The 72,089-nt window shown below is 40.3% G+C and overlaps 2 protein-coding genes and 1 pseudogene across 2 annotated transcripts; all 3 read right to left on the bottom strand.

Moving 5' to 3' along the window:
* Positions 1-14,251: 14,251 nt before the first annotated feature.
* SDR16C5 (short chain dehydrogenase/reductase family 16C member 5) lies at positions 14,252-31,499 on the bottom strand. Its single transcript, XM_040972703.1, has 7 exons — positions 31,438-31,499; positions 26,741-27,084; positions 23,792-23,923; positions 21,107-21,206; positions 18,595-18,739; positions 17,403-17,528; positions 14,252-14,533 (listed from the first exon to the last, which is right to left on the bottom strand). Exons 2-7 carry the CDS (start codon positions 27,068-27,070, stop codon positions 14,440-14,442), a joined length of 927 nt encoding a protein of 308 aa, XP_040828637.1. The 5' UTR covers positions 27,071-27,084; positions 31,438-31,499; the 3' UTR covers positions 14,252-14,439.
* Positions 31,500-39,460: 7,961 nt separating this feature from the next.
* On the bottom strand, positions 39,461-53,634 carry LOC121151359 (short-chain dehydrogenase/reductase family 16C member 6-like). The gene is made up of 6 exons (XM_040972702.1): positions 53,314-53,634; positions 50,856-50,987; positions 47,484-47,583; positions 46,572-46,716; positions 42,383-42,508; positions 39,461-39,587 (listed from the first exon to the last, which is right to left on the bottom strand). Exons 1-6 carry the CDS (start codon positions 53,632-53,634, stop codon positions 39,461-39,463), a joined length of 951 nt encoding a protein of 316 aa, XP_040828636.1.
* A 5,933-nt stretch (positions 53,635-59,567) lies between these two features.
* On the bottom strand, positions 59,568-60,959 carry LOC121151338 (annotated as a pseudogene).
* Positions 60,960-72,089: the final 11,130 nt, after the last annotated feature.

The raw sequence follows: 72,089 nt of genomic DNA, 5'->3' as shown, positions 1-72,089 counted from the left end.
TTGGCAGAAACAAAATAAGTGAAAAGAATGAGCAATGATCCTCCCTTTGTAAAACCTTTAAGTCAGTGCAGCTTTATAAGTAAAATTCATGAATTTTTCAAGGAAGAATTAATTCAATTTTACATAAGTTGTATCAAAATATGGAAAAAGTGGGGCAGGCATTGTACAGCAGATTAAGCTGCCACTTCTGTCACCAGCATGCCACGTCAGGATGCCAGTTTGAATCTGCTCTGCTTCTGATTCAGCTTTCTAGCGATGTGCCTGGGAAAAGAGTGGCTTGTAGCTGGCTCAGTTGCTTAGGACCTGATATCCATGTGGGAGACTTGCATGGAGCTTGTGAACTCTGGGTTCAGCCTGGCCTGGACCTGGCCTTTTGTGAACATTCGGATAGTGATGCAGCAGATGAGAGATTTAGCTCTCTCTATTTCGGTGTCACTCTGCCTTTCAAATAAATAAAATAAATACAAATCTTTTAAAAAGTTTACTTACTACTTATTCTTAATAAGTGTAATTACTAATTAAGTAATTATGAATTAACTCTTAATTCTTACTACTTACTCTTAATTAGTGTTCATATCTTAAACAATTCCCCTCAAAAGTCATTATTCAGGGTCAGAGAGGAACTTCTTAAACTGTGAGGAGCCATGCAGTTGGGTCGGATGGCATGGGTATGTGATGAGCACTGATCCTCATCAGGGTTATGAGGAGTTTCCGGCTGCAAGGCAGGGCCCGACAGAATGTCTCTGGTCACCTCATTGCTGCCTCACCCTATTGTATGGACACTCAATCACCTCTCTGATGTTTCATAGAATTCTCCTGAGGGTGTTGTTGTTTTTCTGCTAATGTGAAGTGATTCCTGTAATGGGTATGACACCTCAAATTGATTAATCATGTTATCATCTTTAACGACGTAAGAGACAAGCTAAAAGTATATAATAATACAATTGAGCCCACAGTGTCTCCAAGCATCCTGTTATGTGCCTCCTTTTGTCCTGAAGTTTGCCCTAGTATAAGTAATGTCTTCCTTAAGAAATGGCTTGATAATATCTTGGAACAGATGGCAATCGTGGAGGTACAAAGAGTTTGTTTACCATGCACCTTGAACTGTTACAACACATGATATAACACATTTTAGTGTCTCACCACAGAAAGCAAAACTATATGGGACATATTCTAAAGGGAAACAAATGTGAACCCCCTCAAAGTGGCTTAAAATCTCAATCTTATACTGGCACTTACATTTAGGGAAAGAAAACGGTTTATAAAAACCTCTATCTTATATTGGCACTTATATTTAGGGAAAGAAAACAGTTTATAAAGATAAAAGAAAGTTTCTTGTACAGGCCCTCTGTTTGTAGATTGGCTGAGTTACCTTGATCCCTTTCACTGCCCTTTAACAAAAGAACAAAAAGACAATTGAATCAGCACTAGGTGAAAGTGACGGTAATTAAGGCATGATTTGATTATAAGATTTAGCAAAGAATCTATGTTATGTGCTTTTATAAAATTCTTTCATTTATGATCTTTTAATTCTGTACTCTTAATATTTTAAGCAATACTAGTTTGTGTTAAGTAAAAATTGATTTTGAGTATAAGTAAACTACTTGTCACTAAGTAACCGCATAAGCTGCCAACCACGGAGTTCCTGGCCTCAGTCAGGTGACTGCAGGTTTCAATAAGTAATGGTTTGTTGAAACTGTTTTCTTTGAAGTAAAATAATACATTTTAGGATTGTTTTTTGTATTCTCTTAACCATGAAGTAAAAATGAAACAATTGGATATTGTGCAAAAGCTTGTGATGATTTGTGTATAAATAAAGAAGGCAACTTTTCTGAGTTGTCCATTATAAGCATTATGCCATAGTGGTCCACCTTTTATCTCTTCTTCCTATCGTCACGCTGATCCATGCATCCTTTGCAAGCTCTTGAGTCAGCTGGAGCTGGTCTCCGGCATTAAACAAAACTTTTTTTAGAAAAAAATTTTCATCAAGCTAACAGAATTTATATGATGCTAGGATGGGAGAAGGCAGTTGCTATTCTTATCTAATCTAATAAATAATTAGCATTTAGCATAGACAAGGAACTACCATAGAACAGTCACAGCAGAGAAAGATCCAATGGATATGAAATGACAAATTACAGAAGAGGAATAGCCAAAGGCTACTAAGAATGATAATTCAAAAGTTTGTAGAAAATTGTGATAAATATACATTTAGTTTTCTGCAGAAAAAATTCGAAATCAGTGCATATGGGAAGACTTCAAAGAGTTCATGGAAACAAAAAAAGTTATCCTTTAATTTTGTTTTCCATAGTTTTTTGAGTACTTTTGTATGCAGCAATGACCAAAAATCAGGGTATTTCTAACTTATTTAAAAAATGGTATAACTAATGATTAAGTATTATTGCAGGATAACACCAAATGTGGGATTCAGGCCTCCTCCCATGTGCCAGAGCCAGCCTCAAAGAGAATCAGAACCCTGAAAAATTGAACCGTAGCATTCATGCAGTCCGAATTCACCTACCTGAAGTACCGTAACTGCAACCTGAAAATGACCTTTGTAGCATTTCGGCAGTCACGGTGGGCGGGCATGCTGAGAGCAATGAGAGCTTTGAGTCACTTACCAAGTACTTTCCCAGCTGTGGCTGAACAAGGGGACTCTGTTTCTGGTTTGAGCTTTCATATCTTAAACAAGTGGTTTTTTCATAGTCTGCTTAGTTTTTTTTTTTTTTTTTAATTAAAAGGTGCTTATTGTTGGAGAATTTAGGATAGTGCTGAAGTGCTGTCTATTTTTTCCTACATGCAAGAACACTGTGATGTGTCTTATGGAGAAGATGGGTGTGTTGGATAAACTTGCTCCAGGCATGAGTTTAGTACTGTTGGTGGTAAGTTCAACACTGATGGCTCAAGAATGTACAGGTGTTTTGAACAGAAACACGTGTAACCCAAAGTGTGTTTTGATGGCTTGGAGGAAATGTGATCAGAGCCTCACAGGAGCATAATTCTCTATTTCTCCTGGGAGTGAGGATTCAGTACTTGCTAACGCAATGTTGCAATGTTCACACAGGTTTATGGGACATAGCTGCTGTGAGTTGGACATGTATTTACTATTTTTTAGGTAATAGATGGTGACCTGTTAACTCAGTGGGCCAGGACAGTGAACAGCTACCTTTTATCTCACTCTTGCATTTCTTCAGGGCTCTCTACTCCCCTTTTGATGACATAGTAAGAACAGGTCCCATGTTTTGCAATACTTTTTGTTTTTGTCCTTGGCTATTTCAAAATCTAGTTTACATCAAACTTCAATATTTTCTTTGACAGTCATCTTTGCCTCCTTCTAGTTCAGGCCTTAAGATCCTTCTGGGAATAGTGGGAATACTTGATATATATATATATATCAAGTATATATATATATACTCTTTTTCACATTTTACTCTGTTAATTCTTTTTGTGAAGACTGAGTTCATGGTGGCAGTCTGCTGGCAGTACAGAGGAGGAAATGGAGAGGAAATTGTGAAGTCTGAATGGCAGAATAATGTGGTTCAGTGCATATGATGACAGATGACCAGCTGCTTCCTTTCTATTATGGTGTTTATTGTGGTAGTTTGGGAAACCTTGCCCCTTTACTCTCCACTCTTTAGCAAGGCAACTGAATTCTTTACTGAGCTGCTGAACTGCACATTCATCCCCATTCTGGTATACTGGCCCTGGAGGTCTGTAAACTCCTTCTATTGTGGTCCTCTTTCCATGACAGAGGACCCAGTTTCTTTCAAGGAGTCTATTACGTTCATATGGGTTTCTTGTCACACAAAGTAAGATTTCTGCTTGGCCAACTGTTGAAGCTTTCCTCTAGATATTCCCACACTGGGCTACTCCAGTTAGCCCTGTGAATCAGAATTCTTCAGGCAAGAGACAAGGACTAGCTTCATGTATGTCCCAAACTCCTGTGCACATTGGCCAAGTTTGCCAGTGTAAATCCTACCACCCTGACTGCTGCTAGACTGAGGTTATGACTCCTTGAGTTTAGCAAGCCTTGGCTGGACTGCAAAACACTGATTCCCTCACTTTCGTGGACATCTCCTGGCTCTATTAGAGATTTCTTTGGACCCTAGGCCATTAGACAGGGAGGGAAGGAGAACACTGTGGATGGTGATGGGTAGGTGGCAGAATGGCAAAGTCTCTGTGCCCATGAATTCACTTCAGAGCAGCTCTTCACTCAAGCTCCTTTCAGAACTCTAGCCATCTATTATGGTTAATTAAGGATGGTAGTTGCTAAACTGGTTTAACTGCCTTTTATTGTCCTTTGGTTCAGTATTAATGATCTCTTTTTTTTTAAATTTTATTAATTGTATTGCATTATGTGACACAGTGTTATGGGCACTGGGATTCCCCCCACCCCTCCCTGAACCCCCTCCCCATGGTGGATTTCTCCACCTTGTTGCATTACCACAGTTCAAATTCAGTTGTGGTTCTTTCATTGGAAATTACTAAGCATAAAGTCCAGTGTCTTATTATCCTAGTGGGTTCAACGATTTCTTGGTGAGACCATCTCTAGTCTGAATGTAAATCCAGCTAAGCATCATCCCAAACAATTAAAGGCCCCGACATGAACTCAACAGCCATTTACAACCTCATGGCATCAATTGACATGACATTGAATAATAGTATGTTGATAGGAAGATGTGGTTTCTTAACTACATCCTGTGACTTCTTCATAGACATTTCAATTTTGGTTTGTATTCAACCTGATTCCATACAGTTATCAGTTTAGGTACAATACATTTTTTTTTTTTTTAATTTAGGATGGGTGTGCAGAGAAATCCCCAATACCCCAGTGAGGCGTTACTAATCTTTGTGTCCCACCTAGTGAGGCCTGTTTGGGTCTACACTGGGCGTTTCCTGTCTGATTCTAAGCTTTCCATGTTGTTGTCTGTCCATTCTAGATTTTTTGTTTGTATGTATATTTGTTTGTTTTGAGGGGTTACTGGAGCGATCCTAATGATTACAGTGAGGGAGGGTGGGGACCCAGAGCCAGAGCCAGGCTAGGACCAGAGAGAGCTGGCCTCCTTATTCCCAGAGGGAGTTTATTATTCTGTTTCTGCAGATCGTTCAGGGCTCCTGGCCATCGTTCCGATGGCGCTGGTTTCTGTACTGCAGAGTTTGGACTTCTTCCATCCCCTGTGGAGGCTCCAGATGGGGGTGGGTGACCTCAGAGTTCTCGGCCTCCGAAGGCACTCCTATTCCCCATGGTCTCCTTAGCGGTATTGTCCTTATTGGTCCTTAGTGGTCTCCTTAGCGGTTATTGTCTTTTGGTTCAGTAGTAATGATCTCTTTTACATTTTCATGTCTCCCTTTTTTTGTTCTTTTTCACTAGAAGTTAGTGCATTTTATGCTTCTCCCCTCCCCCCCCCCACGTATTTGTTGGTTTTAATTCAGTATTTAAATGACTCTATTTAATTTTCTCCCTTAGCATTTCATTGATTTTCTTATTCTTATCCTATTTTCAGTTCTACTGGTTTCCATTTAATTTTCCTTACTTTTTCCTTGTTTTTAAAGATTTATTATTTTTATTTGAAAGGCAGATTTACAGAGAGTAGGAGAGAGAAAAATCTTCCATTCATGAGTTCACTCCCCAAATGGCCCTAAGAGCTGCAGCTGGGCCAGACCTGAGCCAAAGCCAGGAGCCAGGACCCTCTTTCAGACCTACCACATGGGTGCAGGGGCCTAATGAGAGCCAATCTCTGCTGCTTTCCCATAAGCAGGGATATGGATCAGAAGTGGGGCAGCTGAGACAAGAACCGAACTGGTGCCCAAATGAGATGCCAGTGCTAGCAGACGGAGGAATAGCCTATTGAGCCACCATGCTGGCCCTTCTTGCGTAGGACCTTTTTTGCTCTTTTTAATTAATTATTAAGAATTTTCACTTTTTCTCTCCTTTTTTCTTTTTGTTTCCTAAGATGAAAATTTACGTTTAGGGCTTGCAAGCTGTATCTTTCTTCCAACTCATGCATTTAATGTCACCAATTTATTGCTAAGCACTGTTTTTGTTATATCTCATATATTTTGGTAAGCTGTATTTTCAGTTTAATTTGATTCAAATAGTTTCACTTGAGAGCTCTTTGATCCGTGAGTACTGTTAAAGTATGTTTTTTAACTTCCAAGCATTTGGGATGTGCCTAGCTGCCTTTTTGTTAATAATCTCTAGTTCAAGTCTGTTGAGGTTAGAATAAAAGATTTCCATTCTTTTCAATTTATTGTGGTGTTTTTTTTATGGCCCACTATCTGATATGGCTTGTAAATATTTCAGATAAGCTTGGGAAAAAAGTGTTGTTTAGAAGTGTTATAAGGCTCAATTGATAGTGCTATTCAGATAATCGGAGCCTTCACTGGTTATATGTCTTTCCATGCATCTCTCTGAGTATGCTGAAACCTCTGCCTTTAATGATAGATTTGGCTACTTTTCAAAGTTACTGGTTTTCACGTTAGGTTTTTTGATACTTTCTTATTAGACATATATGTGTTTAAGGTTGCTATGTCTTCAAAAAGAATTTATTATGTACCAATAAGTAATGTCCCCCTGTAGACCTGCAGATCTTCCTATTCAGTGTCCTAATTTACTCTCATTTATCTTTTTCTTGTTTTCCTCTTTTCTCTATGAAGTTACAAATTTCTTTATGCTGAAAACCTTCCTTTGGCAGTTCTTTGAGTGAGTTTAGTTAGAATGAACTCATTCAGTTTTTAACTGAGTTTGTGTTTCTCTTATACTTTTGAGGATGATTTTATGTGGAGTTCGAGGTTGATAGCTTTGTTTCTCATATTACAAATATTTCACTTTTACTCTGTCAGTTCTAACATGGTTTCTGATGAGAAACACCGTGAAACTCCTTATACTTCTTAAAATTGTTTATTCAAAAGTCAAGAGTTACAGAGAAACAGAAAGGAATGAAGGGAAGGATAGTGGAAAGGAAGGAGTTTGTTCATCCACTGATTTACTCCCATAGAAGTCACAGTAGTCAGATCTGCCAGAGAACTGATTCAGAATTATATCAAAGTACATGGCCTACACAGAGCATATCACACTAGCATAAGTGGAAATTTAAGATAGTATCTCTTAAAAATTATATAAAATGGAACTAGGAAACACTTAAATTATAAAGATCTAAAAATATTCCTTTAAAAAAATCTATAATTTGAGGTAATTCCCCTCCTTGCAGTGAAATGTCAAAACATAATAATTTCCATCTAACAGTATTTGAAGAAAACACTGAATGGAAACATCTAGAATAGTCTTGAAAGGTAAATTGGTGCTTTTGTCTCCATTGTTTTCTCCTTTATTTATTATTTATTTGAAAGTTAGACTTATGGAGAGAGTGGGACACACACACACACACACACACACACACACACACACACACCACACACGTTCTCCATGCACTGGTTCACTCTCCAGATGGTTACAGCTACTGGAATTGGACCAGGCTGAAGCCAGAGCTTCTTCCAGATCTCCCATGTAGATAGTAGGGGCCCACAAGCAAGCAGTGTGGCCATCCTCTGCTCATTTTGCATGGCATATAGGGAGCTAAATGGGAACTTGAGCAGCTTGGACTCTAAATTATGTTCATATGGGAAGCAGGCTCTGCAACCAGCAGCTCTAAAGATTTAGTTATTTTTATTTTAAAGGCGGATTTGCATAGAGAGAAACAGAGAGAAAGAGAAAAAGAAAGAGAAAGAGAATGGGAAAGAGAAAGAGAAAGAGAGTAATCTTCCATCCACTGGTTCATTTCTGAAATGACTGCAGTAGTTGACCTGATCTGAAGCTAGGAGCCAGGAGTCGCTTGTGGATTTCCTACATGGACACAGGGTCCAAAAGCCTAGAATCATCCTCTGTTGCTTTTCCAGGTAGTAAACATGGAGCTGCATTGGAAGTGGAGCAGTTGGGATAGGAACCGTGCCCACAGGGGATACAGGTGCTTGCAGGTGGAGAATTAGCCTGTTGAGCCATGGTGCTGGTCCCTTGCAGTTGGCACCTGCTAACAAAAAAGTGGGTTTGATAGTGGGGTCAGTTGGACTGACCTAGGCCTCAATATTCATTGAGGTGTATGAGAACTGAATGGGATGTGGGACAGACTGGACTAGTTTGCAGCACATACTGGCATGCACAGAAACAAGGACTGGGGCAGGCTTGGTGAGGTTTACTGGGGCTTGCTCTGACTAGACTGTGGCTCCTGCTGGCATATGTGAGAGCTGAGCATGTGGTGTGTAGGGCCAGGTTGGGCTGCAGCATCCATTGGTTTGAGTAAGAAATGGGGCTGGAGACAGAACTGACTCAGCAATTGCCACTACCAGTGTGTGTATGTATGTAGGCTGATGTGGGTGATGGACAAAGCCATGCCCTGTACTGGCAAGCATACACAGAGAGGATTCTTTAGGGTTTCCACCAACTGAACTGCTGGACTCAGAACTCTAACCATGAGGAGAATCTTAGGATCTGTGCTCTGACAGTGGTGTGCATGTGTCAGAGCTGTTCCTCCTCAGTGGCTTAGATGGAGCAGTGGATGGCATACACAGATAAACATGTAGGATATGGCAGTCCATTGGAGCCAGCAGAGAACATTTGGCACCATAACAGAGAAAGGAGTGTAGAAAAAAATTGATCAGCTACTCCAGCCAAGTGGTGGCAACGAATATCTGGGTGAATGGAGACTCTTCAGGTGGACTACAGCAGCCAATGGGCCTTAGATGGATTTCCTCATCTTTGAATCAATGAGATGGACAGCATTTCAGAAGTATCGAAAGCACTTGAGCAGAACCCTGGGAGCATGCCCCACACTGGGGTCCCTGGGATGGTGTCAGGTGGTGGTTCCCCATGCCCAGATAATGAGGTTGTTGGGAAGCTAGATGTGCCTTTTCCTCTTCTTTCCCCGCTTCCTCTAGATATAGGAAGAAGAAAAAAAGAAAATATAGAAACAATGGCTTCACTCACTTTGTCTTAACCCTTGATGCTTCCCACCCTAATCAACAATGTAAACATCACCAAAAATAAAATAAAATTTCTGACTTGGGAAACTTGAACGAGCCCTGGGCATGATTAAAAGTCTGATGGGAGTCTACAAAGTGAGAAATTCAAGCGTGGAAAGTTCAAGTGTATGAACAATTTCTGTACCAGGACCAAGGACTGGGGGATTAGTAGCTTCAGTCATGAGAAGAAAAGCCTGAGGAATGAAATGCCTGGGGTTTTCATATAAATCAATATATCATGAAGGACATGGAAGACAAAAAGCTTTGTAGCTGCTGTGAAGGAGGAGATGGAGGAAAGTCGCATTTTTGCACCATGGGTGGAGGTTTTGTAAGGTCTATTTATGTTTACTTATAGCTATCTCATCTTTAGTATATTAATAAGATTCAAAGAAAGATTCTACTAAGTGCTATTTATTTGAGAAAGCAGAATTGTAATGTGAATATGCATGTCATAGGGTACATTTGGAGAGACTGAGGTATGAAAGGTTTTCAACATTTTAAATTTTAGTTGTTTTTTCTTATATGAGAGGCAGAGACACAGAGAGTAAGAGAGACTGAAAGTCAGATAACAAGAAATCTCCCACCCTCCAGACTGCTTCTCAAATGCCCACAACGACTAGGGTTGGGATAGACCAAAATTAAGAGCAGGAAACTCAATACAGGTCTTCCATGTGGGTGGCAGAAACGCAATTACTTGAGCCATCACTGTCAGCTCCCCGGGGCTACATTAACAAGAACCTGGAGTCAGCAGCTAGAACAACATGTCAAACTGAAGCGCTCTATCAGGGGGTATGAGTGTTTTAATAGATTTTCTAACCTCTAGGTCAAATGCTTCCCACTAAGGGAATGTTTTTATAGGCATAGATGAGGAGGAGCCTTCATCAGGTATTTTGAAAAAATAACTTGTTAGGATCAATGCAAGCAATTCTACCTTTATTCTTGCAACTTTCACTTTCCTTTTATAAGAGGTTGATCTATGAGAGTGGGACTCCCTGAAGAAGCACTAAAGGGTACTGAGTGGGAAGGGCATCATCCCCAGGTCCAGTCTTGAGCAGGTTCACTGTCTTCTTTGAGGCCTAAAAGAAGAGGAAGATGATGGAAGACAATCTTGCCTTGGGTTGAAGAGAGTGATGCCCTTGAGCAAGTATGGGTGACGGTACTGTGGTGTCACCACACAAAAGTAGTGGCAGGCCAGTCACTGCTGCTTCATATGAAGGGCCAGTGAAATATCAATCATCCTTTGTGTGGTCCAATGATAAACATGGGTAAGAGGCCCAACCATGGAATCCTAAGTGCTGACAAGGATGTTGAAGAGAGCCACCTTACGCCACTACAGCCCTCCTCTGCTTTGGTTCACGATGAGCCACAGTAAGGACGTTCATGTATATACTTTATGGAACTGAGTGAGAGACATTCCCTGTGGCTGGTATTATGGTACAGTGAATTTAACTGCCTCTTGTGAAATCACATATGAGCTTTGATTTGAATCCTACTTACTCCACTTTTTTTTTAAAAAAAGATTTACTTATTCTTATTGGAAAGACAGATTTTACAAAGAGAAGGAAAGGCAGAAAGATCTTTCATCCACTGGTTCACTCCCCAAGGGGCTGTAGTAGCTGGAACTGAGCAGATCTGAAACCAGGAACCAGGAGCCTCTTCCCATATAGTCTCCCATACAGGTGCAGGGTCCCAAGGCTTTGGGCCATTCTCTACTGTTTTCCCAGGCCACAAGCAGTGAGCTGGATGGGAAGTGGAGCAGCTTGGATACAAACTAGCACCTATATGAGATCCCAGTGGAAGCAAGGGCAGGACTTTAGCTATTAGGCTACTGTGCCAGGCTCTTGTTCCATTTCTGATTGATTACCAACTAATGCAAATGGAAAAAACAGCAGAAAAAGGCCCAACTGCTTGGGCCTCCTGCCACCCACATGGGAGACCCAGATGGAGGTTTGGAGTCCTGGATTCACTCTGGTCCATCCCTGGTTGAGCAGTCATTTGGAGAAATGAAGCAGTAGATGGAAGATCTTTCTGTCTCTTCCTCCCTGTGTAACTTTTTAAAATAAAATACGTAAATCTCTTTTTATTATTCTTATTTTTTTTAATTGGAAAGACAGATATACAAAGAGAAGGAGATACAGAGAGAAAGATCTTCCATCTGCTGGCTCACTCCACATGTGGTCACAGTAGTTGGAGATGAGCCAATCTGAACCCAGGAGCCAGGAGATTCTTCCAGGTCTGCCACACGAGTGCAGGATACTAAGGCTTTGGGCCATCCTCCACTGCCTTCTCAGGCCACAAGCAAGAAACTGAATGGGAAGTGGAGCAGTCAGGAAATAAATCGGCACCCATGTGGGATCCTGGTGGATGTAAGGTGAGGATTTAGCCATTAGGCTACTGCATCAGACCCTAAAACATACAAATCTTAAAAAAAGGATATAGCCTCTTACTTTTCCACTTCTACCATCTCCACAAACCAGTTGGAACTCTTATCATTGATTGTCTTCCAATATGGTAGCAAGGTTGAGGGGGTGGGTAGGATTTAACCTGAGGTCCCCACACAGACCCAGTTGTGGCTTATTTACTAAGAACAAAGGGAAATCCTTCAGCCATCCTTAGCGAAAGTGGGATGATATTGCTGGAGCTCAGGCCAGGTCCCTAGTCTGCAATACAAAGGGTGTCAACCCTGCATTCTCTTTTTAGAGTGCCATGTTCCAACACAGGTTGTGTTTAGCAGTCAAATTATCCATCACATTTTACTGACTCTCAGAGCCTGGAATCAGGCTTTTTTCCTCTTTCATCTCTAATTTACTTTGCCTCTACATTTCTAAATGATTTCATTAGTGTTAGGGAGTATCCTGGGTTTTCTTTTCTCATTTGATGCCTGTTATGGACAAAACATCTGTGTGCCCTTCAAATTCCTGGGCTGAAACCATAGTCCCTAGTGTGCTGGTTTTGGAGCGGTGGGCTTTGCTAGGTGATCTACGTAAGATGAGAGCTTGACAATGGGCCTTCAGAGTGGGATTGGTGTCCCTATGAGAAGACGAAGACACAGCTCTCTCTGTCTCTAGGAACCCCAAGGAAGTGTCATTTGAGGACATGGTAAAAACCAGCTAATAATAAGAAAGAAGTTCTTTCTAGAAAAGTGAATCAGCTGGCACCTTGACTGTGGGCCTCCATTTTCCAGAACTTTCACATATAACTGTTTCCTGCTTAAGCCACCCAACCTGTTATTTTGTTATGGGAGCCCAAGCTAAGAGAGTATAACAATGTAAAACCAGATTTTAAAGCAAGCAAGCAAACAAAAAGATCATAGGCCAAGATTTTTACCCGGTTGAACTGTTTGCAAATGGCAAGGATTCTGCACAGATTCTGAGCAGCACAGAGAGAACTGTAGCTTGGATATCTAGTCCTGGTCACAGCCCTGATTTGGCAGTTTCCCCGCCCCCACTCAGTCCTATCCAATTGGGCTTGCTTAGGTGCTTACTCTTGATCATGGCTTCATTAGGATTAAATTTCAGATGGAAATGGGTCTGAAACACATGTTGAGTGTACTTGCTCCCAAGGGCCATTAAATCACCTTGTTATTTATTGCCCTCTAGAATCCTCTAATTTAAATGTGGTCTCTTCTCAGAGGAGAGCCCCAAGTAAATGTGAATGTGTTTAGACAATGTTATGGGTTTTGTAAACCCACAATTGAATTTCAGGCCTTTGTAGCAGTCCAGCCGAGATGCACTCCAATTAGAAATAATTGCTGTTAATGCTGTTATGATGTGTCAGATGCCCACTCTGCCCCTCAGACCTTTGTTCTCTCAAATCCTTTAAGAGCCTCTTTATTCTTCAACTAAATAGACAAGCCCCAAGAATATACGCTGTTGGAATTGTAATATAAGAGCAATATTGTGCTTCACTCTTAATTAACCTTGTTAACCAAGGATTTGGCACAGCACTTGGTGTGTATAAGCAGCACTTTGATCTTCTCTGAGCACATCCACAGTTCAATAGGATGTCACTCTGAAACAAGATGCCTTTTGTACCTTGGCATATACCAAATTCCCTGAGCATGCTTTGAGTAATGACGTGTTATTCCTGTGAATGAAATAATGTTTGTTAAGTATTAAGCTTAGGGGCCAGGCACAACAGATATTTATTATTATTGCTGTTATCATAAAATGAATTTCTTCTTTTGTTCAAGGATGAAGTAGTTTTGGGATTTTACAGGCTGTTGAAGATGGGACAGTCCACAATACATTCCAACTGCAGACTTGTTCGCTTTCTGCCCTTCAAATAGCATTCTACCTGTCAGAGACTCTGAATTCTTGCAGTTCTTATGGGATTTTTCAAGGTACCTCTTATCCCTTCCTGCTCCCTACAAGAATGCTGCTGGTTCTCTGACTGGACAGGTGCTGTCACCAATCAGGGAAGTGGACCCTTGGATATGATAATTAACACATGTTTCTTAGTCTTGCTTTTATAGTTCATCTCCAAAGCATAAAAGACGTTTGCCAGTTGATTAAACTGTACGAACACAATAGATCTGAGGCAAAAGCACCCTCGATGAATAAGCTTGCATCAAACCGCCCACTTTGTGGAAAAGTGCCTTGCCACAAATCCCCACTTGAAATACCAAGTTAAACACTTCAAACGAACCATCAGGACATGCTTTGTGTATCAACAAAGCAGTAGATCTAACTCAGCAGAATTTCATTTTTAGAGGAAGAAGCAACCACTCTTTGATCAATTCTAGGGAAAAAACAGGAACCTATTTGAGAATTTGGTTTAGGATCACCACTGAGGAGGGGTGTTCAGGAAGGCCCAGTAAGGCTTCCTGACGCAGTGGTGCTTGATGGACTTTCAGCCAGACTGCCATTTGGTTTGAGACTCTAGGGAATTGAGAAGGAAGTGTTTGTGTAGCAGTTTGGCAAGTAAAAGGCTGGAAGTGATCCTTTTGTACAATTTGTGATTCATGTTTGAAAAGGTCAATTCTGAGAATGAGGTGATAGGATATACATAGTTCTGTGTCCACTGAGAGAAGGCATTCATCTTAGCCCCACTCTTCCCTGTCTACACCCCCTTTGTGCAAGTTCAACCACAGCCACCTGCTCCATGGAAGTCATCGTTCCAATACCCAAAGCTCAAGGTAGCTCATGCAAGCAGCCCGTCTGACATATCAGTTGCAAATGGAAACCACAAAAATGACTGTCTCTGGTTTTGGAAGTAAACAAACCAAAGCCACAACTCAACAGAACAGGAGAGTGCAATCTTATTTTTAAAGACAGTGATTGAAAATTCTGGTCCAGATAGCACAATACAAATGGTACTTATAGTCTCTACATATATTCTATTGCCATCAAAAGTACTTTTCTTCTTTGATATAAGCCATAAGTAGTGTTGGGTATCAGATGACATCAACCATGGAGTTGGTCTTTAGACTTTCTTCTTTGGGCCAGTGAAGCCATCCATTACATTGAAGATGCCCAGATAGTCTCCTATGAGCATTCCTGTTTTGATGGGCAAAAAACTAAAAAGAACACAAGAGAAGAACTTTTCTTGGTTATCATTCACAACAGAATCTTTAGCAAGTTAGCCTCATGAAGACTTGTCTGCTAAACATGACTTGTACTCAGAGTCTCTAGAGTCCTCCTGGCTTTGTTGAAATCACCCAGTTCGCTTCTCAGTGCAGCTTCCGAAGTATCACGACATTTAGTTAAGACTGAAGAGGAGCAAGAAAATCTTGCGTAGTAGGGATAGGCTTTGGGGTAGCTGACCTGACCGGAATCTAAGGCATCATTTGCAGTGCTGGCTTAGGTAACTTATAAGGGTACTTTAAGCATTTTATAGAAAAATGGAATTATAAGGGCCCAGGGTGATGGTTCAGTGGCTAAATCCTTGCCTTGCAAGTTCCTGGACACATGAGGCACTGATTCATGTTCTGGCTGTTCTAACTTCCCATCCAGCTTCTTGCTTGTGGCCTGGGAAAACAGTGGAGGATGGCCCAACGACTTGGCATCTTGGCACCATGTGGGAGACCTGGAAGAAGCTTCTGACTCCTGGCTTCAGATTGGCTCATCTCTGGCTATTGCGGTCACTTGGGGGAATGAACCAGTGGATGGAAAATCTTTATCTCTGTGTCTCCTTCTCTATAAATCCATGTTTCCAATAAAAATAAAAACTTTAAAAGAAATGGAATTCTAAGATAAGTTTCTTTTGAGAAAAGAGTTTTGAAATCCATGCAGTTTTTTATCATATGCATTTTCATGAATTTTAAAAACAGACATTCTATTGATTTGATCTCCAATTTTTAGTTTTTCTTTCTCTCTTTCCACTCTGCCTCCCCTGGCAAAGAGAAATAAAGAGAGAAAGAGTGTGTGAGAGAGGCCAAGAGCCAAGAACTCAATCAAGGTCTCCCTATGGTGGGCAGGAATCCAAGAGTTTCTCCTCTCACTGCTCCTTCCCAGGGTTTGTATCTCAAGAGGGAAACTGTAGTTACATGATGCAGCTGGGTTTTTAACCCAGGCACTCCAAGAAGAGATGAGTGTCTTAATCATAAGGCTAAACACTTTCTCTATGAACTTTCTGAAGATCCCTGTACTTAGCTGTAGCCCTTAGTTTCCTTAAGTTTACAACACACTCTATTATCTCTGGGAGTCACCACTATGAGAAGATGCAATAGACAGTCATACTTTTGGCAAGACAAAGACTGTGTCTCCTCCCTCCTCACTTGCTCATCTAAAGTCACCATTCCATGTGGAATACTATCAGTCCATTGATCTTGACTTTAAAGGTAACTGCAGAGCATGGAAAGGTACAAGGCAGGCAGAACAAACCCAAGACTCGCTACAATGTAAGATAAAGAGAAGGACCCTGTACTTGTTCATTGTCCTTCTCTGTGTGTACCCTAAGATCTCCAGGTGATTCACGAATCTCCCACCCCATCTTATAACTTAAGGTATGATCAAGTGTCACTTCCTGGATGATACTATACTAAATCTTAAATCCCAACTTATATTCTTTCCCTTTCCCTTGCCCTTTCTGTTTGAGAGTCTCTTTCCTTGCTTTTATTTCTTTGCACTGCTATGACAACTAGGATTCCTTATTTTTTGCTTGTTTCTTTCTTGCTTCCCACTCCCTAAGAAAACAACTCCAAAGGCAACTATCTTATTTTGATTATTATTATAATAGTAGATTATAGGACAGGGACTGCACTTCTATTAAGTGCTTGCTGAATGAAGGTTTGATGGAGTGTTTACTTCATCCGTCTCAGGAACTATCTACTCTCTCAAGATGTGGCCCCAAGCTAGTATGTCATAAAAATAAATATATAACCTCCACAATTCAGCATGGAAAAATTCTGTGCTGTGTTGTTAAATTCAGCATTAATCTGATGTGGTAACATGTTATTGGGCAAGAAGTGCCCACTCTACTATAAATGTATCTGCTGCTGCAGAAACAAGACATCACACTCATTTACATGATGGGACACATTTTGTCTCTGACATAATGAAGAAAGTGAGGCCTGGAGAATATGGGAAGTATTCAGAGTCACAGACTTAACAGAAGGACCATAATCTCGAACTTTACATTGCTTGTCAAAGACTCTTGCTCTGAGTCTCATAGCTCAGAGCAAAACTAGAACCATCAGGAGAAAGTTTATAGACAGGTTTCAACTCAAAACAGCAGAGCAATGTGCTTCTTTTGTAAAGTAGAAACCTCTATGAAAGGAAGGACAACCAGATGGTGTGGTACAGTCTACAAAATGGACGGAGAGAATAGGAAGCAGCATCCTTTTTAGCAGTTTGGCAAAAATGTCACAAAGTACAGTTGATGATGTCCACAATGTAAACCTCAGGAATAGCAGAGAAAGATGAGCAAAAAGAACTTTCTTTCTTGTGTTTTTAAAAGTGATTTTCCTTTCAATTGTCTGGTCAATTTCTTTATATTAGTGTTCAACTATATTACCTATTAACATTTTTACCCAATCAACTTTTTCTGAAGCACTTGGCTTGACTTTGGGTGCTGTACTTGAAGAAGTACCTGTTTCAACAGAATTATTTCTTAATGGTTACACAAAAACACATCACTCCTTTACAAAACTCATCTCACTATGTCCAAAGGTCATTCAGGAAATCTATTTTTTATGAGACAAATGCAATCCTAAAGATGGCAGCCAGGGTCTGACTCATGTTTTTGACTTATAGAGGGGAGTACTACCATGCACTGTTGGTACTGCATCACCAAATTGTCACAGTGATTGGCTCACTGACCTAGGAGATTTTCTTTCTTAAAATTCATTCATGTGAGAGGCATTTTAAAGATAGCTTGTCCTGGGGGATTTGGAATGAACTGTTGACTGACACACTAGCAAAATGACAAAAAGCAGAGGTGGTTACCTTTTTAAAAACATGATGAAGTACAAAAACTTTGGCATATACAAGTACACTCTTTCTTGCAGAATAGCATCTATGATTTTCCTGACTGCATATTCTGGCTCCAGAATCGGCAACAGAGAAGGACACCTCGGGTATGAAAAGACAAAACACAAATTAACAAATTAGTAAAACAAACTCTTTTATGTTAGGGAATAAAAAGATACCAAGGTAATATCTACTTGTTTCTTTTCATTCCAGGTTCCATCTGTTTCTATATTTACTCTCTCATTACCAGTGTGGTATCAATGTGGTAGGACCACTAAAAGTCATGGGAAATGATGATTCCAAGAAAAACAACTATTGTTTAATGAAATCATATTAAACAGATGGCATAAATGTGATAAAGCTGGATGTTGCAAAACCCCCTGCTGTCTCCTTCATATGCAGATGTGCTTGCAATGGGCTGAACAGGTCCCTGTACACCTGCAACTGGAAACTCAATCTCCAGGATAATAATAGCCTCTGCAGGTAGAGTCTTTGGGAGGTAACATGGGACTGAGGGTGGAGCTCTCAGGAGTGGGATCAGGGCCCTTACGAAATGAGTCATAAGAGATTTCTCTCTGTTTTTCTGTCCTCACCTTCATTTTGCCAAAAAGCACATAATGTGACCACCTGCAAACTGCCCTTCCTGAACACTAGAGCTGTTATTACTTTGGGTTTGGACTTCTGCATCCAGAACTTTGAGAAAAAAATTCTGTTATTTGAGGCAAATAATGTTTGATATTGTTAAAGCACCCCACTCTTATAGAAACAGATCCCTTTCAAAGATTTCTAGACCTTCTAGAATCAAAGGAGGGTCACAGAATATGATTGGATAGCAGGAATGATGGCTGTCTGAACAGACTGGGATATGAACAGATTGAGAAGAACAGACTGAGAAGTTTTTACTTGCTCAATCATTTCCATTCCCCATTTTCTCAGTGAGAAGGAATTGTGAAACATGGTTTCAGACACAGCAGTGACAGGCAGAGCTGGGATTTCAGTCCTCCCAGGAGGGTTCCAGGACCCACCATCAGAATCAAGAAGGCTAAGACAAACATAATAACTCCGAAACTATTTAAATCAGAATGATTTCCAGAAAAATATTTACACAACTTGTAAAGCATATAAAATAAAATCAAATTGATAACCATAAAGCAAAAGGTAGACTTACCTACTAGTACAACCTTCAAACATCCCAGTTTTTATAAAAAATGGGCACACAATTGTGGTTTTGATCCCTTTTTGGTTTTGGGCATAATGCTCCATATATACAGATTCTGCAAAGCCAAAGGCTGCAAATTTACTTGCACAATAATCTGGAAAAGATAAACAATGCTAATGTACAATGATGCTTCAAAAGTTCATGGGAAAATCAGGGTAAAAACTAAGTTTATTTTGGTACCAAAAAGTTTGAAATCCATGTGCAGTTTTTTCATAATAAGTATTTCCCATGAACTTTGTGAAGACTTTTAATTTGACCTAAGGTTTTTGCTTTAGAGATTCATTTATTTTTATTGTAAAGGTAGATTTACAGAGAAAAAGATACAGAGATAAAGATCTTTTGTCCCCAGTTCACTCCCTAATTGCCTGAAATGGTCGAAGCTGAGAGCATTTGAAGCCAGAAGCCAGGAGTTTCTTCCAGGTCTTCTATGTGGGCGCTGTGTCCCAAGGTTGTTCTGAGACACACTGAGCTGATCTTAATTTTGTGGCTCTTAAATTGTGCCATTTAGATTAAGGCACAAGATGTACATCCATTTTCCACCTCAAAGAACTTCAATTCCACTGGGGCAGAATGTCATATAAGAGATAAAACAGCAGGTTACTTAGGAAACTAGGTTACAGAGGTCAGCATGCATCATGAGACTCAGATAAGGTTGTTTCCAATGGCAGCTCTTTTTTTCAACTTCAGAAGAGCAAAGCAACTGGTGACTTCAGCTTCCACCTCTGAAAGACCTTGAAAAGGCAGGGTAGTGGAAAGTACCCTTTTATATCTACTTTAAACTCTCTGTCCTTAATCACACTTGTTTTAAGAAAACATCTGAATACTTAATATACAGAGCAAAAAAGACTTGGAGGAGAAATAGGGTTTAGGTGGATTAATAATTCCCTTTGCCTCAGTCATTCAAGACATATTCATCTGCTGCATTGTGACACAGATATTGCAACTGGCAAACTCCATGTAACAAGTGCCAGGTGTGGGGTGGTCGGGACCAATACTGCCAAAGCTGGTAAAAGGCTGAAGAGACACTAGGGTAAAGGTCAAGTGCAGAATACTTTTCTGGATCATCTGACTCAGAAGGTATATATGCAACTCACTGAGCCCCAACTCAGGATCTGCGTTCTCAGTTAGTGACCACTGGTGGTTCTGAAGCAGAGTAGCCAATACCCATACTGGGGGAAATTATGATGGACTTAGTGGTTTGTCAGGTGAATTGTGGGTAGTCTCATATAAGAAGATAGGAATGCTGTGTTAGAAAAGGGATCAGTGAGAGTTGTAAATACGCTGATATGATTGCAAGGCAAATGGTTCATCAGACATCTAAGACAAAGTAAAGAATGACTCCTGAAGAATTCCAAGAAGGACAGAGGAAGGGCAGCCTAGGATTCAGAGAGTATAGGTTGATAATACCTTGGATGACTGGTTGTTCTAACTGAGATACACTGAGCTGATGTTAATTTTATGGCTCTTAAATTGTGCCATTTAGTTCAAGGCATCAGGGAGTGCCCAATGGCAAGCTATGCCAAACTACTTCAGCAATCTGTACAATCCAGGAGGCAGGGCAATTGCTCTGCATATCATCCTGGGGGGAAAGGACAAGGATTCTCTTCCTCTTTTGCTCCATGCTATTGCCAAGCAGATGACCATCACAGGAAAGTAAAATTGACTATTATTTACTGAGAGATCATAAACCAGAGAAAAAGTGAAGAGGCTAATTTTAGGTTTCCTGGGTTGAAGAAACTTTCTCCAACTCCCAGCATATGAAACTCCCTGACGGGAAACTTCAGGAGAAGGCTGAGTGATCATCTTTATCACCTAAATAATAGTGCTAGGGGAATTTTAGGGTTGCTTTACTGTTTAATTATTTGTTCAAAAAGCATTTTCAGTAAAGTGTCTCTTTCCTTCATTTATTTTTTTTTTTCAAAAATCTTTTAAGAGGCAAAGAGAGAGGGAGGGTGAGTGAGGGAGAGAAAGAATGAGAGGGAGAGAGAAAGAAGGAGAGTGCTTCCATCTGCTAGCTCGCTCAAATACCTGCCACACTTGAGCTCGGGGACAGGAACTTAACTCAGGTCTCCCACAAGCTTAGCAGGAGACCAGTGACTTGCGCCATCACACCGCAGGGCTTACATGAGTGAGAAGCTGGAAACCAAGGCATTGAGATATGGGACATAAATGTATTCAACTATGAGGCCAAATGTCCACTCCTTTTCTCTTCTTTAAACCCAGCAATTGCATAAAATCTAGTGATTCTTAAGGAAATACTTCAATTTCATGTAGCTAAATGTGTTTACATGAATTATGTTGCTCAATAAAGTTCTCAACCATTTATTATATAAGCCATATCTCTTCATTTATCATTTTTCATTCTAAGTGCATCAAATCACTGGTGGTTATTTAAGCCTATGGTGTAAATTAAAGTTGTAACGAATTTTGCAACCACATAATAATACTGTATTTCTCTTACCTGCTAGCGCATTAACTCCAACTAATCCAGCAGAGCTTGAAATGCAAACCAAATGTCCATGATTATTAGCAATCATAGCAGGTAGGAAGGCTTTGTATGTCTAAGATCAAGGGAAAAATTTTTAGCATTTAATATCACATTGTAGATTTTTCATATGTTTCTGTATTATTGCTGTGATAATTTTTTTCAACTTACAAAAATATTTGATACTTCAAACCTTAATATAGAAACTTAAACATCTTGAAAGTAACATGTCAACCTGTTACATCAACATTGTTTTATGTCAATAACATTATGAAAAATAACTTTTCAGACTGATATCTTTGCTCCTCTGATTCTTTTTAGCGACACAACATTAGAACAATAATGAAAGTAAAATAAGAAAATAGGAGTTGTGGTAGTCACTGCAAATTTGTTAATGAGTACTGAAGAATGGAATTGTTCAGATTTATACTTCCTTTCTTCCCTTGACTTAATTTTGAATTTCAGATTTCCCTTGAAAATTGTTCACAGGATATGCTGCTGTTGGCTTCCATTTAAAAAGAATTTTTTGTTTTAAATTCACCTCTATCTCTCTGAATAATGTTTTTATTTTTTCCCATCATCACGAAATAGATAATTTGTTAGAAAGAAGGGCAGTGTGCTGGCTTTTCATACTATCGAATGTCATATTTTGGGACTGGAAAAGGCAGGTGCAGAACTACCATTCTGTCTGATGGTAGTTCATCATACCCTGGACGCAGGGTGAAGTTTCATGCCAGATGACAGAACAATGCACAATTAAAAAGAAGATACAAAGCATAGAAAGGAACTTTTGGAAAAGATGTCTTCTGCAATAAGCAAGGAATTCTTCACCTTCAATGACCACATGGAAGTAAGGAGAAGCTAACATGTGGAAATGGGTAGAAAACAAAACAAAACAGTACCACAGGATAAAAAAAAAAAAACCCTCACGTCTTTGTAATCTTCCAAGAGCCACTACACTTCCTGGTGCCCCATTGTCCCACAATCCAAAGAACGTCTGTGAACTTATCCAAGAAGCACAGAGAGCCCAGAAGAGGGTGGAAGAGGCCAGGGAAACACTTGCATGTCGAGAAGAACTAGAAGAGGAAGAAGAGACCATGAAGCAGACAGGGAGTAAAACAGGGAGAAAGAAGACACAGAAATCCCAGGAATGGAGGTTTTTAAGGGGTTTTCACTCTCCATCCTTACTCGAACTGCCTGTGCATCGTTATATATTTCCATAATGTCATATGCACATCAGCTTCAAAAAGTTCATGAAAGGTGCACTTAAAGTTCGTTTTGGCACAAAGATTTTTCAAATTTTCAAATAGCTTCTCATAATAGGCATTTTCAAACAGAATATATTCTATATTAATTATATATTGTTAGAATAAAGATAGGCTATGTAACATTTATGTCTTTCATGTATATGTACCTATATATGTATGTATACAAAAAACAAAGTAGAAGCAAGAGAAATCATTTGCAGTATTTCTATAGTAACTTGCCGGCCATTAAGTTCTGACTCTTTGTTTTCTCCTTGGAAACCATACTATCGTAGTTGGGGTGAGAGCAGGAGACAGGCGATCAATAAGCACCAAATCACATGGAAGGCTACTACAGGAAAGCAGGGTGAGAAAGGCTGGAGGAAAGTGGAGGGCTCACAACTGCCAGCAAACACTCCTAGAAAGAGACTGCCTTCCTCGCCTGGGGACTGATCAGCTGTGAGCATGTCTAGAACCAAAGGTGAAAATCAGTGAGAGGCAGCATCAGGGCACACGCATGGCATGAGAAGGTCTGAGATAGCTAGTCTGAACAAAGGACAGGGAAGCAAGCCTCTGGCAGTGGGCACATCACTTTAAGAGTCTCATGTTCTACTGACTGAGCTAGCTTGGCCACAGGGCATCACTTGAGAAAGGGCTCTCTGTGCCCCTGGTGCTGGCAGCACATTGTGATGAGGGTATCTGGAGGAAACACAGTTAGTATTAGTGCTTGCTTTCACAATATCACTAAAAAAGTAATTTGCTTTTATCGTTAAAGGAGAGTGGGAATGGATTGAGAGAGAGAGAGAGAGAGAGAGGAAGAGAGAGAGTCTTTCATCTGTAGATTGTCTTCCCAAATGCCTCCAACAATCCGAGCAGAGCTGGCTGAGGCCAGAAGCCTGGAACTCATACAAGTCTCCAATACAGGTGACAGGGACTCAAGTAGTTGTATCATTATCTGTTGCCTCTCAGGATGCATAATACTTGCTTGATATTAATGATCTCTTTCATAACCGAAACACATCAACTGAGGCACATGACAACGCTACCTTTGTCCTGTCTAAAGCACATTCCCTTATTATATAGCCTTGATTGAGCAGTTCTTCAGTCCTGTAATCCCTGGTCTCATCGAGCTGTTAAGAGGACACGTGAGCCACGTGCAATCCCTAACCCTTGTAGGCAATCAGTGCATCACTGTCAGGTCAACAGGATAACTCGATTCTTTAAAATTACTGGGCAGAAGTTCTAGGAGATGTAGCTTTTGTGTGGTTAAGAGAGGAGAACCTAAAGACCAGAAGAAGTCCAAAACTGAGATATCTGGGCTTTACTGAGAGATACTTACAAAGTAAAAGAGCAAGTGGGAAGTACTTCTAACTGTCAGAGCAGCTTAAAATTTATTTTGGGAAGAAAAGGTAATTACCCACAAATGTGCTTTGAAGTTCACATCAAATGACTTTTCCATATGCTCATCTGGGCATTCAAGGAAGCTTTTGCCTGTTACGATTCCGGCATTGTTGATTAGGATGGAAACATCGCCAACCTCTTTTTTAACCTGAGTGGAATAATAAGAGCAGTATTACCAATGCAGCAATTCCTTATATGGTCTAGATTTTGTTTTCCTGTAGTTATAAGCATATGAAACCTTAGCTCAGACTAAGTTTCTAAACTCTAAAGCAAAACCTCTTTTATTTCCTGCAGTATCCACAATGCATTACAGAGCCAATTCTTTCTTTTTTTTTTTTTTTAAGATTCATTTATTTTTATTGCAAAGTCAGATATACAGAGTAGAGGAGAGACAGAGAGGAAGATCTGTCCGATGATTCACTCCCCAAGTGACTGCAATGGCCTGTAATCCAAAGCCAGGAGCCAGGAGCCAGGAACTTCTTCCAGGTCTCCCATGTGGGTGCAGGGTCCCAAAGCTTTGGGCCATCCTCCACTGCTTTCCCAAGTCACAAGTAGGGATCTGGATGGGAAGTGGGGCTGCCGGGATTATACCTGGTGCCCATATGGGATTTCGGCACTTTCAAGGTGAGGACTTTAGCCACTAGGCCACTGCGCTGGGCCCCCAGAGCTAATTCTAATGTCTTTCTTATTGTTTCCTCCCTGATAAGATGATTCTAATGTTAAAATGTTAGTTCCTTTTGCAGTGAGAACTATTCTTATGCCCAGTTATTCATAATTTGGCTCTGCACTCTGTATATATGGCATTTAAAAAAGATTTTTACTTATTTCTATTATTTTTTGCTAGGCACAGATGATCTTTCATCCACTGTCTTATTTGTGACTCAAATGCTCACAATAGCTAGACTTGGACTGAAGCTGAAACCAGTATTTGGAAACTCAATCCAGATCTCCCACACGAGTGTCAGGAATTCCTTGAGCCATCACTGCGGTTCCCAGGATCTGCATTGGCAGGATGCTGCAGTCAGGAATTTGAACTGGGAACCAAACCCATGTACTCAGATGTGGGACCTGAGCATCTTAATTGGCAAGCGAAATGCCCGCTAAATGTGATGTATCATTTTATTCAATGTAAAGGGAAGTAAACATAGCCCCATTATGACTAGATATCATATAGAAAAGGATCTAGCACACAGAGAAATGACAGTTGATGTAGGGCATGAATGGAAAAAGAAGATTAACCGGTATTGTAAATCCACACAGTGCAGATTAGAATCTGCCTGCCTATCTTGCTTGCATCAATTGGCTGTTCTCTCCACCTCCCACTTCTAGGCATAAGAACTGGGAGGGACAAATAAAAGAAAATCTTGTTTGTTGCTGGGATACTGGCCAGAGTAGACATTCAGTCCTTTTTATTTAGGAAGTAAAACTTATTTGTGTAACGTTGGCACCTTTCCCTTCTCATAAACCTCTAGCCTGCAACCTTGGTTCCTGCATGAGACATTGATGACATGAGGTGGGACTGTCCCAGCACTTTGCTATGGATTCTGCATTTGACAGCTGAGTCTGGCTGCAACTAAGTAGGACAGTCCCAAAACAAATGGGGTGGGCTTGTCAAATTTAGTTCTGTAAGATGTACTGGGCATCCTGTGATTGGAGATGATAGGAAAGGAGGTGTAATACAGAAAGACCAATTTGAAAGTAAAAAACTCGCCTTCCAATAATGGGCAAACCTTTCGCTAGCAAGCGAGCAATGCACTGACCCCCGGATCTCACTTGACCTCAGAAACTATGGAAGAATTTTAGGACACATGTGGGCAGCTCATGGTAGGTTCACTCAATTTCCATTCTCCCAAACCAGGCAGTTCTGGAAGACACAAAGTGACCAAGCAGACTGATGTTGATGTATGCAGGCCATATGAGGGCACAGAAGTCTCTAGGGGGGCAAGGAATATGCTTCTGTGAACCAAAAACATCCTTCCTATCAAAACATTGGTACTTTGAGCCCCTAAAGAGCTTTCTTTACATGTGCCTTGGTACAATCACCAAACAAGTTGATGTGATCTTGAGGGTAAATAACATACCACGGTTTTCTTATGATTCTTTAAAAGAAACATGCATTCAATGAAAGCCGTGAGTCCCAGTGCAATTCTCAATGGCTACGTCCTCACCTTGTAAGAGCCAGAATACCATGTGAGCACCAGTCCATGGTGCTGCTCCACTTTCTACTCAACTCCCTGCTTTTGGCCTGGGAAAGCAGTAGAGGAAGACTCAATGTCTTGGGACCCTGAACCCATGTGAGAGGCCAGGAAGAAGCTCCTGGTTCCTATCTTTGGATCAATTCAGCTCTGGCTATTGTGGCCATTTGGGTAGTGAACCAGCAGAGAGAAGATCTTTCTTTCTTTCCTTATCTCCATAAATCTGATCTGCCTTTCAAAATAAATAAATCTTTAACAAATGAAAGCCATTAAGGTAGAATGAATATAGACTGGTTTTAAAATCAGACTAAATTTGAGTGCAAATCCTGGCCTGGTCATGTAGTAGTTCTGTGGCCTGGAAAAGGCTATTTAGTATCTTTCTGCCTTGGTTTCTTCATGCATACTTTTAACCTCATGGGAGTCAATACAGGCAGTAGATTGTGATGGATAAGAATCAACCAGCTCAAGTCGCAGTTGCAGTTCAGCTTCTTATTAGTTGTGAGCCACTTACTGACCTGCCAGAACTCTCAGTTTCCTTCATTTGTGGGAGGTGGATAAGACTGAATTTTATAAGGATGTGCTCTAATAATCACAGTACCTTGCATATGCTAGCAAGTATAAAATCTCCATTGCCACTCTCCATACAATATTTTGAAAATGAGATATTAAAGACAGATACATAGGAATTGAGAAAGGCAAAAGAGAACAATGCCAATGTACTTCCAGGTATTAGGGTTTTTTACAACCCACAGAAAGTGTTCTTGATTTACCTGATCGGCCACTTTGTATACTTCTTCCCTCCGGCTGCAGTCACAGGTGTAGGCATGTACTTTCATGGCTCCAGCATTCAGAGCCAACTGGCACGTCTCCTCATTGCCTTCTTTATTGATATCCCAGAGAATGAGCACAGAGCCCAGGCGGGCAAACTGCAAGGCCAGGAGCCTTCCCAGTCCACTGCCTGCACCTGTTATGAGGACTATCTCACCAGCGACGTTCTTCCGCGGCTTTGAGATTATGGCGAAAACTATACCTTCCAGAAAACTGAACAGAGACTTTCCTAAGAAGACAAGAAAGTTTGCTGCTTTCAGGTGGGAAGACATGTTCTAGAAGACACCTAGAAAGAAAGATGGAAAGTTTGTTTCTTATGTACAGCTCCTAGTTTCTACAAAAAGGGAAGTAACTGAGAAACATGATTGAAACAACTGTCCTAGTAGCCCAGTCTGACTCCAGAAAGGGGCAGGAACCCAATGGGTCAATATCTGGTTCACCTTTTCTGTGTGGTCTCCAAGCTCAGCAACTGCCCTTAGACTTTCTGTGTGCCATACATGCAGAAATGTGGGTTAGCCAGAAACTGTAAGAACCATACCCAACCTTAACCCAGCAGTAAGTCACTGTATCTTCCTAATAAGTGGTTCTCCACAATAACCACAAATCCTGTTGATTGATTTTATGTCCAAAGACTTGACCACATCACAGCATTTATGACTTATCTGCTACATTTCTGCTTTTATTCCTGCTTCCTTTTAGATTTGTCTGTTCTTATTTTGTCCTATTGTCCTTTAACTTTGTGTCATTGCTCCAAATCTGAGATTCCAAGGGAAAATGTAAATTTCTATTTGTATAGACTATTTGAAGAAGTCTTCTGAAACTTCTCCAATGGATTTTTTGGCAGTGTCACAATAGTAGGGGACTCAAAGTGGTTCATTGTAAAATTGGAATGAAGAGATGTTTATCTTAAAAAAATCTTGAAATACATTTCATAATACACATTTCTTTCCCAAAACATTGGTTTACATTTAATGAATCTTTCTACTTGTGGCTTCTAGCCACTTGGATCCAATGCTCACCCCCACTCCTCGCCACTCCTAGCTCTTACTCTCTCATCTCCCACCCTTATCTCTCAACTCTCTGTTGAAGAATTTGACCTTCAAAATGACCAGATATCTTGAACTTTTTCTTCCTTACTACAATGTAGGAGCCCAAGAAGAACAGAGAAAAGCGTTCACAGTACTACACAGTAGGCCCCAACTCCTCTGAGTATGAGGAAGGATACCTTTGAGTCCACCCCTTCTAAGACCAGGCAGAACATGTTTCTGACCTGGACATTGACATGGGTACTGAATGCCTGTGTTAGTGAATCAAGACTGGCAAATTTTCTCTGAGGACATTAGCGTGCCAGAAATAATATGTATATATCCCCTAGGAATGTTGTAAGTATCCTCAGATAAACCATTCCCCAAGCACTCAAGATCCCTCGTCACCAAATCCACATTACTTAAGGGACCTTGGTGAGATAGATCTGCACTCCTGGCTTGCTCTGCCCAGCACTGAAACCTAGGGCAGGCTACTTAAACACCTCTGGGACTGGTTTCACATTTCCCAGTTCTGTGACATAGGGTGCTATTATGTATGCAATGAGAATGTTCTGTACTTGACTGCCATGCTTGGCTTGCACTGAGCACTTTACACGGTTATTGCATTTTTCAGAGTCAGAGCAGATGCCCAAGGTGAAATTTAGGTCTACTGGATAAATTAAAGGCCTTCCTTTGACTGGTAGCTCCTGCTGTCAGTTACAAATGCTTTGATAAAAATGAGTTTATAAAATAAAATGCTTTACCAATCATTAGCTGAGGGAGGAGGGTGGGTCTCATTTCCTCCTGAATGAGAAAACATATTTTGTCAGGGGCATATAGCTCTGGGGGGTGGAAGGTTCCCCAAACAGGTGTTCAATTAAGAGATTCAGACAAGGGCACAGGTATGAGGGGGAGAGTGACAAAAGGACAGTAGGTCTTCACTTTCAGATTTGGCTGAGGACAGTCTAGTTGCTAGTATTAATGGTTATTGGGGGTAGGGGACAGACTTACCTAGAGAAGGGCTTGCTATTGGGCCTTTAGAAAATGCCAGAGTCAAGTGCCATAAATTATTGCTCCTATTTTTTTTTTTTGTACAGATAAGATCAGAGAGAATACAAGATAAAAGATGTTTGCTTGGCTTATTTATTGAACACTGACGGGTTCAATTCTAGGCATTGGGGCTGAAGAGCTAGGCAGCTGCCCACAGTTGCTGGCTGCTGAAATAATAGTCTAGTTAAAGAGAATAGACTGAGATGACATTAAGAGGCTCATTATGAACTGTTGTGTTGTAAAGGAAAGAACAGGTGCTACAGAGAAGATGTCAGGAGAGCTGGTCTGGAGTAGGGTCTGGGGAAGAAATGTGAAGGTGTGTGGGAAGGGCCACTTGAGATGTTCAAATGAAGATACGGGCAAAGTGGAGAGAGAGTGGACAATAGTTTACTCGACAGAGGGACAGAATAGTCTGAATGTTAAGGTGGACCTGACCTGCACATCTAGCACTGTCCAGAGGAGGAGGAATGCTTGCTGCAAGAGGCAAGTGCACCCTGGTCGTATAATGAATGCTTCCTGTTGTGGCACATTGGGCTTCCCCTGCTTTGGTAGAGACAGTCCCAAACCCCCTGCCTCCTTTGATCACATTGGTTTTCCAAGAGTAACTTTGGAATGATTGACGGTGTCTCCTAGACACTGCAGACCCTAGAAGGAAAGTGCCCTGAAGGAAGACTCTCATTTTAAATACACAGTCAATGAGCACGTGCCTGTAGACTTGGAAGCGTGAGAGTCAGACTTGGGATAGTATTGGGACACCATGGGCACCCTCATCCTAGGCATACCACGGCAATTCAGGCCAAGTCACTTTGCCCCCTTTCAGACCAGCTATTGTGCAAATCCATCCCAGATGGATAGAGGTCTCCTTTTCTCCTCCAGTACTTCACGTGGCCAGAAGCCTCACCATGAGCCTGGGTGTCCCCAGTATTCACCTCTTTCAATGTTGGCCTGGTGTAAGACCTAGGCTAGATCAAGATCATGACTAATTCTTGTTTGGCAGATGTTTCCCAGGCTCTTAAAAGCTCAGTGGCTTGAGGTTGCTCCTAGCTGGATAAACTTAATGTGCCTGTGCAGGCAGTGAGTTCATGAGATTAAAGTTTGGGTTGCAGTTTTACATCTGTCATTGTTTCCCCTTCAAACTTGCTAAAAAATTATTTTACCTCTTGTGTTTCAGTTTCTTTCTTTGGAAAAAGGATTTTCTAAATCAATGTATTTGCACAGGAAGCTGTATAAATTAAATGGGTTTATACAGGTAAAGTATTCAGGAGCAATTTAGGGTCCGTTTTAGTCCATACAAACTTCTGTTCAAATTAGGGGGAAATGTATGTGTTTTCCTGTATACAGCTCTGTTAAGTGTATACTGGCTGGGAGACAAGGTCCAAAAGGAGTTGGCTGGATAACAGTGCCTGCTGGTTTCCATAAAACCTCTCCTTCTGCTCTCCATTTGCATGATGCCGCACAAGCACAAAGTGCAGACCCTGCCAGAATAGTGCCAGGCAATGTACAGAGAAAATTTTTCTCATGCTAAAATCCCCAACCCCAAATGCTCCCAGATCCAAAAGAATTTGAATGCCGACACAGCATCTACATGGCATCTCCACATCTGAGTTCCTGTGATGAATTCAGACCACATGTAGGAGCACTTAAAACGTTGGGTCGAAACACCTTCAGGCTACGTGCCTGAGGTTGTATGAGACACATACATCAATTTTAAGGTCAGCCTTAGGACTCCTCCTTAGGGTATCTCACTGGGCACATGCAAAAATTACCAACTCTGAAAAAAATCCAAAAATGTGAAGCAGTTCCTGATCCAAGCATGTCACATAAAAATCCTCTACTTTCACTGCTACTGTGAGTGTTCCTGCTAGCATTTAATTAGTTCTCCCTGGTTGGCCAATGACAGTCACACGAAGTATAGTTACAAACAAAAGTAAGGATAGACCCATTTACTGTAAACACTCATTCTCAAAAGTGACATGTACATTAAATTTAATCACGATGAAGATTTCTTTGGTGTCTCCCCTCCCTGTCATGGTCTACCGGGTCCAAAGGCTGAGTTAAATTGAGTTCATCTTCAGCAGGGAATGTCTTCTCTCACCCCATCCTTCTACTCCCGCCCAAGGTGCAGTGGCAGTCTGCTCCCCTGGTCGCAGGGGCAGATTGTCTAACAACCACAACTTTGACTGAAAGGGTTGAACTGGGTGCCATGGGGTAGGGAGTGGGGAATACACTCAGCAACTGAGAGCAGGAAAAAGGCTGTAGGAGGAGCCGACGGGAGGTGTCTCCTGCACTGCTGGGGAAGAGGAGGGAGCTGTCAGCTAGGAGAACCGGAGGGACCTCAGGACACCTGAACGGCACACTCCTTGGCAGTGCTAGTTCTCTCTAGCTTGCCGCATCCCTCAGCCCACCTCTGGATCAGTTGGCGCAGCTGACTATCCGACCCCTTGTGCGTGTCCCGGTCTACACCAGAGCATAACACGACTTTGTACAACTCTCGTCAGGGTGTGAAGCTAGTGGACACTTCCTCGGGGAGGCAGTTCTTGGGGACCGTGATCTCGGCTACTCACCCCAGAGACTTGCCCTTGCTGCCGGCCTTGTTCGCCCAGGCGCCCGGGTTCTGCAGGTGTTTATCCCGGCGCGGGTCGGAGCTCAAGTGCAGGGCCGCACCCGCGCGCCAGGGGTGGGGCCTTGTGCGCCGGAGGTGGGGCGCCCGAGCTCAGCCCTCGCCACGTGGGCGTGCTCTGCGTTCCTTCTTGCCCTAGCCCCGAGATTTAGAAACTGGAAATTCAATCCTGGAGACGAGCACGGCGGGACTTCCAAGTTTAACATTTCCGATGCCAAGGGTGCATTATGAAGTCAGAGTGTCTGGGCCGGAAGGAATTCAAGCGTCAGTTTCCCAGGGTTTTGCTGAACACAGCCCAGAGCCTGGGGGATCTAAGTGTTAGGGCAGGATAGTGAAAGGGGACAGGAGACAGGCGCGGGGATCAGGAAGGGAGAGTGGCCGGCAGCAGCAAGGGACCCAACTTCTCCAGCTACATCTAATGTCTCCTCTTGGGATCCAAAGTCAACAGTTTTCCTTCCGGGAGGGGGGAGGGAAGGTTTGTGGGTGTGGGTGTGGTCTTAGTATCCACCTGGGAGGCCGTGGGTGGCTGCTGGCAGGAGTGGCAGGAGGTGAGGGTGCTGGAGGGTGGCCAGACTAAGGGTGAGAACGAAATTTGTTCTGAGATGAAGTTGGGCAATTAAAAAGAGGAAAAGGCAAGTTATGCTGCAACCTAACCTATATTTGCTGAACAGCACTGCACACCAAGATTCTGAAGACATAGCAATGAGAGAGCTGTCAAGAAAGAAAGGACAAAGATAAGCATCCATGAATAAAATTAGCAAATGATCTCATGTAAGCAGCGGTCCCCTTGGGAATACTTACAATAGAGGGTGGAGTTTGATGGATGGCATAAGGAGTAGGAGTGACAAAGAACCACAGGGTGCTGAAGGGAGAATGGGAAGTCAAGACAAGCTTGGATCTGGAATTCCATCTGTCTATGTCTGGGTTGCATTTAGGGGTATACAGACATTTGTTCTTTGCGTGAGAGAACAAGTAGGTAGGCAGTACATGCCAGAAAGAATGGGCACAGCTGAGGGCTGTGTTGAAGGGGCCCTCTGCCCTGTGGGAGCATTTGAGTAACTGGCCTCTGGGAGGGTGGGTGAGGCAGGGGTGTGTGCACTGATTTCTGGTCTGCCATGGTCACCCAGGGGCACTCACTGTGCAAGGATCTGCAGAGCTCCTAAGAGGCACTGGGAGAGTCATTCAGGAACTGCACAGGGTGAGTGATGCACACAGCTCAGGTGCTGCCGGGAGTCCCTAAGGAGGACACCTAACCAGCATGAATGAAAAGGGGTAGCTGAGTTGGAAGGGCCTTCCAGACTGGAGGAGATGACCTGGACTGAGGCGGGTGGCTCACAACACCTGAAAGAGAGAACACAGCCGGGCTTGTTGGATGAGGACCCCACACATCATCCAGTCTGTCTGCAAAGAGTTCAGGTGGCTGGGCCTTGGAAGACTCCACTTTCATCAACTGCGTGACTCTTGAGCGTAGCTCTGAGTTGGTACTCTTCTTTCTGATTGGAAGTGCAGGGTGAGCCTCAAGAAAGCAATGTTGAGTGTTACTGGAAATTTCCCCAATACTAAATATGGGGTGTAGACAGAGTCAGATGCATTGTGGATACAGGTGAAGAGATGCATTGTGGATACAGGTGAAGAGATGCATTGTGGATACAGGTGAAGAGATGCATTGTGGATACAGGTGAAGAGATGCATTGTGGATACAGGTGAAGAGATGCATTGTGGATACAGGTGAAGAGATGCATTGTGGATACAGGTGAAGAGATGCATTGTGGATACAGGTGAAGTGTCTAGAGACCCTGCTGTGCGGAGATGCCCATCTTCAACTTGATGTGCAGGAAGGCAGAGGATCCATAAACCCCAAAACTAAAGGGCTTTAAAAGAGTTATTGATTTTCACATTTTCTGATTTATTTGAAAGGCAGAATTACAGGGAAAGAAGGGCAGAGAGAGAGCTCATTTGTACACTCTTCAAGTGGTCACAATGGCTAGACCTGGATAAATCAGAGGCTGGGAGCTAGGAGCTTCTGCTGGGTCTCCTACGTGTTTGTAGGTGTTGGGCCATCTCCCACTGCTTTTCCAGGCACACTAGCAGAAAGCTGCATCAGAAGTGGAGCAGTCAGGACTTGAACCTGTGCCCATATGGGATGTTGGCATTGCAGGCAATGGTTTAATCAGCTATTCTACAATTCCTGTCCTAGAAGGAATTTTAAATTCCTTTTGAATGAAGGCTAGGAATGGACAGTTGAAGATAAAAAAATTTACAGTGGCTAAATAAATGCATCAAAAAATGAGATAACCACGTCTTGGTTTCATAGGTCTTAGCGTCAAAGACACACATACTAAAGTTTCTTGTCTTTGAAATGGACAAATATTGAAATAAGAAAATGAAACATGTTCCTAGAGGAGTAGTGTCAATTATGTAATTCTGGGAACAAGGAGTGAGAGAGGTGCTTTCTGACCCAGTTCCACCCACAGGATTTTAGCTTCTCCAAAGAATCAGGTTTTGTTTGCTGCCTTCAGAAAAACAAACTGGGTCATCACAAGCTAAGGAAGAGAAAGCAATTTTTCACTCCTTTGAATCCTATGAATGCATCACCTCTTTAGGAGGTAAGGTATAATAGTGAAACAAGCCATATAATTAATTTCTAAGAGGTTTGTACAAGTAGAGTAGTCTGGAGTCACATTTATAAACTTACGTTAATCAAGGGCATGAAAAACATTACTCACCTGCTATGAATTGCAAAAACATAGTATCAAAGTCAGTATAAGCTCTGGTCCAAGTTTTCTATGAAAAATTGATTTAGGTATATTGAAAATACTGAAAAATATATTCACCAATATCTGAACTTATTTTAAAAAATTTATGGAACAGTGAAAGTTGGGTTGACGTAGTTTTCTGTTGTTCCTATTTTTTTGTTTTCCAGGTTTTATGTTATATATGTTTTTTTAAATTTTTATTTTTATTTTTATTATTTTTTTATTGGAAAGGCGGATATATACAGAGAGGAGAGGCAGAGAGGAAGATCTTCCGTCCGATGATTCACTCCCCAAGTGAGCGCAACGGCCAATGCTATGCCGGTCCGAAGCCAGGAGCCTCTTCTGGGTCTCCCACGCGGGTGCAGGGTCCCAAAGCTTTGGGCTGTCCTGGACTGCCACAGGCAGGGAGCTGGAAGGGAAGCGGGGCTGCTGGGATAGAACCGGCGCCCATATGGGATCCCAGGCGTGCAAGGCGAGGACCTTAACCACTGCGCCACCGCGCTGGGCCCTATATATGTTTTTGATTTCATAAGAAAAATGTCATTGAGGACAAAATGTACCTGGGCATTCCCATACCTGATGGCAGAATAAGATTAAGCATTTGTACTCCATCCTCTTCCAAAATTCCCATGGAACAAAAACTGCTATTGAAATCATGACAGTGACAAAAGGGACTACCAGGGAGTACTGACTAGCAATGAGTGGATGGATCCTGTTCCCAGCCACCAGAGTAAAAAAATACCTTTTGGAGACACAGCTGAGGAAGATGCTATGAAAATGGGTCGCTCTTCTGCACAGAAGCTCCAGGTCGGTAAATAACACAGAGTGTGCAAGTAGGGCATCCAGAGAGAATCTGAATGTTCATTTAGAAAACAAGTCAGTGATGTGTTGAGATAAAATATAGGAAATGTGGTTTGTAAGTTGGGACTAGACAAGGAAAAAATACTCAGAAAGCATAAACTATCAATTTGATTATAAAAATGTGAGCCTTTGGATAACAAGAAAATATTTTAAGCACACTAAAATGGTAAGTTATAGGCTGTGAAGAATTTTTTTTTGTGTGAAGAATTATCCATTAGTAATTAGTCATAATGTTTAGTATTTCTAAAAATCAATTTGAATAAGACTCAGAAAATGGGACTTGGACAAAGTGCAAAATTTACAGATTAAAAAAATATCAGAAAAGATGTGAAATTTCACTGGCTTTCAAATAAAAACAAATTGAAAACGAATAGTCTGATCTTTTCATCCATCTGTCTCCACATATTAAAAAATGAAATGAGAATCCAGGCTTGGTTGGGCTGGTACATAGGCATTGTACCAACCCAATCTTTCCCCCTTTCTCTTTCTATAGAATTCTCTTAAGTCATGGAGTTTAAGTTGATGTAGGCTATGGATAGCAATCAGGTGATAGCAATCATGCATTTTGACAACTATTTCACAGCTAGGAAATATTGACACTTGGACAGAAAAACGTTTTGTTGAAGGTTGTTCTAACAGCAAAAACTCAAAAACTGCTTAAATGCATGTCTATTTCATGAATTGTGGTATAGTTATATAGTAAAATTGTATGAAGCTGAGAAAAACAGTGGAGTTAAAACTCGATTTGTTTGCAGGGAATGATCTGGACATGGTAAGTGAAAAAGAAGACCAGCATTGCTTCATGGAGGTTCTATTTATGAATGTATGTGTGCACACAGCCGTGGGTGTGATAGCTGAGCACGTGCCATACACATGCAAATGATTGGACATCAAAGTGTTTATACTGGTTGCCTCTGGAGGGTCAGGGCATGAAGGGGTCTCCCTATGTTTCGATGTTTCTGTATTTTTTGACTTTTTGCGTGTCATGCATTATTTTGTGACATTAAAAACAACAAAAATAATTAAAGCATGAATTTTTGTTTATGACAATGTTTTTTTTAAGTTTGAAAATTATTTATTTTTTGTATCAGTTACATTGCATTATGAGACATAGTTTCATAGGCTCTGGAATTTCCCCAACCCCTCCGCATACCCTCCCTCCATGGTGGATTCCTACACCTTGTTGCTGTATTACATTTCAAATTCAGTCAAGATTCTTTCATTGCAAGTGTATACCAAGCATAGAGTCCAGCATCTCAATTGCCACTTGTGATGTTTGCATCAAAAATCAGAGTACTTGGGTTCAAGTTTCGGTTCTGCTTCTAATTCCTGCTTCCTGGTTATATGAACCTGGGAGGCAATTGGTGCTGACCCATTTGTCACCTACATGGGAGACTCAGGGTGAGTTCCAGGGTTTCTGGCTTTGTCCTAGCCAAGCCCCTATTATTTTGGAAATTTGTGGAATTAACTAGTAGATGGAAGCTTACCTTATTTAGTGCATATTTTATTAATTGCTTTATTTCTAGGGCTATAAATGGTAAGTATACAGTGTCTATGTAATGAATAAATGAATATGTATATTGTCAAAAATTCTCCTCAGGCAGTGCCATTAAAAATAAGACAAGCCCAACTTAATTTATTTGAATGGTAGATAGATAGATAGATAGATAGATAGATAGATAGATATAGATAGATAGATAGATAGATAGATAGATAGATAGATAGATAGATAGAGCAAGCTTCCATCTACAACCAATGGATGTGGGAACTTTTCTAATGGGCTATAGCTCCCACAGGTGAGCATGGGAACTAGCTAGCATTGAGGGTGGGCCTGGCTGGGCAGGCAATGCCACCAGCTGGTGTGTAAAATTGGTCAGGCTGAGCTGGGTGCCAACATCCACTGAGGTGTATGAGAGCCAAATAGGATGCGGGACAGACTGGATCAGTCTGATGCACATACCGGCTTGTGCAGCGGCTGAGGCTGGGGGTGGGCCTATTGGGGGTTACCGGGGGTCGTTCTGTTTAGGAGTGCATGAGGACCAAGTATGCGGTAGGCAGGGATGACTGGGCCACAAGTGGTATTTTAACTGTTGAGCCAAATGCCCACCCCAGGCCAACTTCAGAAATCTCAAGCAATATTTGTGGCTGATTGAAGTGAAACTGACAGATCATCTGGTCCACTTGAGTGTGGGATTATGGATCTATTTATTTAGAGATAAATGACCCCTCACATCAACTACTGTATATTAGCCTAGTTAGACAAAACTTCATTCACTAGCGGGATCAAGGAAAAGGCAGTGCCTGAATACTCAGTTTAAGAAGGAAGAGAGGTGGCAAAATTTTAGAAACAAAACTATTAAAGCCAAGTGTTATTTCCTTACAATTATTGCTTGTTTAGAAAGTTTTATTTCCTTAGTGGATCAAAATGTTTCCTCTTGTGTTGCTGTCTCAGGTTAAACTGCTTTCTTTGATTAAAGGCAGGAATATTAATGGAAAAAAGCTCCAAAATAATGGAGCTTTCATAATGAGCATTCCGTTCTTCAGTTAACTGAATAAATACTTATGAATAAATATCTTGGTAGCCTTGCTTATTAGACTAACACATGGTAGCAAAGAAAAAAGCCCAGATCAATTTACCTGGAATTCAGGTTTGATTTTACCATTACCCACCATCTGGTGAATTTGACAGGGGCAAAGCCAGACAAATGTTTGGTTGTTGAAGCTCCAGAACCATTCCAACCCTAGAAGGTGTTCTGGTGGTTGGCATGTGGGATGCCTGTTCTTCTGAGCATTAATGTCAAAAAGGTGGTTTATGTCATGTATTCAAATACCTCACTGAATAAATGATGAAAATAACATTTTTTTCTCATCCCATAGTGTATAAAGCCTAATGTGTACATTGTTTTCCCTGTGAAATAAAGGGCTTAAGGATTATTTGACCCATGTAGACACAAATTAAAGTGGCAAGTTACAAACTTATTTTATTCCATAAGCAGTTTTAGTCTCACTAACGGCCTTGATGTGATTATATAACTTTAGCAGGACGTGTTAGGTAATACAAGCAAGCCTTCACTTTATGAAGGCAAACATTTGTGAGGTAAACATTTTTCTTGACTGTAAAATTGATGTGTGTTTTTAAATTTGATACTGAAAAATGATCAACTTAAGAAATCTATAAGGTCATGATATATTGCATATATTTTTAGAAAAGTGCATTTACTTATTTGTAAGACTGAGTCATAGAAAGCGAGACTTGTTCTCTCCACTGGTTCACTCTCCAAAGAACCACAATGGCTGGGGCTGGGTCAGGCTGAAGCCAGGAGCCTCAGCTGGGTCTTCCATGTGGGTGCCAGGGCCCCAAAACTTGGGTCATCTTCCTAGGCACATTAGCAGGGATCTGGATCAGAAGTGGAACAGCTAGGATTGGAAGATCAGGTGCGTAACCTGATCTGCTGTGAGACTGGACCCATTTTTTTTTTTTAAAAGTTTATTAATTTATTTGAAATGCAGTTAAAGTGTGTGAGAGAGAGAGAGAGAGAGAGAGAGAGAGAGAGAGAGAAATTGTCCATTTGTTAATTCACTTCTCAGATGGCTGCAATGGCCAGAGCTAGGCCAAGCCAAGCTGGACCTAGGAACGTAAAACTATCCTGGTCTCCTTTCCAAGTGGGTGGAGGGGCCCAAGAATTTAGGCCATCTTTTTTGAGATATTGTTAGGTACATTACTTAACTTACATTACCTACTTGCTGGATTGGAACTAGAATAACCAAGACATGAACAAGTCACAGGTGGCAGCTTTTGGGTCAGCACATCGATTCCTACTTACCTCTTTTTCCAAAGTATTATGCACTGTTCTAAAATTAAGTTAGGGTAAGTTCATATTATATGATTCAACAATTATTTTCAGAACCCATTGGAAGGACTGTAATGTCCTCATTTAGCAAACAAAAAATGGTGGGAAAACCAGATAGACAATTTGCATGCTTAGTGTAAACTGCATTTAGGGAATAAAGGCTTCCCCTTTGGAAAGCTTCAGTAATCCTTGGTAGACACTGTCTATACCTACAGTGCCATAATATACCAAACAGTAGAATGCTGGACTTGTGACTGTTGCTGAAGGACTATACTATTGTAATAATATGGGAGGAAACAAAGGGAGAGGAAATGGGGGGGCAAAGGGGAGTGCTTATGGAATCTTATCGGAAAAAATAACAGTAACTTAGCAATGCAATAGACCAGAACATGTTCAGAGTGCTTTCTTGGTAGACCAGAGTGCTTTCAGCATGATGAGGAATTCCAAATAGGCTATTGTTAGAACATTTTTTATTTGGTTACTGCATTGGAAGCTTAAGCTATTGGTGTTTTCTCTCAGGTTCAGATTGAAGTTCATTTGCCTTCTCTCTCCCTTTGAAAGAAGCCATGAATGTGTCTGCTCCTAGGTACTCACCAAGGGCTATCATCATTTTTGTAGAGATTATTCTAGGGAAAAGCAGAGAACAAAATTAGGATCCTTTAAGACAAGTCAAAAAGACTATCTGGTAAGGATGAAAGGCAAACTACACGAAGTCTGTGGTATGATCTGTGCCGTGCGTGTGTTATTTAATGGAAGGAGAGGACAGAGGACTGCTATGGTACACCCGAGTGCTGCCGACATTTTCAGTCTACAGGCTTTCCTTTCACATTCGCCCCTGGGTATTTAAAAAGTCCTAATGTTCACACCACAATCAACCCATATGGCACAGCATCTGAATTTTGTGGAAAAGATCATGACATCTTTACTTTCCAGACTAAGACACAGTAACAAAAACTAGAAAGAGAATTAAATCAGCCAAAACACAGTCTCTAAAGATCAGTAGATTGATTTGTCCTCTAGGCAATTCCAATGTACATTCAACAGTGAGAACCATCAGCTTGCATCCTTGAAGTCAGAGGTTGTTTCCCCATCTCAGTTCTGCTTCCACCAGTATTATTCCATTCAGTTCAAGCTAGCTAATATGAGTTTCTATGTATCACATGTCTACTTTATGTTTGATTCTGTCTAGGCCAGGGTATGAAACAGAAAAACAAACAAAAACTGGAAAACCACATTTTGTCCTCGGGGAGCAGACATGCTGTTCAGTGCATATGGTGTGATGAAAGTTAAAAGAAAGCAGGGATGGGTATAAAGGGAGGGGACAATGAGGGACGTCAACCCAGCTCAGCAATCAAGGTAGCTAATGACAGGAAAGACACTGAAAAGTTGCAAATAGCCCAGAAAGTACTGTATTTAACAACAAATGAATTCTGTCTTGGGGATTCTCTGCCTGTGCTTTCCTGTTCTATAAGGTCAGGTTTAGAATTTCTAATCTAATCTTAAAATCCTGAATTGGAAATGTTTCCAAATTAGAAACGCCTTGATTACTGACATGACAAAACAAGTAAAGAATTCAAACATAACCTCATTGTAGTCAAAATGCAGGTGCAAAGATAATAATAAGAGACAACGAATCAAGTTAAGGTGTTCACTGACGAATAAATGGATTGAGACAAATGTGGTATATAAACACATTGGAATACCACTCATTCATAAAAAGAGTGAAATCCTGTTATTTCACACAGGTGAAACTACCACATGTTCTCATTTCTATGTGAAAGTTAAAAAATTGATTTCATGGTACAGATTGAATAGGGGTTACCAAAACTGGGGAATGATGTGGAGGTGGTGTTGGTGAATGGAGAGGGGATGGGTACGGGGATGCAGTTGGGTAGCAGGAATAACTTCTCATGTTCTGTTGCACAGTAGGATAACTGTGGTTGACAACTATTAATTGGATAATCCAAAATAGCTAGTGAAGTGCATGCTATCAACACAAAGAAAAACATTTAAGATGATGGATGTGCAAATAACACTGATCTGATTATTATGCATTGAGCACATGTTTTGAAATATTGCCTTATATCCCACGTGTGCAGCTATGATATGTCAACTATAAAAGGAAAACAAATTCCATATGTACTAAAGCTTTTGCATAAATTACCTTCAGATTATGTATATTAAATGTACGTTAAACACAAATGTATGCATGATTAGATTTGGGCTCCATCCCTAACATATTTCATTATCTCTATGCAAATATTTCAAAATCACACAAAAATCCTAAATTCTAAATTCTTCAGGTCCCAAGCATTTCAGAGAGAGAATACTCAGCCTGCATTTATATTAAGAGAAATAAAGGATTAAGGTGTATAGTCAGATTACAAACTTTGGTTTGAAATTTAGGACTAGCAGGTTTTAGCAGTTTATCCATGAAAAGCAGAGCAGAATAAAACAAAACAAGACAAAAAGCAAAACAAAACACAAAGTCTCTTTAAGCTTTACTAAGATGCCTTAGTTGTGATCAGTTTCAGGTCAAGTTGTCACCATTTTGTCAGGTACTTAGCAGGCACTTTATAAAGGCAACATATGCTCTTTGGGCTGAATCCATCTGTTAACATTTTGGAATTCATAGTTTGGGCCTTGTATGAAGTTACAGAGGCTTTCACAAAATGAATTGAGCAACTTACCAAATTCTTTCAATATTTTTGTTACAGCACACTCAAGTATTTTGTCCTTCATTTCAGTCATTAGTCTCTACATTTGACTCTACATTAGTGAAATGGAGTAGTTAACTGAAAACAAAAACTCAGGGTCTGGTGCGATGGCTCAGTAGCTACTTGCATATGCCAGTATACCATTTGGGTGCCAGTTTGTGTCTCCAGTGCTCTACTCCCCATCCACTTCCCTACTTGTGGCTTGGGAAAACAGTAGAGGGTGACCTAAAATTGTGGACCTTGCACCCATGTGGGAGACCCTGAAGAAACTCCAGGCTCCTGGCTTCAGATCAGCTCCAACTCCTGCTGTTTTGGCCAGAGTGAACCGGTGGATGGAAGATCTTTATCTCTTATCTCCTTCTCTCTGTAAATCTGCCTTTCTAATAAAAATAAATCTTAAAAGAAGAAAAAAAAAACACAAACTTCTTCATGAAAGAAAAATTAAAAGCCCCAAATAATAAAGGGATTCATTGTTTTCGTGTTAAAGGAAGTATGTTTTTGCAATGATTAAATTCTTGCTGAATTTTTGTCAATATCAGGAGTAGTCAAGACAGTTAGCAATAGTGTAACAAATTACCCTTGCATCATTAGAATTTTTTGTTTTCATTTAGAAAATATAGGCTGCTTTCTCAGCAAAGGAAGTAGCATTTACTGGCAGCCTATTCACAATAACCAAAATAATAATGAGGTCATTATTAACTTACTGTTTAAGGATCAAGGCCACATATGCAAATTTGGGTATAATTATGTAAACTCGTTCTTCTAAGATGGCATCTAAAACTTTTTTGGCCACATATTCTGGTTCCAGTGAGGGTAATAGAAATGAATACCTGGAATAGCAATAACAAAATGTATCACCAGTGTGTTAGCATCCATTATTACATTTCAGAATGGGATCATAACAATGAGATGTAAGTAGTCACACAACATTTAAATATTGGAACCAGTGCTGGAATACATAGTTTCTTGGAGTGGATTCCTTGTTTTCAACTTTTGCTTAATTAATGATCTGGACAGATGAAAGTAATGGATTTTAGGGTTTTTTTTTCCTCTTTCTTCAATCTCTCTTTCCAAACATCATATAATTGGATGCTATGAAAAAGCTAATTATTTAAAAATACTATTTAAAATAGTAGCTTACCAAAGATTATTTCTTGAGTGTCTTTAATGTATCATTTTCAAATAGTAAGAAGATACAGATGTTTGTGGGCTCAATAGCAGTTGAAATGGATGAGCATACAAAGAAAGTCCCATGAGATTTTACTTCAACATTTTATACTTTCATGCGCCTCTTCTCAATGACTTGAAACTCAGTAATCTGTGAAACACTCTGTTTATCTCCACTGATTCTTGGACTCTGGTCAATTTTCCATAACTGAATGCTGGCAAGTAGGCAGGCTTCATATTATCCTTTCCTAAAACTTGTTTAGCCCTACAGCTTGAGAGTCTCCAACATTCATAAAAACATAAAATATACAAATCATTGTATCTTTCATCCTCTACCATTATTGCCATTTTTTTTTTCCTGGAGGCTTTCTTTTTAGCCTTTTACATGCTTAGGAACCCCATGTTTGTAAGTCATCAGTAGGGGATGGTGTGGTGATGCAAGCTAAATTTCCTCTTAATATGCCGGAATCCAGTATGAGAGCACTGTTTCAAATCCCAGCTACTTTGCTTTTAATCCGGCCCTTCGCTTACCTGAGAAAGCAGTGGAATATAGCCCAAGTACTTGGGGTCCTGCCACCACTGTGGGAGACCGGAATGTAGCTCCTGGCTCCTGGTTTTGGCCTGATCCAGGCCTAGTTATTGCGGACATCTGGGGAGTAAGCCATTGAATGGGAGGTCTCTCTCTGTGTCTATGTCTCTCTCTGTCACTCTGACTTTCAAATAAATAAATCTTTGCAAAAAAGTCATCATTTAACTTCAGTGTCTTTGCCATTACCCTGCTATCTCATCCTGACTCATTATATTCCTTCTTTTAAAAACACTTAATCACTATATTATCAATCCTTACTAATATTGTTATTTTAGTCACAATATTTGAAACAAAGAAGTAAAGAAATGTAAAAAATGTAAATATTCGATATAACTACATGTATTTATATTTATTAGAAGTAATTGCTGATCTTATGCATGTTTAGTACCAATTTGCTGATAATAAGAAAATATGTAACACTTTGTTGTTGTAAATTGCATATTGTTAATTTCTTCTCACAGAATGCTTTTGTTGATTTCTGTGAATTTTTACATCTTATGTAAATATGTCACATTTTGTCTGTTACTTGACACGGAGTTAGAGTCTACTTTTTAGCTGTCATGAATGGATCTGGACAAACATCTGTGTACCAGTTTTGGTGAAAATGTGCATTTTCATTTCTCTTTTATTTCTCTAGGCGTGTTTAACATTTTGAGGAACTGGTAAACCGTTTGCCAAGGCAGCTGTGCTGACTTACACACCTGCTGTGTGTGCGAGGTGCGGTTTCTCTGCAGCCTCACCGACACTTGCTGTGATTCTTTGCTCCCCCGTGCAGATTCAGATCACTCCCTGCTGTTGCTTGCTGTCATCCTGAAGAACTTCCTTGTGTATCTCTCATAGGATACTAGCCATGAATATCCTATTCATGACTTGTCCGTTTTGGCCTTCCTTTTTGAAATACAGTTTTGCTGGAAGATTCTTAGTCCACAGTTTCTTTTTCTTTTTACTTTCAGCATTTTGAATGTCCTTCCTTTGCCCTTTGGCTTTGCTTGTGTCTTTAGATGGTTGCCTTGTACACAGGGGGAGTTTTCTTTTTCCTTGTGCTGTCAAGGCTTCTCTCTGTTTTGTCTTCCAATGTTGAGCGTGATCTCTCCCTTGTGTTTGTTTTACCTGGAATTCACTGCATTTCTTGAGTATATAACCTAACAGTTTTAAGCTTCTTTCTCAGTATTCTCCACTTCTAAGATGCCTCAGTGTACATGCTTCTATGTTTAACTGTGCTTCAAATTTTCCTGAGGTTTTGTTCACTTTTACTCATTTTGCTTTTCCTTTTTTTGTTTTCTGCTTGCATATCCTCTATTCATCTGTCCTCAGGTTTATTCGTTGTTTCTATAGTCAGTTCGCATCTACTTTTAACATGCTTTAGTGAATTTTTCATTTACATTTGTTCTCTATGGCCAAATCTATTTTTCTTTATATGTTCTTCAACTGATATTTGATGAGATACTATCACACCTTCTTTTTATTTTTGTAAATATGAATTTTCCTCAGACTTTGAATGTATTTATAATTACTCCTTGGAATGTGTCTGCCATGCCAAACATTGGGCCCACTTAAATGTGATTCCTATTGCCTATATTTTATTCCTTTTTGAGTTACATCTTCTTTATATTTTATATAGCTCATATTTTTAATAAAATAGTACAAATTTGGGATATTGTATTTTAACAGTTAGACACGGTAGTTTCCTGTGGGGCTTGTTATGGTTGTTTATGACATAGTTGGACGAGTTCAGCAAAGTCTGTCTGTACTTTTTACTGTCTGTATGTAGCACAGAAGGGTCATTCCTCAGAGAATGAGTGTTCATTGGGGTTGATTACGGTTTTATTGTCTTATATATATAGTTTTATGTTGATTAGCTACCTATGTAAAATATTTCATACATTATTTGGGTCCCAATTTTTACTGTCCTTTTTCTTATCATAAGCTTCTTGCTGGCCTAATTTTACTCATATCACACTCAGCCTGCAAAACTTCATAACTTGATAGCTAGTTGTGTTATTCCTTTTGCCAATATTCTGGTTTGGGGTCTTATCTAATTTAAGTCAGGTCCTGTGGCAGGGGCAGAGAGATGGTAATTTTTGAGGCAGAACCTCTGTGCCTTGAAGCAGGAGGTAAGGGTGACGAGACATGCACTCTTCACCTGCTATTCTATGCCAATAACCCCTGTCGTTTAGGGTGTGAAGATTGGAATTGAGGATGGCAGAAACAGTCGTGACCACCAGGACAGACCTTCTACAGCCCAGTCCCTGGGAAAATGAACCTGCTGATATTAACTATCTGCTAAATCTATCTAAACAGATACTCTGGATTAGAAAGCTGCGGGAGATGGAACCTGCCACTTGACTGCTGCTCTTACTGGAGCAGTTGCTTCACAGTAGAAAGCTAGTTAGTGGTGAGAATAAGCACTGCCTGGTTGAGGCTGTTTACACAATGAAGACATTCTAATGTGTGGAGCTGTGGAAAACGGGGTCTGCCAGTGTTTTTCTGCTGCCAAACCATGCAGAACAGCTCTCCATCCTGGAAGACTGAGAGACTATCAGGTACCAGCAAAGGAAGCAGTATGTATCCAATGCAATATAGATGATTCATATTATCTGGGTCATGCCATTCCTTCTTTTAACAATCGTGAAGATTAACTTATGTTTCCATGAAGTTTAAACTTTTCAATCAGCTTTGTTGATTATCTACCTATATAAAAGGCCTACTATTTTACTTGGATCCCAAATTAGACTTTTTTAGCCAAATTAAACATTATACCAAAATGTCGCTGTGATATTTCCCTTCACATATTAATAAACTTCATAATATGTTTTGTTTTTGGTGTTATTTATATTTTATGCTACAATGATAAACAATTTAATGTTTTCTCAATACATTATTCTATGTTGTATTTTAATATTCTGATTTGTTTTTTTCAGTTTAAGTCTTAACCACAATATAAAATTGACACACTATTTTTTAATTAAGTAACTCTTCTGACTTAATACACATTAAATTTTCTTCTTTTACTTAATTAGACATTCTAATTATTTCTTTTGTTTACTTGTATTTCAAGATTCAATATGATCAAATGATAATGGACAGACATTGAAAACTTATTATGGGAGCAAAATTTACGGTCAGAGTTGACTTACTTGGATGTGCAGCCATCAAACATCCCAGTTTTCATGAGATATGGGCAGACGATGGTGGTTTTAATTTCAGTTTTTTTTTGCATAGTTAATTCCAGAAAGAGAGACTCAGCAAAGCCTAATGCTGCAAATTTGCTTGCAGAATAATCTGTAACAGAGTGGAGATCAATGAATTGAAGTTGGACAAGTGAACTATGGGGTCTTTTTAAGAACTGAATCTCCCTTCCTTTTCTTCAGCTTGTCGTTGGGGACAAAGGCATCACCATCGAAGTCATTTAGATGACCAAATACTCCACACCTCTGTCACCACAATATGAACCCAACATAAAGATGGAAATTATTTCCAGTGTCTCTTAACCTAAGACCACCATGAGCCAATACGTTCATTCTTTTATCTTTTCATACCACTGCCATTAAAAATAGGGAATTGAGGGGGCTCGGTGCTGTAGACTAGCGGCTAAAATCCTTACTTTCCACGTGCCAGCATCCCATACTCTAATCCTGGTGGCCCTGCTTCCTGTTCAGCTCCCTGCTTGTGGCCTGGAAAAGCAGTCCAGGATGGTCCAAAGCTTTGGCACCCTGCACTCGCATGGATGACCTGAAATAAGCACCTGGCTCCTGGTTTCAGATCGGCTCAGCTATGGCCATTGCGGCCATTTGGGAAGTGTATCAGTGGACAGAAGATCTTCCTCTCTGTCTTTCCTCCTCTCTATATATCTGACTTTTCAATAAAAATAGATAAATCTTTTGAAAAAAAAAAAAGGAATTGAAAGGGAGGGTATTCTGGCTTTGAAGATAAAGTCAAATGCTCCACAGATACAATCGTGATACAAGAACTTCTCTACCTTGGAAAAGTTCTAACTTCCAAAGTCGTGGACTGAACAGAATAAGGCTTCTGATGAACACAGCACTCACCTGAGAGTCCCTTGATACCAACTAACCCTGCAACACTCGAAATACAGACCAAGTGTCCACGGTTGAGTTTAATCATGGCAGGAAGGAAAGCCTTGCAAGTCTGGAAGATAGAAATGGACTGCTTTAATATTTAATTCACTGGTAAATACTTGTTCAGTATCATATAAATTTAGTAGTCCTTTTAAGAGATGTTTATTTAACATTTATGCTGTGGTAGATTTTATGACAGTGCAAAAGTGGACATCTTGTAATTACTGTTCCCAAGGAGCTTAGGTTTCATTTTTTTCACTCTATAAAAAAACATTATTTGATGTACTTGCCTTTGAAGTAAATTATACTAATTGTATAAAATGAATTTTATATTTATAGTTGATGAAAGAATTTAATATAACTTTTTCTGGGATTCTGAGCTTGTACATGTGATTTTTAGCAGTTTGCATTAAAACTCAATTGCTTTTACCTGCCTGTCTGTATTGTAAATAAAATCTGCCCTCATACATTTGGACTAGTGGGATGGGAGAAATTGCTCAAAAAGAAGTAGCATCAATGTAGAGTAAACACAGACTGGTAAGTAAAGTGCTTTTGAATTATCTTCATGACTTAGCTTTTAGATACTTTGGTAAATTATACTCATTCATCCGCTATCCTGTCCACCTGTTTCTTGTGGAACGAATAATTCTAACTTTATTTGACCAGTAGTCATTGGAACCAAGACATTTCATAATGTTGTAAAAGGGTAAGTTAGCATGTAGAAAACTAGTAAGTGTGGAGTTTTGTTCATTATAAAAGCTTGGTTCCAGAGGTAAGAGTCCAGCAGTCTTAGTTCAGCATTCTTTCCATTAACTGTATATGATGTTTCTCATACTGTTGTTTTGTCAGCTATGTCATTTCACTGGTCCCATTATAAACAAATCTAATAAAACTCCGACAATACTCATAGTCTGTTTCTATGAGACTTCTTATTTTTAACAAAGGCAGAAGCTTGCATTTGGAGTTTTGACAAATCTGCTGAGAATTGGTCACCTGCAGAAGTCCAGATGTACTTACATACAGGGAACAGTCACTGGAACCAAGAATGGCATCTCAGCTTTGAAAGTCTTTTATGTTCCATTAACATTTTTCAGAGTTGCTAGAGACTAGTACCATGGTGTTGTAGGCTAAGCTTCCCCCTGTGGTGCTGGCATTTCATAAAGGTACCAGTTCATGTCTCAGCAGCTCCACCTCAGGTCCAGCTGTCTGCTTATGGCCTGCAAAAGCAGTGGAGGATGGTCCAAGTACTTGGGTCCCTGCATCCTCATGGGTGATCTGTAGCAGGGTTCTGGCTCATGGTTTTAAATTGACTCAGTTCCACCTATTGTGGCCATTGAGGAGTGAATCAGCATATGGAAAGTCTCTGCCTCTCTCCTTCTTTCTATAAGTTTATTTTTCAAATAAAAACAAAGTAAGTCTTAAAAAAAGAATTGCTGAGCTGAACATGGATACCTCTCAAATAAATAAAATTAATAAATAAACATAAAGGAGCTTTAGGAATTCTTGTTTGTCATAGTGGTTAAAATACCACTTGGGCTATCGATATCCCATATTCAAAGGTGTAAATTCAGTTCCCAGCTCTGCTCTGCATTCTAGCTTCCTGTCCATGCAAACCATGGGAACAGCTCAAGTAATTGGGCTCCTGCCACCCATGCTAGAGCCGATTCATGTCTCAGATGATGCATGATGACATGAGACTGCATACCCAGAATGGTACAAAATTTAAAAGTATGAATTGTTTATTTTTGGAATTTTCAATTCATTGCTTTGGACTGTGAAAATTGAATCCCTGGATGAGGGGGACTACTACATTAAAATGTGGTTTTGAAATCCTATGTATCAATGGAGAACGTTTTTAGGATGCATTGAAAAGTAAATTGGTTCTAGAAACCCATCATTTGTGCTTCTAAGTGGATATATACTATTAAAGTGAAGACAACGGAATATAAATGTCAACTTAGCAATTTGCTGTCAAAATGTCTTTTAACTTCTGTAATTTATTTTTTAATACTTTAATATATTACATATGGATCCAAGTGTACACATCACTCCTAATCAGACTAAGTCTGTAAAGCAGTCTGACTTTCATGATGAACAACTTTTTCCTGACTCTATCACCTGTGAGATGTAGTGCAAAGGGGCATCAGATCTGCTAAATTTTGTTTTATCTTATTCATGTAACACTTGTGGCAAAATCTAATTAACGAACTTCCTAAGTTTTTCCACACTGGCCTATAGGTCAGAGACATCATCTTTGTTTCCCCAAAACATTTTGGGTTATGAAAAATTAAAACAAGCATTCAGTTCAGTTATAGCAAAAGATGAGTTTACTACAAAACAAAATGTTGGCATTTGTAATTTCACAAATTACCAATTGCATCAACTTAAATGACTTTGTAGTATCAACTACATTTCAACATTTTAGGGTACTGCTGAGTTGGAAAATGTATAAGTCTTTGGCTATCTATAAACTTCTGAAGAATTTAAAACTCAAAGAGAATACATTTGAGCATCTAAGTAGAGTTTTGTTTATTTTGTTGTAAAACTTCATGTGAGATGGTAAGCTTAGTGCAGAAAACCTTAGCTAGCAATGTGATGGCAAAGCGAATTATAATTTTAATGTTCTTGATGAGACAGATGTGGTTGTTGGGGATGTGTAAGCAAGTGAACCAGTAAATGATGGGGTCCCGCTCTCTTTTTCTGGCTCACTGAGTGTCTGCCTTTCAAATCAAGAACATGAGTGAATAAAAATTTCAGATAAGTGAAAATTTTAATTATAAACAATAATTTGCAACCACATGGAGATCCTATAAGCACTCTACAGATGTGGAGTGTTATTCTTACGCCTGCCTCTCATTCCCTGCATTCCACACGGGCACATACACCGCTACCCTGAAAGCAGTCTTTGCTCTCTGCACAAGCTCCTCTCGCTCATAACAATTTAAATCTCCCTTATATAGCTACTGTTTGCCTCACCCATAGCTTTCTATTTTTGGTGGACAGATTTCTGGACAGACTAATATGAGGGACTAATGGAAAATGTGGGAAAATTTTATGTAAAGTATGTACTACCAAAAAAAATCTATCTATAGATTTTAAAAAAATGTATAGCAAAATCAACTTAGCTTTTTAATTCCACCACTCAACACTGGGAAAGGTAAAGTGAAGGAAATTCCCTGAGGATTTGGAATAAGACAAGGTCAGGCAAGTGAAACACGGTAGGGGTGAATCCCCGTCCATCGTTCAGCAGAAAACTCCCAAATGCAGATGACATGAAGAATGGCGATTTACACATACACACAGACCCTTCACACTTAAGGATGTAAGAGAGAGAGAGATTACCCAGAAATGAGCGAAGGCATTGACAAGGAACGATTTTTCCACTAGGTGATCTGGAATGTCCAGAAAAGGCTTTCCTGTTACGATGCCAGCGTTGTTAATAAGAATAGTCACATCACCAACTTCTTTTCTGACCTGGACAGAAGAGAAACAAGTATTAAGTCAGTTATGGTCTGTCATTTTTTTCTTATCTTATTCAGATAGTTTCTTTAACACTAAAGGTAGTTTTGCTTACAGAATCATGACTTCTGTGTGGCAATGACTTGCTGTGTATTGCACAGTGTTTTCCTTACTACTTGTGTTAGGGCAGCTCTTTTCCTTGTGGGGTTTCACTGCTGGTGGTAATGTCTGGATACACTGTCTGCTTTGATGCCTCAGGTGGAATCAGGTTTTCTCTTAATAGTGTAGGTTCTGATAGCTACTTCTTCTTTTTTAAAGATCTGTTTATTTTTATTGGAAAGGCAGATACACAGAGAAGAGGAGAGACAGAGAGCAAGATCTTCTGTCCATTGATTCACTACCAAAGTAGTCATAGTGGCGGCAGCTGAGCCAACCCAAAGCCAGGAAACAGGTGCTTCTTCCAGATCTCCCACACAGGTACAGGGTTCCAAGGCTTTGGGCTGTCCTCGACTGCTTTCCCAGGCCATAGGCAGGGAGCTGGATGGGAAGCAGGACCTCTGGGATTAGAACTGGTGCCTGTATGGGATCCCAGCGCATGCAAGGAGAGGACTTTAGCCACTAGCTACATGCTGGGCCCTCTGATGGCTACTTGTATAGTTGCCATCTCCCTCTTTCCTTCATGAGCATGTGGTAGGAGCACATCTTCCTTCAAGTCCAGTATTCAGCCCAAATGCATAAAAAACATATATGGTACACTGCGTGTTAACTGTGATCTGTGTGTCCATTGGACTGCCACATGTCTAATTATCATCTGTAATCTGTGCTTCCCTGGGTCGCACAGCAGTGCTATTGCTATGCTGCTTCCTGATACCTCATTGTTGACTTTCCATCTTTCCTCTGGAATTGAGCAGATTGCCTGCTTGCCTAATGCATAATATGCCACAAGCCCTACTCAGAGAAAAGTCTGCTCCTGGAAACACTGGAGAGCTATTTCTCTTTCATTCTGTCTCAGACTGTAACTATGTGATGACATTGATAAAGTACACTCAGGGGCAAAGTATGAAGGGTGTTTAAATATCAATTTGAACACTTCAGAAATTTTGTCCTGATGTGAATCATTTCACTGGCACATCGTACATTTCTTTGTTTCCAAACAGGAAGCATTACCTGCCCTGACTTGTTTTTCTAACTCCTGATCTAGGCATTGGTATGTGTTGAGCTTGCCAGATGACAGCATTTATAGAGATTCAGTAAATGCTACTGCTGATGTAATAGAAGGGAACGGATGGCAAAAGGAAGAGCTAATATCGCTGGGCTGAAGGATTAGGTGGATTAAACTCTGTTACTCTGGAGAGAAGCAGGACAGAAGAAAATATTGGGGAGGTTGACATTTAGAGCAGGACAGCCACTTAGTTTGGTGAAGTCATCAGTGTGAGCCAGTGCTCACTCCCAGACCAAAAAGACAGGGGCATATGGACCCATGGACCCCTGGGGCCAGCATGGTGGTTCACATTAAACCACTGCTCAGAATGCTCAAGTCCTGTGTCACAGTGTTGTTATAGTTCAAACTACTCTTATTTTAATCCAGCTTCCTGCTAATGTGCCTGAGAAGCAGCAGATGATGGCACCAGTATAGGAGTTTCTGTTGCCCATGTGGGAGAGTCAGATGGAGCTCTTGGGATTTAGAAAGGGCAAGTTATGTGGTAAAGATTACACAAACAATAAGGCATCAAGCCAGGACTAGGCTCAGTTTTTGACAACTCCTGGTGATGAATTAGTCATTTGCAAAAGCAGTTGGGCAAGACTGAATACTGAAGGCCGATCAAATTCCTGCTAGCATTGTGTTACACTGGAAATCACAAAGTCAAATTCTGGAAATATTATGAACATATATGTGTATTATACATGCAGATTTTTGAATGGTAGAGAGAAAGACACACACACACACACATACACGGTACCTATCTTCTGGTTCGTTCCCTGCGTACTTGCCACATTGAGGCCAGGGCATGCTGAAGCCTGAAGCTGGGAACTCCCTCCACATGTGTGGCAAAGACCCAAGCACTTGGGCCATCTTCTGCCTCCTCAGTTCTACATGAGTGGGAAGTTGGGGAAGGGAGTTGGAACTGATAGTTTAACCTAGATACATGATTACGGAATGCAGGCTTCTTATCCTATAAGCCAAATGCCCATTCTTGTGTTGAATTTTTAACATTTAGAATCTAGTGAGACACTCATGGATATCTGGGGAAGCTGATGGCAAGTGCCTCTCCTTATTTGGGAAAGTGTGTGCTGGATTCCTATTTTGTGCCATAGAAGTGAAGAATTCCCATCTGCTTACCTGACCAGCAACTCTGTAGACCTCTTGTCTGTTGCTACAGTCACACTTATAAGCAAAGACTTTCACATCACCTGTTTCTTTGACCAGTCTGAATGTTTCCATATTGCCTTCTTGATTAATGTCCCAGAGAACTAAAATGGCCCCAAGCTTGGCAAAATGTATGGCTAAGAGCCTCCCAAGTCCGCTTCCAGCTCCTGTGATAAGTACAATCTCTCCAGAGACTTTCTTTTTGTTCTTGGGAATTATCTTGTAAACTAAAGATTCTAAAAAGTAGTACAGAAATTTTCCCAAAAATATGATGGTGTCCACAATCACATTCATGTTGATTCAGCGAAGAAGCAAGTGTCCTAATAAGGAAAAAGGTAACTGATAAATCCATTTACAACATGACAATTGCAGTACATGTAAATCATTCACTACAAAGGATTAATTTGCCAAAACACATTGCATTTTTAAGTTACACAAATAATAATTGTGAGTGTTTTCTGTTGAGAAGAACATCCTCAATTTATAAGACTTGCTTATGCATGAATCATTCTGCTGCATAGGATGGACACAGATTTCTGGGTCAGTGTGACAGAGAAATAAGTTCTTAGCGTTTGACTTAACAAAACTAGGTGTTTCTGCCCCATCAGTTTACTGTGAGGAGAATGTTCCTGATGACATTAAATAAAATTTTGCTTTCATTAGGCAAGTGGTCAATAACTTACAAATAAGATAAATAGAGCTTTTATGATTTTCATCTGATTCCCACCATATCTCTCTGATACATACAGGCCAGATACAGTTAAGGCTGCTAAAGACTGAGGGCACTGAGACAGATGACTATTGAGTAGTTTTTCTCATGATCATGTGGTTAGCCAATAAAATAACCAACATTGAAGCTCAAGGCTAAAGATCTCTTAAATTGTGGTCTAGGCCTTTACATTTAGCATAGGCTTTTCTTGTCTCAGTAACGCCTTTTCCTAGTGTCACCTGGGAATGTCAATACGGCATTTTTTTAATATTTGGTGATACTTTGCTGATTTTTAAAAATCATATTCTGTTATATTAGGTTACTTCAAAAGTTAGCAGAAAATGGAATTAAAAGATAGGTTTATTCTGTTCAAACATTTTGAAATCCATGCCTATACTGTACGTCCAAAAGGCTAATAAAAATGTGCAGTATAAGAAAAGCTAGGCACTGATTTTAGCTTCACTTTCTTAAGAACTTTTTGAAATAGCCTCATACTTGAATAATCTTGTGCAACCATTTACTGTATAAATTAAACATGAGTATATACAAAACCTGTATTAAAATAAGCTAGCTTCGCTGAAACTGGCACAGTGGAGTAAGCTGCAGATTGAGACATCAATATTCTGTTCCAAAGCTTTGGTCTAGTCCTGGCGGATCGGCTTCCAATCCAATTTCCTGCTAATGCGTCTGGGAGACAGCAGATGAATGCACACATACTTGAGCCCCTGACACCCACATGGAACCTCAAGTGTAATTCCTGGCTGCCGCCTGGCCCAGCCACAGCTTTTGAGGTCATATAGAAAGTGGACAAGTGGATGGAAAATTTCTCTGTGTCTTTCCCTCTCTGTCACTCTGCCGCTCAACTAATCCACTGACTAACTAAAAGTCTTTCAAAAGGTAAAACTTTCTTATTTGAAAATCAAAGAAACAAATAACAGAGCAAATTGACTTGAGGAAACTATTATCACAATAATGATGGTGATGGTATTAGTAGCACTAGCAAGACCAATTTTATTAATACTGGAATTATTTCTACATGCCAGAAATATTCTAAATGCTCAGTGTGCATAAAGTCATTTACTTCTTGCAAGCACTGTCGTATTTTAAGGTTCAGAGAACAGAGTCATTAGAGGCTAAGGAACTAGCTCAAGTTCTGGCAGTTAATAAGAACAGTTTGAACCCACATATTAGATTCACTGCACAAGTTCTTAAACACTAAGTGCTAACAAAACGAGTATCCCATTCACTTTGAAAAACAAAGCAAAACTTGAATTTAGTAAAAATAATTGTCTTCGCATGACTTTTACTTTTTAAAAAAAAATTGTTTTATTTTCTTATTTGAAAGGCAGAGTTACCAAGAAGGAGATACATAAAGAGTGCGGGGGGTGGGTGTTCATCCATCTCTCCACATGGAAATTCACTCTTCAGCTATCTGGGTTCACTCCCCAGATGGCTATGATGCCAGGAGCTGAGCTGATCCAAAGCCAGGAGACAGGAGCCTCTTCTGAGACTTGCGTATGGGTAGAGAGTCCAAAGGACTTGAGTCACCCTACACACTCTCCCAGACCATAAGCAGGGAGCTGAATGGGAATTGGAGTAGCCAGGATATGAACCAGCACCCATATTCAATGTGGGCACCACAGGTCCAGCCTACCACACACCATGGTGCTAGCTCTATGACTTATTAAAAATTAATTAATTTATTTATATTGTTTAGGCTCTATGACTTTTACTTCTTTTTAAAGTAGTCATGAATGAAATTTGTGATGTCTCTGAGGTGCAACTGAGGATGCAAAAGGGCCCAGATATACTTTATCTTGTTGTTAGTTTCATCCTGCTTAAAGTCCCTCCTGAGATAAGACAGAGTTGTTTTCAGAACCCCATTGAAATATTAGTGTAGATTTTGGAAGGGAAGAGTGATCCCTGGGGGAGAAAAGAGGGCTTTCATTGCAACCATTGCATATTTATGAACATGAGTTAGGTTCAGAACATTAGGGGTTCGTTTTGGAGATGCTGTGATAGGCCCTGAGATGAGGAGGAAAGATTGTGGATTTGGAGGCTGACGAAGAAGCACAGGGCTGCAAAAATATCTCATAATTCAGGTTCAGCCTCAGCCAAAGGCATGATCGAGAGCTGTGTGATACAGACAGTGGTTCTCAGTAGCAGCATGAGGAATACTGGACCGAGAGGATCACCTTTGAAACTTGGCTTCAAAGGCTGGCTTCAAGATGGAGCATAGAGACAAGACATTATACTCGCTACAATTTGTTTGGAACTATTGTGGATACTAGCTGTAGAAAGGTCATCAAATAGAATTGTGTATTATGGGAAAAGTATTCATGATTTTATTTTTTTTACACTCAGAGTTAATGCAGATCACAAATTTACAATTAGGAAATAAGTCAATTCTCTAATTTTTCCAGCTTACAAAGACCTTTCTGGTTTATGCACAATCCCAGAAACATGTAGTTTATTGCAAGGTTGAAAGGAAACCATGCTTTGCCATCTTCTAATAACAAGCACTGATATGACAAAGAAAGCTTTTAGCCTCACAGGAATTTTATATGGGAAATAAGAAACGAACAGAAATTTTTCATTTCTTTTTTGTACACCAAGTTTGTTCTTAGGATATGTGACTTTATTGATCTTAGAATGAAGTTGAGGAGCTCGCTATCAAAATTATTACACTTCATCAACATGACACTGCATTGAGGTTGAGATTTGCAGCATTTTCCTAATCATTCATTGATCCAGTGTTTTTTAGATAAGGAATTACAATCATAGGATGTTATTTTGGAATGAGAGATAAATATTCACAAGAGCCTTAATAAGTAGGAGGATCAGGTCTGAAAAGATTCTGACTGCACATTGATCTTTGGACAGTGATGACAACATGCAGTCTAGAAAAAGAACAATGAAACATTATGATGAGCAAATAGTTATCAAGACTAAACGGCATCATGTGGTTTTCATGCCTTATTTGATTTAATTGGCAAAACAGCCATATGGGGATAAGACTGTGATTCAGGTAGGGATATAACTCACCAATGTCATGCCATTTGTAAGTGAAAGTAGTATTTCAATCACATTTTATGATTCCAGAACTCCTATATTTTATGTCACTCTTCTTGTGACTTCCCTAAGTAACTTTCAGTAAGGTTGGCTTTATGTTCCAAGAACTTTAATTTTTCAGGAATGTACTTAGTGTTCTGGATAAATGATAGGCTATGGCAGTGGAGTATTAGCAGCATGTCACAATGTCACCTAGGGCCGAACGGGCAGAATTCACTCTAGGAAGCACAAATTCAAATGCTGTGTCTTGTTGACTGCTTATTGAGTAAGTTTCATCTTATTGGGTAAGTTTCACCTTATTGAGTATCTGTTTACTTATCTGTGAAGTGGGTTCAGTACTTATCTCCAAGGAATATACATAGCACAATAACAAATGCAGCAAATATTCAGTTGGTTGAAAAATTCTGTGCAAATATTAACTTGAAAGTTTTAATTTGACACTTGCACAAGAGCCTCTTTCATGATGACATTACAGAGCTAGTCACTCCTAAAGATGTCCAAACATCAAAGCATGGGAAGCTTTTCTGTGCTGTGTAAGAATTATTTCTTTACTGTGCAAGTGCTAGGAGTGAATGGGGCAGGGGTTTCCTAAGCACTGTTGCCTAGGTAACCTATTCCATATTAGATTTGGGTTATTATAGGACCCTGTCAAAAGCCACGTGTGGGGGCCTGTGCTATGGCATAGCTGGTAAAACTGTCACTGCCTGTGGCAAATGCGTTCCATATGAGCACCTTTGATTCGAGTCTCGGCTGCCCACCCTTGATCCAACTCCTTGCTAATGTGCCTGGGAAAGCAGATTAGGATGGCCCAAGTACTGGGGCTCCTGCACCCTCATGGAAGACCCAGAAGAGGCTCCTGGCTCTCCTGACTACCACAGCTCTGGCTGTTGTGGCCATTTGGAGAGTGAACCAGCAGATGGAAGACCTTCCTGTTTTTCCTTCTCAGATTTTCAAGTAAACAAATACATCTTTTGTCCTTTTAAAGCCAAATGCAGGCACTCACAGACGTGCACTGGTACACACAAGCTAAATGCAGGCATTTGTATGCCTGATCACTGGTACACACAAGTCAGTTATCAGCCAAATAAAGGTGCTCAGTGGCACTTGCAGGCCAAACACAGGTATTCATGGATGTCCAGAGGCATAAACAAGGCAAATACAGATGCTTAGATTCATGACCACTAGCACACACAAGGCAAATATAGGTGATGTGTGCATGTCTGCACAAGCCCCAAACAGGCAGGCAAAAATCATATGCAAGCCTAACACAGCACTCGTATGAGCATCCACTGGCATGCAGGAGTCAAGTTCAAGCACTTAAGAGCACATTCACTGGCACACACAGTACTCTTTTTCTGACTCTCTTGGCTCTCTCCTTGTCCCTTAATACCTACACATGCTTTGCCTTAATTTCCCAAAAGCCACAGAAGTGAACCCAATCAAGTAGAAAAGAAGAGTAAAGAGATGCCAGGAGTGACAACAGGATTATTTCATGCCTCTGTTTAGGAGTTAAATTGTGATCAGAGAAACTTGCTCTCAGAGGCAGGTGCCTGGCATGCTCTCAGGGGTACCCAATGGACCTCACAGTACCTGCACGAATGCTGCACTCAGGGAACACAGGTGTTCTTGCAGAGGCTGGGGCAAGCAGGACTCATGTCCGCAGCCAGAAGCTGTCTCTTAAGTGGTTTTGGTTTTACTGATCTTCCCACGCCTTTTCATATCTGTCTGGGTGCCAGGTAAAAAGTACAAGCGTGGGAAATTGCCTGTACCTCACCTCTGTTTGCAAGGTAGGGCGGACAGCCTATGTTGTCACCCCCAAGGTGGCTTGTCACAGGGGTGTGTCCTGTGAAAGTGTAATTTACAGGCAGAGTACTGTCACCCATTGTCAGTTCTTCTGTGGTTATATCGAAATCTTTGTTTTTATGTCAATAACACAAACACTCAGTTCTTGTGGGAAAACGCAAAGCAAAGTTGTTGACTCATTTAAACAACTAGATGATCAGGACCCATTATTTTACCTCAATGTATCACACAGTAAACTTGAAGAAATAGCACAGAAATGCTCCAAGGGCTACATTTAGACCAGACATTTGGATCATTGCAGTCTTCCATTTGTTTTTCTTATTAAATCTTATTTTAATTGAGCACAAAGTTCTGAGACAGATTTTTGGTCAAGTTGTTCCCATTAAACAATACTGATTTTAAAAACTAGTACCTTAAAACTTCTATTGATAGACATATGCACACACACACACAAAACAAATGGTGTACGAAACATTCTCCTTTGATTCTTAAAGTTTTACTGTGTTTTGATGTCATTAACCAATCTTTTACTATTAACTTTAAGTGATCAATTGAGACAAAATTGAGAAAAAATTTTAAGACCATTCTCCCACCACTGATTAAGACCTGGGTGACAGGTATTATGGATAATAATTGATTTAACCTACTGAGCTTGCTAGGCAGACTTGGTGACCTTGCCAGCCACAGCAGCCTTCTTGTTCACTGCTTTGATCACACCCACAGCAACTGTCTGTTTTACATCATGGATAGCAAAACAATCCAGAAGAATAATTAGAGAAGCCATCCACATGTATGGGTTTGCCAAGAACCATATTAATGACAGTAACTTCACCAGATTTCTAGAATTTAGGTTCATCTTCCAGCTTGTTTTCAGAATGATTATCAGTTTTTTTATTCAGCTAAGCAAAACTGCAAACAATGTGAGCTGCGTGAAAATCTAGTATGAGGGTACACTCAGCACTGATTTGACGTGGATGGTTTAGCATGATCACCTAAGCAGTAAAGCCAGGTACTTCCATTGGTGGGTTGTTTTTTTTTGCTGACAGTGGGTCATGTTGGCGTAGTGAATATCTTTGACAGAGATCTTCTTGACATGGAAGCCCACATTGTCCTCAGGAAGAACTTCACTCAAAGCTCCTTGGTTCAAAGGACTTTACTTCAGTTGTGGTGTTGACTGGAGCAAAAGCTAGCTCTGTGCTGGTCTCCACTCAGGCTATAGGTACAGGACCAATATCATCAATTTTGTAGACACATTGAAGGGAAAGATGTAAAGGTTTGTTAGTTGGTCTGTTGGTGGGACAATATAACAGGGTTTCAAACAGCATGAGTTCCACTGGCATTCTCATCCTTGTGGATGTCTTTCTATTCCTTAAACCATGACATTTTAGCACAGGGCTCCAGCATATTTTCACTGTTCCAATCAGAAGCTGGCACAAATGCTACTGGGTCAGGGTTGTAACCAATCTCCCTAACATAGGTGCTGACTCTTAACAATTTCCTCCTATCTCTTCCGACTATAAAGTGGCTCAGCAGAATCTATTTTGTTAACACTAACAGTGAGTTGTTTCACACCCACAGTAAGTTATTTCCCATGCAGTGTGTGATCCAGAAGGCCATGCTTACTGATCTAGCCATTCTTGGAACTCATAGGTACAAATTTTCTGACACCAACAGCAACAACCAGTACAGTCATCCAAAGATGTGCATGCAATCATGTTTTTGATAAAGTTTCTATGTTCTGGGACATCGGTGATAGTAATGTGATACTGGTCTCCAATTTCTACAGGGTGATGTGGGTGGTGATACTACACTCATGCCTGGCTTTCAGCTTTTGCAAGACTCAGGCGTACTTGAAGAAGTTCTTTTTCATCTCAGCAACCTCCTCAAATCTGTCAGTGGTTCTATTGATACTGGCATATTCTTGCTCAAATCTACATGTCCAATGATGATGATGTTGATAGGAGTCTTTTCCTTTCCCACTTTGCTTTGATTTCGAGTGGTTTTCATGACACCTATGGTCTGGCAACAAATCCATTGTAAAAAAAAAACATGATTTTTTTATTCCATCATTCTTAAAAATGCTTTTAAAATTTTAAATTAAAATTATTTTAGATTTATTAATTTGAAAGGCAGAGCTTCAGAGAAAGAGAGAGGGAGACTTTCCATGTGCTGGTTCACTGCCCAAATGATTACAAATCCTGGAGCTGGGCTGGTTTGAAGTCAGGAGCCAGGAACTCCTTCCAGGTCTCCCCCCTGGCGCAGGGGTCCAAGCACTTGTGCCATTTTCTACTGCTTTCCCAGGCACATTATCAGTGAGCTTGGTTGAAAGTGGAGTAGTTGGGACACACACGACCTTAGCTGGCAGCTCTACCAGCTACAACACAGAAGTGGTCTTTGTATCTCTGACTGATTTAAAAGGAAGTTGTAAGTATCACAGTGTTGTGCTGAAATGACACAATATTTATTTCCTAAGAAAGATGTTACCTAGTGTATCCTCAACAAATTTATCAGGCCTAATAAAATTAACATTAGTGCTATACTACTAACTAATATTAATTCATGTTCAAATTCCCCCCTTTATTCTAAAGAGCTCATCAAGACTCATGTGTTGGGTTGGGTTGGGATATCTCTTTAATACCTATGGTTTTTTTTCCTAGGAAAATCTTACTAAGTCTTTCTAAAAATAGATATCACTGACTTTTGAAGGAATCAAGACCACCTGTCCCACAGAATACTTTCTAGAAGTTATTGGTCTGACTTTATTTTCTCATGTGATTATTTAGCTGGACTTCTATTTCCTGTGTACTCTCTAACTTCAAATTAAATTTAGAGATTTATTATACCTTAATTAAACTGTTTTATTATGCCAGAAAATGTCATGCATAGTGTTGAATGTGTCACTATGTTCAGCTTAGTGTCTCATGTCAGATTGTTCCAACCTTAGTGGGAATATTGGGATATGCACCAAAAGGTATGTTTGCCACTGCTTTTGATTACTGTGGAAAATCTTTTTAATTTTTCATGAACTTCCATTCACAGTGGCTCTCTTTGGGATCTCTTTACTCCTCCCTACCCTAGTCAGGTCACACATGTGATTGCGCCTTTTGTAGTCACTCAGCAAATTCTTGTCTCCTCTGTGACTTTTTCCTGGGCCTTTGCCTCCAAACCTGACTGCTGTCTCTGCTCCTTGTAATGGACTCACGTGTTTATGTTGTCATATGCCCTTTCCTTTTCTTGGATGAATCCTCTAGCCATGATACTTGTATTTCAACTATAACCTTCAAAGGTCTATTATGAAACTCACAGCCCTTATTTTTGATTCTGTGTTCTGGTTGAGTAATTCTTTAGTCCTCCCTTTGCTTGGGCAATAAATCTCAAAGGTGGAGGATTTCCCACTATAAGACTACATTAAGCAATGTTTATTTATTTATTGAGATTTATTTATTTGAAAAGCAAAGTTCTAGAAAGGGAAAGAGGCAGATAGGAGGGGAGGGATCTTCTGGCCACTGATTTACTCTCTAGATAGCCACAACAACCGAATCTAGGCTAGATCAAAGCTAGGAGATTGGAATTCCAGGATTCCCAAGTGCGTGACAGGGGCCCAATTTCTTGGACCATCTTCTGTTTTTCAGGTGCATTCGCAAGGAACTGGATCCAGAAGTAGAACATTTGAATGGGTGCCTTTAAGAGATGCTGATGTTGCAAGTGGTGGTTTAATTTGTGTTAAGATGCCAGCTCCAATCAATATTTCAAAGTAGCTTTCTGTGCAATCCCTGTAGAGCCATTGTGTTATCACCACTCATCTGAGAGGTTACAGAAAACTGAGAAATTGAATTGATGATTCTTCTCAGATTTTATGATAGTTTTTCAATTATTAACAAGTAACATGGCAAAGAAGGAATTCTATATGAAGAAAAACTCAAAAGCATAGCCTCACTGTGACGATCCTATTCCTGGTTAAGGATACTGGAGACAAATATCAGGATCAGGGTGTGAATTTGGCTTAAAGGTAAGACACTACATGGGGTACACACATACCAGTTCTGACTCCAATTTCCTACATACACAGGCTGGGAGGATGCAATGATGGCACAAGTACTTGGGTCTCTATCACCCATATGGAGAACTGTGTTGGTTTTCTGGATCCTGGCTTTGACCTGGTCCAGCCCTGACTATTGTGACCATCTAGGGAGTAAAGCAGCTTCTCTCTCTCTTTCTCTCTTTCTTTCCATCCCTCTCTTCCTGCCTTTCCAATAATACTAAATTACAAACATTTTTAAAATGTAAACACCAGAGACAGAAAAATTTAATGAAGGAAGATATCCAAATCCAGATGAAGCTACCTCCTGTTCAAAAAGGACTGACATATTAAACAAATTTTCATGTTCCCGAGATCACTGAACTACCCTTTGACCTTGACACCAAGAGCTTTCATTAAGATCCAGTGAATTCAACCAGTGGTTCAACCGGATATGTCCTGTAATAACAAAATAAAACAAAATAGCCACTAATAATCTTTGAGGGCCTGCATCTTTCCAAAAGTTCTCATATTGAATCTTACCACTAATGTGATCATATTAAGAGGTGGGACTTTTGGGAGTGATTAGGTCATAAGGGTTCCACCCTCACAATTGGATTAACTTCCTTATAAAGGATCTTGAGGGCACCAGGCAACTGCTTTTCTACTTCTTATCCCTTTCTGTCTCTTGCTGCATGTTCATCACCTCCAGAGGATGCAGCTACAAGGGGCCACCCTGAGAGCATTCATCAATGCTTGCCAGACACCTCATCAACTGAGACCTTGGTCTTGGATTTCCCAGACCTATAACCGTGAGAAATAGGCTTTTATTATTTGTAAATTACACAGTTTCAGGTATTTTGTTATAGTGCATAAACTGATTAAACAGATTCAGTAAGGAGCAGTGAGGTGATGCTGATATTAAAGATGGGGAAATGGGTGATGGGTACGGGCTTAAATAGTTTGACGTTAATGCTGGAAAAACTCTAGATTTCACTGTTGGATTAATTCCTTTAAGGCTTCAGAAACAGAACCGTAGTCTGAGAGGTTATTCAGGTGGTTTTTGTTGTAATATTGATGGAGATCTGGAGAGAAAAAAATGTGCTGATGAAATCTTAAATGGAAATGAGGAATGTCTTGTTGGGAATTAGAGGGAAGACCATCTTTGTTACAAAGTTGGTAAAGAATTTGGCTGAACTGTGTTTGCATATTGGTATTTTGTAGAAGGCAGAATTTGAAAGCAATAAAATAGAACAAGTATGCATAGATTTTGAAGAAAATTTTGCAGCAAAATGCACTGTATTTTAAATCTGTTTTTTGTGGGCTTTTTGAGGAATCTTCCTTTATTTGGTGAAAGAACTATCCAAACAAACATTTTAAGTGTGTGCTGTGTGGCTTTCCTTGATTGTTTATGGCAAAATGTAAGAGAGGAAAAATGAATTAAAGGTAGAATTTATAATTCAATGGGCAGTAGAATTTAAAAAGTGTGTGGGGGGGTAGTTTTAGCCTGGCAAGAATGCAAAGAATAACATGGCTTATTCTACAGAGAATATTCAGAGTGCTGCTAAGCACCTATTTTCTGTGGTTAGTATGGATATAAGGAAGCCAGATACTTGTCATGAAGGCATTGGAACAAAATAACCTCCAGAGTATTTTGGAGAACTTCGGGGTTGCTTCCTCCATCACAGCCCCGGAGTGCTGAGACCTTGAGGACAAACTGGGTTCAAGGGAGTTCCAAGGTGTTGGTGAGACCTTGGAGTTGGCTGCCCTTGGAGTTATCTGCTCCAGGCATTCAGTCACAGGGCTCCTTGACTGCTCTGGTGGTAGCTCAAGAGTCTTGGGCTTTGGGCTGGTGCCAAAGTCTAGTGGCTAATGTCCACACCTTGAATGTGCTGGGAATCCATATGGGCACTAGTTTTAATCCTGGCAGCCTTGCTTCTCATCCAGCTCCCCACTTGTGGCCAGGGAAACCAGTCAAGAACAGCCCAAGGCTTTAGAACCCTGTACCCATGTGGGAGACCTGGAGGAAACTCCTGGCTCTTGGCTTCAGATTGGTTCAGCTGTGGTTGTTGCAGCCACTTGGGCAGTGAATCAGCCAATGGAAGATCCACTTGTGTAATTCTTTCACTCGCCTAAGCATCAAAAGATGTTTACCCATCACTACCTGGGATCTTAGGGGGGTGATGTTGTACAGTTGCACAACCACTCTCATTAAAACCCCTTAAAAGCCCATGCTGGGCTCTGCTCAAAGGCTTAGTGACTATATCCTCTTATTGCATGTGCCAGGATCCCATATGGGCACCAGCTCATGTCTCAGCTGCTCCACTTAACATCCAGCTCCCTCCTTGTGGACTGGGAAAGTAGTAGAGGACAGCACAAAGCCTTAGTACTGTGTACTTGCATGGGAGACCCAGAAAGTCCTGGCCTTCAGCTCTGGTCATTGTAGCCACTTGGGAAGTGAACCAGTGGATGGAAGATCTTTGTCTCTCCTTCTCTCTGTAAATCTGCCATTCCAATAAATAAATTATTAAAGAAAATGGGTGGGGGAAGAGCTCTCTCTTCATTGCATGCTTGTGCTTTGGCTGTTTCATCTCTCTCACACTCTGACTCTTCATCTCTTGCACACCACCTGCTGTCTTCCTTCCTGTGGATGGACTTTGAGGACAGAAGCTAGCAATCGCCCTTCCTTACCCTTCTTTGTTTTGACCCAGTATTCCTGAACATGACTCATGTGTGTCTGTATTCCTTGCCTTCCGAGTAAACATTACCACCTGCTTTACTCATCTGAGTCTATATTTAAAATGCTTTCTGAGAGGCAAAAATCTCTCACTTAAGAAAGAAGTATTACACTCCCAAACCTAGACCACAACAAAGATTTATTGGAAAGAAGCACATGAAAAGTACTAGGGACTGAAAGCTGTCATCTTAATTTGTATGTTTAAACTTAATCTCTAGTCACTAAATCAGTCCTAAGAGATGGAGTGATTAGGTTACAAGAGCTACCCCACTGATAGGATTAGTGCCTTATCACAGGGCTCAAGAGAACCAGCTAGCTAGCTGTGCCCCTCCCACCTTAAGAAGGCCCTTAGCTGACCTTGAATATGAGAGTCTTGATCTTGGGTTTCCCATTGTCCTCCGGAACTGTACAAAATAATCCCTAAGGCATTTTGTGGTAGCATAAACAAAACAAAATAAAACAAAAACTGAAAAAAAAACCAAACCAACCAAAACCAACAACAACAACAACAACAACAACAAACCAACACGAAAAACAACAACAGAAAAAACCTGACCCAATCTATGGCTGTTTGAATTGAACTTTTTAAAAATACATATTTTTTTTAATTTGAAAGGCAAATTTATATATGAGGAGGGAGAGAGAGAGAGACAGAGAGAAGAGGTTTTCCATCTGCTGGCTCACACCCTGGATGAATAAAATGGCTAGGCTGAAGCCAGGAGCCAGAAACTTCCTCCTGATCACCCACGTGAGGGCAGGAGCCCAAACACTTGAGATATCTGACATTTCTTTATTAGGCACATTAGCATGAAGCTGGATCCAAAGTGGAGGGGCTGGGACTGGCATTGCCACCTCTATGATACTGCACCAAAGGCACCAGTTTAACCCACTATACCTTAGCATAAACTCAAATGATAATTTTTAATAAAAAAAATATTGGCAGGCACTCACATGGGAGATCTGGAGGAAGTTTCTGGCTCCTGGCTTGGCTATTTCTTTCATTTGGGGAATGAACCCGTGGATACGAGATTTGCTCTCTCCCCTTCTCTTTATATATATCTTTCAAATAAATAAATTTTTAAACAAAATTTTATAGGACCTTATAAAATAATCTTTTCACTTTTATGAAACCAATTATGTGTCCAATATAGATTCATAAAAGATGAAACAAGCCTATCTATTATACACAAAATTTGCTACTGTTGATGCTTCCTTCTGATATTTCTTAGAACTGTGCATGTGGGTAGATATGCGTGTACATACACCAAATATGCATTCTAATAACACACTACCAGGGTCTTCTTTCACAAATTGCTTTTTAACAATCTTCAACTTTACATGTCAACTTTTTAAAAAATTTTTTTTAAAAATTTGAAAAGCAGAGTTACAGACAGAGAAAGAGAGAGAAGAAGAGAGAAAGAACTTCTATCCACTAGTTAGTTCCCAAATGGCCACAAAGGCCAGAGCTGGGCTGGTCCAAAGCTAGGAGTTTCTCTATGGTCTCCTATGTGGGTGCAGGGCCGAAGGCCTTATGCCATCCTCTGCTGCTTTCACAGGTTGTAAACAGGGAGTTAGATGGCAAGTGGAACAGCCAGGATGTTGGCATCCCAGGTGGAGGCTTAGCTTGCTATGGCATGACACTGGCCCGCCCCCCCATGTCTAAATTTTATATCCTGCTGAATATCAAATCCTTTTCTCTAACCCACCCTAAATATCCCTTTATACAGTTTAGCCAGATCAAGATTCAAACCAGTAGCACCTTTTCGCTTTGTACTTGAGTGCATTTCAATTCAGAACATCCTGGTATAATAATTAGTGCTATACATGATAGCCAATAAATCATGACATTTTCATTTAGCTAACTCTGCAAAAATTTGGAAAAGTCTAGCCTCTTTGGTTTAACCCATATTGCACTGGTTCATGTATTCTATCTATCCAAGAGAGCAAAGGAGAGGAGACCCTGGCTCTTAACTGGCTTGACCCAGACTGACAAACACAGGCTGAGTGGTCTTCACCTAATGGCAGGGGAAGCAGGAAAGCTTCTGGACTGCATGCTTCACATACTTCTGTTGCAGCCACCCCTTTTGAGTCCCTGACCTGTGGGCTTTCTTTCTTTCTTTCTGAAGCCAGGAGCCTGAAAATCCACGGTCTCCAACATGTGTGCCAACGACCCAGGCACTTCAGCAATCAACAAAATGCTAATACAAATTTTATGATGAAATATGAATAAAACACTTCAGTAGTCAATTACGCTTAGCTGAGTAATACTAGTTTTATTATTTTTAAAGTTTTCTCATAAATTCCTACCAATTGGTAAGAGTTGTTGTCTTAATAAAAATTTTAATGATCATGACATAATTATAATTTTCCTCATTGACTATTATGTTAGGTTTATATAATTGCAGCTTGCACTTGCTCTTTTAGTGCTACTTCCAAAAGATTTACTTGGAGAATCAAGATGGCAGAATAGGATAAGGACACATTAAAATGGACAGAAAAACAATTAATCAGGATGAATCAGAGAGGACACATTCCAGGAGAGAAGAGAGGACAGAACAACAGCAGAGGCGTACCTGAAGACTGTCAGACAGAAAAGCAGCAAAAACAATAGTGTGGTGTTGCAGTGACTGATACTCCAGCAGTATTCAGCTAACTGCGATCTGAACTCCACCAGCAGCCTGAACTCCAGTAGCAAACAGGTGGGAAGGGACTTTTACTGGGAGCTCAGGAGGTGAACCCAGACAAAGAACTGCCCATCTTGATGGTGTATTTGATTGAACCAGCAGCAGAGACAGAGTGGCAGACCCTAGACGGGCAGTGCTAGAACAGGGTGAATTTCACAGCCCAGTCAGCCCCATAGAACCAAATTGGGGGCCATTTTGCATAAGGAGACAAAGGCAAGGTAAAGGACTGAGCATATGTTGAGCTGGGAGTGTACTATTTTCTGACTCAGTGATCTGAAGCAATGTGGCATTCTACAGGTTCCACATAAGATAAGTCTGGGTAGCCATAGACCTGATGGCTAGTAGATCAAGAACTCTAGTAGTGGCACATCAAGTGCCATTTTGTACAGTGTGGCAAAAGTTTTAGGACTTCAGAGGACAACAGTGAGCTGTGCATGTGCTGAGCTTGCAAGAACTCACTGAGCTCAGTGTATTACACTGATCCCACAGGAAAATAATACCAACTATGGCATCATACGGGTCAAAATAGATCCATGTGGACCTCAGACCTGACAGCCAACAGGTTCTTGCAAGAATACCACCACCAACAACCTAACAATATAGGACACCTGGTGTCTTCTGCATCCTGGGACCTGCTCCAACTGGAAGTGGGAGAAAGGTTGTACAGACAATGGTGCAGCCTCAGCACAGTGTCACAGAGCTGCAGAGTAGGGAGCCAGGAGCTGGAGGTTGTGGAGACCATGATGGAAGTCTAACATAAGAATCCAGACCTGGACCTTGCTGGAGGGAGTGGCACAGCTGACTACAAACAAAGAGCCATGTACCAACTGCAATAAGTAAAATCAAACTGTTTAAGGAGGAAAAGGCAACAGCATGGCATTCTGCATGGTATTCTTACAATAACCGTGGGTGACAGATCTTAGAAAGCTGCCCCAAGGAAAAGATTCTGCTAACCAGAAGTACAATGACCAAGAGCAAAAGAACAGCAAAAAGGCACAATGAATATTATTGAAGGCTCCCCTGTAAAGGAGCAAAACCTTATGCCAACCTCAGAGTTAACTGAGGAAGACTGGAGAAAATGGGGAATGTAAAATTCAAAACACTTGTTATAAAGCTTGTTATCAATAATGAGAAGCACATGCAAGAGTACCAAGAATTTAAGGAATATGTTATACAGGAAACAGCAACAATAAAGCAAATCAAGGCTGATATATCAGAAATTAAGAACACAATGGAGCAAATTAAAAGCACAGTGAAGAGTCTCCAAAATAGAATGAAACAAGCAGAAGAAAGAATCTCAAAATTAGAAGATAATTCCTGTCACCAGGGGGAAGCAAACAAAAAGCTGGAAACAGAGCTGGATCAGGCCAATAAAAGGTTTCAAGAATTGAAAGACACTATTAAGAAAACAAACATAAGAGTTATGGGAGTCCCAGAAGGTGCAGAAAGAGATGCTTGGACTAAAGGTGTATTCAGTGAAATAATAAGGGATTAGTTCCCCAATCTGGAGAAAGATTTGAAACATAAGATCCAGGAGGGCCACAGAACTCCCAACAGGCTTGATCAAAAGCTATCTTCACCACAACATATGATCATCAAGCTCTCTTCAATCAAACATAAGGAAAAGATCCTTAAATGTGCACGTGACAAAAGTCAACTGATGTATAAAGGAATGCCAATTAAATTCACAGGAAACCTCTCGCAGGAAACTCTACAGTCCAGAAGAGAAAGGAGTGACACATTCCAGATTCTGAATGAAAAAAATTGTCAGCCCAGCATAACATATCCAGCAAAGTTTTCCTTTGTCTTTGAAAATGAAATAAAATTCTTTCACACTAAAGAAGAGTTGAATGAATAAACCTCTTTCAAAACTGCCCTACAAAGGACACTTAATGATGTTTTCTTGACAGGGAAGAGGAATAGCACCCACCAAAACCAAGGGCAAATGTGAAGAACATCCCAGTGAAATGACAACAGAAGACTAAATCAATGAATAACCCATCCTTAAAATGACAAGACCAAATTACCACTCATGCATAATAACCCTGAGTATGAATGGCATAAGTTCAATGAAACGTCATAGATTAGCATTGTGGATTAAAAGACAAAACCAATCTATTTGTTGCCTGCAGGAGACACATGTCACCAACAAAATTAGCAGAAACTATAGCTCATGGATTTTGATTTTTCTTGTTTTTGTTAGTTTCATCTCTTCAAAACACTTTCTTCTGATGAAATTATTCAATGACACATAGATCGTAGAATAGCATCTTTTTCATCAAAAAGGTTCTTGATTTTCTTTTTTATTTCTTCAGTGACATGTTAGTCATTCAGTAGCATGTTATTTAACTTAATTTCTATTTTTCTTCCTGTTGTTGATTTTGTTTTGTGTCTTTTCATTTAAGGGCATGTATAGTAGCTGTGTAATGGAGACTCTCATATCTAGTAACTGTGAAATGGAGACTAACATATCAAGATGTGAGGATCCAATGCAGTATGCATCTTTACTTCCAAAGATGGACTCCCAATGAAACTGTTTACTCTATGACAATAGGATGCTTGACTTTCTGCTATTGTCCATGCCCACAACAATGGACATATGACTGTGTAAGTAGAACTATGCTTTAGTAATAACAAAGGGGAACTTGGTTCATTGGGGGAATTGGGGAGGGAATAAGGGAAATCCTAGGAGCCTTTTTAAATGTATCATAAAGTGATAATAATAATAATAATAAATTAAAACAATTTTAAAAAGATTTACTTAATTGTTTAAAAGGCAACGTAATAGGATACCAGAGGTGAGAGAGACTGGGACTACAGAGAATAAGAAACAGAAAAAAAAATCTGCCCACTGATTCACTTCCGAAATGGCTACAACAGCCAGATATGGGCTGGGCTGAGTCAGGAGTTTGAAACTCCAACCAGATTGCCAATTTGGGTGGTAAGGGGCCTGACCACTTTGGCCATCATCTTTTGCCTTCCCAGAAAAATCAACAGAGAGATGGAGGGGAAACAGAGCAGTAGGGGCTCAATCTGGTGCTTCGATACTGGATGATGAAGTCCCAGTCACATACTTAACCCACAAAATTACACACAACAGACCTGATTTAAGGCTATATTTATGTGTTGTGCAACTGTGCACTGTGAGGTCTGTTTATATGCATATCTTATTGTGTATGTTTTAAAACATCTGAAAATATTGCGAACTTACAGAAAATGTTAAAGAACAGTATAACATATCTCTTCTCCTTGATTTTCTCTCCCGCTCAGTCTATATAATAAATAGCACATACGTGTATATACTCACTTATTTTTAAGGTGCTTTTTTCATTTTTCTGCATGATGATGATTCATTGTTATCATTCCTTAATCCTTTAGTTTTTATTTCCACAAAATAATGACACTCTCTGACATAACCGCAGTACAGCCATTTAAATGAGCAAATATTTCAGTATCTGACTGAGGTTGGTCATGACGGTGACAGAGAAAAGATCACATGGTGAGCCAAGAAAAGAGAGAGAGAGAGAAAGAGAGAGATAGAGATCCTAGGTTCAGCTTGAACTCAAACAGTGATCAACTCTCTTACAAGAGCCATAAAGACATCCCAAGTGCCCCACCAGGACAATTAGATCAAGTCTTCACCTTTAATCCATCAGTCATTAACATTCAGATACTAGGGTCTAAATAGCTATGTCTTGGGACATGTTCTACTCAGTTTGTAACTCT

The sequence above is a fragment of the Ochotona curzoniae genome, unplaced genomic scaffold, assembly GCF_017591425.1.
Source record: "Ochotona curzoniae isolate NIBS_2020 unplaced genomic scaffold, NIBS_Ocur_1.0 contig_2318, whole genome shotgun sequence".
Taxonomy (NCBI): Eukaryota; Metazoa; Chordata; class Mammalia; order Lagomorpha; family Ochotonidae; genus Ochotona; species Ochotona curzoniae.
This window is presented reverse-complemented; position numbering and strand designations above follow the sequence as displayed.

What these genes read in the sequence shown, in the direction of transcription:
- LOC121151359 (XM_040972702.1), bottom strand. Translation starts at nt 53,634, where the DNA reads ATGAATGTGATTGTGGACACCATCATATTTTTGGGAAAATTTCTGTAC. An exon ending in TTTGATGGCTGCACATCCAA is followed by an intron (nt 42,509 to 46,571) that starts GTAAGTCAACTC and finishes TTGCTATTCCAG; the next exon opens with GTATTCATTTCTATTACCCT. An exon ending in GTGGCCTTGATCCTTAAACA is followed by an intron (nt 39,588 to 42,382) that starts GTAAGTTAATAA and finishes GCTTTTCCCTAG; the next exon opens with AATAATCTCTACAAAAATGA.
- SDR16C5 (XM_040972703.1), bottom strand. Translation starts at nt 27,070, where the DNA reads ATGTCTTCCCACCTGAAAGCAGCAAACTTTCTTGTCTTCTTAGGAAAG. An exon ending in TATACAAAGTGGCCGATCAG is followed by an intron (nt 23,924 to 26,740) that starts GTAAATCAAGAA and finishes TATTCCACTCAG; the next exon opens with GTTAAAAAAGAGGTTGGCGA. An exon ending in ACTTCAAAGCACATTTGTGG is followed by an intron (nt 21,207 to 23,791) that starts GTAATTACCTTT and finishes CCTTGATCTTAG; the next exon opens with ACATACAAAGCCTTCCTACC.